Genomic DNA, 72,089 nt, shown 5'->3' on the forward strand with positions numbered 1-72,089 from the left:
CTAGACTTTTGCTTACTTTTCAAATGTCATTGTTGCTCTTAAGAACGCAAATAGTGTGCGGACTATTTTAACGTTATTCTTAGGGAGATATTATAAACTTATTCTCACTCACGGAAGAGACAAATAAAGAGAAGGATTTTAAAGTACAAAGACTTTTTGAATAGATAGCCATATCCTATTAATCTATATCTATATCTATCTATATTATATTAAAAGGAGAGTAGTATGCATTGTGGTTAAGCCAAGTGACAAGCTAAAATGAAGCCATTTGGCAATTTTAGGACAACATTAATAATTAGAAATTATATATAGAAACATAATTAATGGAAGTAGTTTAATGAATCTTATACATAATCTAAATAGATCTTAGACAAATCTAATCTATATATTTATAATTAAATTTATATGTATATTTGTATCTATATCTATATATCTATATCTATATCTATATCTATATCTATATATTGATCTACTCATAGATTTTTTTTATATTAGCTAGAAATATGGAGGTGAAAAATTAATTAAAAACTATAATAGAAAAAATTATAAATATATAAAGACGTAAATTGAGATAACCTATAACTATTTATACTTTGGAGTAAGTTAAAAATATAAAATAAAACTAAAATTTACTTAAGATATTAAGGATTTATTGAGTTTAAAAATTAAATAATTTCAAGCAGCAAAATAAGATCTTACATAAAGTATACAAATTATTTATAAGGTAAGAGAATAATTAAATAATTAACAAAAGATATTTTAATAATAAGAATAATAAATTCATATCAACACTGATAAATCGTGCAAACGAATATTTGATACGTAAATATTACTAAAACATTTAGATATAATGTGTTCGAACAATTAATAAAATATTTTTTTATGATTATTTTTGAATTAAGTTCAGTTAGTTTAAATTTGAAAGCATAACATAATTTTTTGAAAATATAGTCCAATTAAGAAAATAGAATGATAAATATTATTTGAATTTGAGATGAGAAAGTTTTTAAATTGTTATCTATATTATATTAGAATGAGTGTGGTAAAAATAGATAGTAAATTCAAACAGACTAATAAAAATTCACATGACAATGTAATAATATTAGGTATTGAATAATATAAAATCAAAAATAAAGAATAAATAGAGAAAAAATAAAAATTCAGATTTTTTATCATAGGAAAAAGGGTAAAACTTATTTAAATTAGAGATGAGAAAGTTTTTTATATTAAACTAAGAAAAGTCATAATATAAGTCCACATAACTCAAGTCTAATAGTTAAAATCAAAAACTAAAAAAATTGAACAATAAAAATAAATTAGAGATAATGTAAGGATATTTATAAATCATAAGTTTAGAAAATAAAAAATATATACAATACTTAAAAATATTATTAAATTTTAAATAATTTAAAGTTTTCGAGCAATGTTTTTAAAACAAAATAAATATTTATTTCATAATTAAAAAATTATATATTTATCATATATTGTTAAAGAAAGTAGTTGATAATAATATTAAATAAATTTACAAGTTAACGAAAAGTCACATAAAATGTAATAAGACTATATATTAGATTAAAAAATAGCAAAATTATGTTAAATTATTAGAAATTTACTATTAGAAATTAAAAGAAAAGACGATTTGAAGTTGAGATTAGAAAGTTCTTAAAACTATGATGTGAATGCTCAAATTATGGATAATACCACGAATTGAAGTCTTACTTATGAAAAATAAAACAATAATAAAAAATAAAATTTTTAAATTACAAAATAAATTTCTAATATAGGTAATTTTACAAAAATTAATTTTGTATCTTAAAACTAAAAAAGAAAGAACATTTATGTAAAGACAAATGACAGTGAAAATATTATTACAATATTTAGATATAATATGTTCAAACAATTAAGAAAATATTTTTCTATGATTAATATCTGAATCGAGTGCAGTTAGTTTGAGTTTGAATGCATAGCATATTTTTTTAAAAATGCGGCCCATTTTAGAAAATATAATGATAAGAATTATTTGAATTTGAGATGAGATTTTTTTTTTTAAAATATTACTTAAAGAACTAAAATGGCAGTAAGAATATTACTACAATATTTAGAAATAATGTGTTCAAACAATTAAGAATTATTTTCTGTAATTAAATAAAAAATTTAAAATACAAAATAAATTTCTAATATTGGTAATCATACTAATAAAAATTAAAAATTAAATTTTATCTTATAGCTAAACAAGAAAGAAAATTTAACTGCATCTAATACAAAATTAATTTAAGAGAACTCAATACATTTGGAACATGATAATCAAATAACTTATGTTTAGACTAATTAAAAGTTATAATTTAAAACAAAATATGACATTATTTTGGCTCTAGGTAAAACATTAATATAAAACTAATTAACATTTGTAGTAAGGAAGAGAATTTACATAAAAAAAATAGAGGTAGTGTGAGGATACTTATACTTTAAATTAATTTAAAAATAGATAAAATAAAATAATTAAATTATATTTAAAATATTACTGATAATTTAAATAATTAAAATATTATGAATAAATATTAAATAATACAATAACTATAAGAAAGGAATAAAAAAAAGAATTTATGTAAAAGTGATGTGACGAATAAGATATATTTGACTTCCAGATAAAAATAAAGTGATAATAAGCATTTTGTTAAGATAATATGATCTAATATGTTCAAACAAGATAGATCACAATATGACTTGTTTAGTATTCTTTAATATCGACAGCAGAATGAAATACAAGTACCAAAATCAAGGTGTTAGGTTGCTACAAATATATATATTAAAAAGATTGGTTGTTCACTACGAGATTTGAACAATAATTTCATATCATGTTTCATAATTAAATTCTCATGTTATATAATTTTTATCTGAGAGATTTATATATTAAGGTTATTTATACATGATTCAAACAACCTACATCGCAATTTGAAATAATTTGGCCGCGTATCGTGCGGGTACTGATACTAGTATTATATTAAAAGGAGAGTAGTATGCATTGTGGTTAAGCCAAGTGGCAAGCTAAAATGAAGCCACTTGGCAATTTTAAGACAACATTAATAATTAAAAATTATAAATGAAAACATAATTAATGAAAGTAGTTTAATAAGTCTTATACATAATCCAAATAGATCTTAGACAAATCCAATCGTTATATCTATATTTATATTTATATGTATATTTGTGTGTGTGTGTGTGTGTATATATATATATATATATATATATTGATTCACTCATAGATTTCTTTTATATTAGCTAGAAATATGGAGGTAAAAAATTAATTAAAAAACTAGAATAAAAAAAATAAAAATATAGAAAGACATAAATTGAGATAAGTTATGACTATTTGTACTTTGGAGCTATAAAATAAAACCAAAATTTACTTACTAAAAATTTATTGAGTTTAAAAATTAAATAAATTCAAGCAGCAAATTAAGTTCTTACATAAAATATACAAATTATTTATAAGGTAAAAAAAATTAAATAATAAGGAAAAAATATTTTAATAACAAGAATAACAAAGTCATATTAATATTGATAAATCATGCAAACGAATATTTTATACGTAAATATTACTGCAACATTTAGATATAATGTGTTCAAATAATTAAGAAAATATTTTTCTGTGATTAATATTTGAATTGAGTGCAGTTAGTTTAAATTTGAAAGCATAACATACTTTTTTATTATGATAAGACGAAGATGTGAAACCTTCAGGTTGTGTCATGTACACATCCTCTTTTAGCTCACCATTAAGAAAAGCTATTTTTACATCCATTTGCCATATTTCATAATCGTAGTATGCTGCTATAGCAAGCAAAATCCGAATAGATTTGAGTATTGCCACGGGAGTGAACGTCTCGTCGTAGTCGACTCCTTCTTTCTGACGATATCCCTTAGCAACAAGATGGGCTTTGTAGGTCTCCACCTTTCCGTCTGCTTCAACTTTTTTTTCTTAAAAACCCATTTACAACCTATAGGTTTTATATCCTTTGAAGGTTCAGCTAACGTCCATACTTTATTTTCCTTCATGGATTCCATTTCGGATTCCATGGCCTTTTGCCACTTCTCATAATCGGAACTTTGTATAGTCTCTTCATAGGTCTTAGGGTCATCATCATTATGATCAACCTCATTTGATACATCATCTTGTACCAATAAATTTAATCTAGTTGGTACATGATGTTCTTGTGTAGACCTTTTAAGAGGTACTTGTACAACCTGTTCACCTTGTGCTGGATTTGGTTGTTGTTCAATTTGGTTTGAAACTGGTTCATTAACCTGTTCTTGAACTTCATTTAGTTCTTGAACTTCAACGTTGAAGATGACAACTTCCTTGGCAACTTCAAAACATCCAATAAAGGTTCTTCAACTTAGGTCTCATAATCTTTATATTGTGTTGATTCATTAGTTTCTTGAACTTCATCAAGTTCTATTTCTCCATTATAATTTCCTTCTAAAAGAAATTCCCTTTCCAAAAAGGTTGCTCCTCTAGCCACAAACACTTTATGGTCAGAAGGGTGATAAAATAATATCCCATTATTTTCTTGGGATACCCAATGTACCTACACTTATCAGATCTTGAGTCAAGTTTATCAGACTGTAGTCTCTTAACATAAGCTGGACAACCCCAAACTTTAATATGTTTAAGGTTAGGCTTACATCCTTTCCATGTCTCATATGGTGTTGTAGAGACTGACTTAGTAGGAACTTTATTAAGTAAGTATGTTGCTGCTTCCAAAGCATATCCCCATAAATTTATTGGAAGATGAACCCCATCATAGATCTCACCATATCTAATAAGGTTCGATTTCTCCTTTCAGACACAACATTGTGTTGTGGTGTTCCTGGAGGTGTCCATTGTGAGAGAATCCCATTCTCTTTGAGATATCTAGTAATATCTTCACTAAGATATTCTCCACCTCTATCAGACCTTAGTACTTTGATACTTTTACCAGTCTGCTTCTCAACTTCACTACGGAACCTTTTGAACATTTCAAAAGATTCAGACTTGTGTTTCATAAGATGCACAAATCCATATCTTGACATATCATCAATGAAGGTGATGAGGTAAGAATATCCACCTCTAGCTTGAATTTTTATGGGCCCACAAACATCTGTATGAATTAGTCCCAATAATTCAGAAGCTCTTTCTCCACTACCAGTAAATGAAGATTTGGTCATTTTTCCTTTAAGACAAAATTCACAAGTTGGATATGATTTAAAATCATACTTGTCAAGGTACTCTTCCTTGTACAACTTGTTAATTCGTTTCTCTCCAATATGACCTAGCCTACAATGCCAAAGCTATGTATGATTTACATGATCATCTCTTTTCCTCTTAAGACTTGAAACATGCATAATCGAATTAGCATTCACATTAGGTAAGACATAAACATCATGTTGGAGATAGTCATTCAAATATAAATTATCACCATAATTATAGAGAAAATACCATTGCCTATAATAATGCGAAAACCATGTTTGTCTAACATAGAAGCTGAAATTATATTCGAAACAAATTTAGGAACGTAATAGCAATCATCCAACATAAGTACTTTGCCCGTAGGCATTATTAAAGAAATTGATCCTACAGATACGGCCGCAACTTTTGCACCATTTCCAACTTGTAGATTAACTTCTCCTTTCTTTAGTTTCCTACTTATATTGAACCCTTACAACATATTGCAGATGTTATAACCACTGCCAGTATTTAATACCCATAGTGAAGAATTAGTAGTAGCTAAAGAAACCTTGAAAATATTTTTCATTAATGTCTCACCTTGTTACTTGTCCTTTAGAGTTGCAAGATACTCCTTTCAGTTTCTCTTCCAATGCCTTTTCTTCTTACAGTGAAAATATTTAGCATCATATACTGACTGCAAGACCAAATCTTCAGAAATCTCTTCGCCAAGCTTGTACCCTAACTTCTCATGTTCTTAGGTAAGAACAATCATATGATTGACAAGGGGTCCAACTGGAGAGTTTTCAATGTCCAACTGTGTATCAATCATCTTCTTAAGATATTCAATGATTACAGTTGGATCTATATTCTGATGTTTCCTCTAGAGTTCAGAACTCATAGAAGCGAGAATGATATGTTTAATAGCAAGGCATTCTTCCAAGTATTTCTGATAAACCTTGGTGCCTTGAACATCATTCTCTGGTGGGATTATCTTTGCAGGCTTATCGATCACATCAATGAGCTTTTCATGCATGAGAACAATTCTCAAATTTCTATACCAGTCATCAAAGTTTGGTCCTACCAACTTGTTGGTCTCAAGTATTTCGCGCAGTGATATAACAGACATATTGAGAAATCTAAAATATAGAAAAGAAAAGGTAATAATATAAGAACATATTTGCATATATCATAAAGACATGGACTTTTATCTAAATGATATTTTCACTAATTATTTTAAACTATTTACCCTCATTATAGTTTACGAAATCTTTATTTCTGTTAGTGGAGTAAAGGAATCCTTTAACAATATGTATGAGCCCCTTGGAAGTCAAGTCGTTTCTCACATATATTTTAACGGTAGGTACTCTTATCAATTGTATCCCCATACAATTTCCTTAAATAGCTCTATGTCAATAGTTCCCTGGTAGTCAGGTCGATCCTATTGACATAGTTGAGTTCAATCATCATGATAGCAAAGAACTTATTAAATTTTATACTTCCCCGGGTGGTCCAGACGTCTAGTGTAGAATTGAATAATTCTTTCAATCCATACATTTAATGCAATAAATAATTTTAACATATTCTCGAACTATAAGTCTACTGGTAGTCAGACCGCTCCTTAAAAACAAGAAATAAGTAAAATTATTTACCTTGATGGATAGCTCTATAATAAAATATCTTATATTTTATTATTTAAGAACTCAAATTTTAGTAAGAGGGAATTGTTACTAAAATAATTTTTAATAACATGAAGATCAAATCTTTTATAGCATGTGAATTTAGTTCAAGTTGTCTACATGCTTAGTCCTAAATTGATTTACATCACATGTAATAAATAATTCAAAATTATGTAATGAACAAGCACGTGACATAAAAATAAAATTCAACATTCTTCTAACATGTTTAATCTATATATCACATATATCACAAAAAAGTAATTCATGCCAGAATATTATTATTAATTAACATCTCATGAACTAATAACAATTAAAAATAACAATAGAATCATTTAACCTATTATAGATTCCCGTCGTATCTAATACAAAATTTCAAATTCAAGTTATGAACTATCTCAATAGTTATATGAATACATATTTTATCCACAATAAAATAATATCAACATTCAAACGATTTGACTATTGCACAAGATACATGTATTATGATTTGAACTCGTCAAATATAATATTAAAATATTTCATAAATAAATTTTAGACACGATAAACCACGGCTCTGATACCACTGAAGGATTGCGTATAGATGTTCGTAACACGCAGCGGAAGACAATAACAATCTTAGACAGATCTTTTCGTGTTTAAAATTTATTTACATGTCAATAGATTGGATCTAAGACGTACCTGATAAAGAAAGTCTCGTTTCAAATTCTTCGATAATGCAAAGACTCTATGCATATCCACACCGAGATCGATCCTTGCTATCAACTCTTTGATCAATAAAACCCGCAAACAAATTAAATGAAAAATACAGTGTTAAGTTTTTCTAAAAAACCTTCAGCCTTAATGTAAGTATAGTATTTTTTCTTGTAATGAATATTGTTCTCTTGGTCTTTCGGTTCTCCCGAATATTCTATACACCTCCGTTTCTTTTGATGATACATGCATATATATTGTAAATCACCAACACTTTCCCATTAGGTTATGAAAAAGTTAGAAACAGTAGTTTACATTTTTCCAAGTCCAATCCACAACTGAATTTTATGGAAAATTGCAAATCCCATTCAAAATGGGCATATGTAAGTGCGTGTCCTTCATGGACTTTCCATGTCCAACTCCAACTTGGATAAAAAATATTTATTAATATTATACACATCATTATATATATATATATATATATATATTTCAACCAAGAGATATAATTCAATTTTCTATTCCAAATAGAAAAATTCAATTGGTTCACAATATTAATTATATCCTCTGTGCTAGCAAAGAATATAATAATATTTCATTTGGACTAATAACTAAATTTATTTGACTAATTAAATTCTTTAATTTAATTAACAAATAATAAAGTAATTAATCCTTTAGCAAAGATCAGAACACTCGTTAGTGTGCGACCCCATAGGTTCAATACTAAACCGGTAGTAAATTGATCACATCAATATACTAATCAAGGGTGGCGTCTAACAACACTCCTTAACAACCGGATAGCATGAAGTATACAATTTACTCTCAAGAACCAGTAGAAGAATAATGTAGTAATTCTTTCTGTCCTTATAGCTCTGGATCACCCTAGGATATGGTTCAACTGTCAAGTCCTAATGGGCGACCAACTACGTGTTCATGTCAAATATAATCGACCATTGAATGACCTAAGAAACTCTTTTCTTCTTTCATTCAATTGCCCTGGCCAAGGTCTTAATTTGGTCGTTTATAATTCATGACAACATGGAGCTTAAACTCATTACCAAGAATTGACAGATTCCATCTTGATCATTCACTAATTCTACAAGTATTTAATCGTACCCAATATCCTTTCAACTATCGCCCTAGGGTCATAGGTGTCTAGTATCAAAGCACAACAAATAACTTGTCAATTACTATGACGATCTCAGGTCAAAGGAAACTTTTACATCACATTCTTCAAGAGAATATCCTATTGACAGTTTATGGTAATTCTAACAATTAGGAATTATCCAATGAGTCAGTTCAATGATCATATCTCTATATACATCATCTATCTATGTAATTTAGTTAATGAGATCAACTAATCTTTATCCCATAAAGACGATCACATAAATATTGATCTAACCGGATTATTAATGTCCAAATTAATAATCTTACGATCAAGAACAAATTTAGATTAAATTATAAGAAACTTTACTCTCATTATCATGATCTCCATCACAATGTCAAGTCTCAAAATTTAATCAAGAACCTTATCAAATTAATCAAACAATTAATAACAATGATAAAAGTATATCAAATGTCATACAAAGAATATCAAATGCCATATATTTTATATCAAATAACGTTCACAAAAAATATGTTCAAATCATCAAATATGATATTGGATCTAGGGCATATCTACTATATCCCTAACACTCTCCTCTTCTTTGCACCTGATGGTATTTTTGCTTAGTCCTTTTTCTCACAATTTAGATTAATGCAATGAACAAATTGAGTAGTAGTGAACTAAGACAGACTAAAAAGGGTGTATATATAGGTATATGTCTATTAAGACTATTAAAAATTCTGTGCTTAATTTAATTAAGGAAGCTCTAAATTCTAATAAGTCTCTTAAAATTCTGGGACTGGTTTAATTAAAGAAGCTCTAGTTCATGAACTGTTGATTGCACTTCCAATGAAAATTAGATTCTGATTTATTCATTTTCAAAATTGTTTGGAACACAGAAAAAATAGGTAATACAAATTGTAGTTGAATAATTAATATATGACGTATTGTTACATGGAAGATGTCATTTCCATACTCAATAATACTACCAATATAGCTTTACCAAACATATCTCAAACATAATTTTTAACTAGTCTCTGGGCACACGCGATGCGCGTGTACCCTATTAATGAGTAAATAATTTTTAAAAATATTAAGAATATTATTGAACAATGTGTTTGAGCTATAAAATAGAAATTAAAAAGAATTAAGTTCGAAAATTTATGAATGATAATCTTATTTCGTTAGCTCACTAACAAAAAAAAAAGAAATCATGCTCAACATATAGGTCCTCAATGCCTTAATGTAATTTCGATATATATGTTATATATATTTTTTTAAAGAATAAAATAGGATACAATTATATTTTCTTGCCAATGATGCATTATATTTTGAGGAAACCAGTAATGCTTCTGCCCTCACTGTTAGATCGATAAGCCATTAAAATAAATGGCAAGCTTCTTTTTGTCAAAGTGAGTAAGTCCCTGGCCATAGCTACACAAAGAACAAATACCATTGTTGCTATGCGTGTTGCGAGTACGCGACATAACTTAACCTAGACGATAAATTATTAGTTCTAACAAAAATTCAAGCTTCTTGAATTCATAATGGATGATAAAAATTCCAGATCGTAGTAGGACTCAGAAATCATGAAATTCAATAAATTTTGAAAGATATATAATTTACAACAATATTGAAAAACCCATATATTATGAATATGTGGTCAAACGCTCGACCAAAGAAACAATTAATCTTAATTCATTTTGCTTCTCTTTTAAGTCATTGCTTAAGCAAGAAGGAAGAGTGGTAGAAGATAGAGAGTTAGAAAATTCACTTTCTTGTAATTTTTTAACTTTGCCTCCCATTGCTGAAATTACTTTATGGTTGCAATAACATGAAAATAAAGTAACAAAGCGAACACTGCTTCCTACCGAAGACATTAAGGATTATTTCCTAGCCAAAATTTGCTTAGACAGAGTATAGCTATGAAAATATATTTAATGGAATAACCAAGACACTGCATTAACAAAAAAGTAATAGTTTACCTGTTTGACAAGCGAAGATTGATTTCGTGTATGGCAAATGGTGAATAGGTATGATAAATCACAAATGGAGTAGAAAAATGGAAATCAAGAGAACATTGGGGAGGGAAAACAGATCAAGCAAACAGAAATAAACAAAAGAAAAAAAAAAAAAATCTTGTTATTTGAACATCGTCATCTACAATTTCTAAAGATTGCATTCACAGGAAACTTTTGTGAAGCAATTGTACCTATAAACAAAGAAGAATGTTTACAAATTAGTAAAAAATTCAAAATTCATGTTGAAGAAAGCATAAAGGAGGACGGGAGAAGATGAAATGGTAATCATAAATGTAAAGGTTTAGCATCCTAATTCCAATTCCCATGCTTGTAGCTATCATTTACCATTTAATCTATCCGAATTAATTATCCAAATTCATTGTGCATTTATCTAGAGAAGCTGAATCAATAAGAAAACAACAACCCACATTCTGTAGTCATTATTTATCATTTAATAGGATGAAAAATTAATCAGCCTAACTTCATAATCACTACCTTTTTTTTTAAATCATCGACCCATTAAATATTTAGTACATACAAATTACCAAACGGTGATGATATTTTAGAAGGTAAACTTAGAGGATAATTATGTCATTTAATTTTCAAAGGATATTTGAGTGAATTATTAAATAAAAATTAATAAAAAATGTGAATTCTTTAAAAATGATGAATATTGGGATCTTATTTAGTTAACACAACAAAGAAAGAAGCCACGAAGATATTGTATACCAAAGAAATGAATTTTGAAAGTACATACAACATTCATTATTTTATCTTTGAATAAAGTTTTTTTAAATTAGTAGAAAATGTCAAATGGAATATGCTTGATATTGAATCATTGATACATGAGGCAGGACTCTTCCTTACACCAAATTTGATAACTAAAGCATACGAAGTTGATTTAGCCCCTGTAATTTCTATGTTATTTAGTAATTTTATGTCTTTATACATCAATCTTAAGATGGTAAAGTATCTTCAAAAGGTAAAAATATAGCTCAAACGGGCATTTAGATCTTTTAATTTCTAGTTTGAGCCTTCTAATTGCTCTGCACCTATATTCCTAAAAAGATTAGTTGTAACATTATTAAAAACTACATAGCTGAATAAACAAAGCTCGTGAATATCTTCAAACTTGAAAGGAATAACATGAAACAATCGATAGCAATAAAATAACAAGATTAATCTAATGACACAATGCCAGAATACGAAAAGCCAATCTTAATTAGGATGTATGCTAGTAATGTAGTATGATAGTGAATGTGCATCACATTCATTCTATTGCATTTATATTGGATATAGTATTTATTTCATGAGTATTTACAGATTTCTCCAAAAATATTACTTACAATAGCATTTAGTATAGGGTTAATAGTGTCGTTTAGCTTTATAAGGGCATTTTAGTATTTCAGCTTTTCACTTGAGGTGTTCTCGCTTATAATATAGTATGAGATATGATATGATGATGATGATGTCTAACACGCTCTTATTTTATCTATCAACTACTCAATCTATCAGATTTAGGGCGTATTTGGTACGAAGGAAAATATTTTACGGAAAATATTTTCTAATTTTTCGGTTAGTACTAAACTAAGCTAAAAATAAAATATTCAAAAACTACAAAAAATGCCATAATTTGCTCTTCTTTTCCTATTAAAATCAAACTACAATGAGAAGTCTTATTACTGATGTATACAGAAAAGCACACTATTGTATGCAGGAAAAAGAATCCATATTGTCATTTTAAAGGCAAAAATGGAGTTAAGATGAGTATGGATTTATGCAATTAACTGCGATTTTACTATCTTTTTAATTTATTCCAATGCTTAGAATTTAAGTACGAGAAAGATGATTTTGTTTCCGTTCTCATGATCTAAAGAGAATTTCAACAATTTCACATAGTTGTGTAACGGAAAAAGCACCTGGAGTGGTTTGTCTAATTAAACCCACCAAAGGTACTTATGGAATGTTTAACAAATTTTATCACTTGAAAATACCCTCATTATCAAAAAAAAAAAAAAGTATCTCAAAGAAGATTAATGATTCAAAAGCAATTTTTTAGGGAAGTCTTTGAAAATCATCGTAATTTATAATGCTTAACGTGCCCTTGTTTTTAGGGTTTATCATCTACTCACTCTATCCAATTTGGTTGGTACTATTTACTCTCAAAGAGTTAATATGATCAAATTTTAAACTAAGCTAAATTAAAATTAATTCCTTTAACTAAAAATAAAATATTCAAAAACTACCATAAATTACACTTCTCTTCCTATTATAATCAAACTATAATGGAAAATCCTATTACTTATGTATACAGAAAAGCACACCACAACAAATTAGACACTTCAACATACCAACAAGGGTTATTTTGAGAATGAGATCCCTCCCTCAATCCTTAACTAGATGTTTCGAATTGGGGTAAAAAGAATCTGGTTAGGGAGCATTTTCCCTTTTAATGAGACTTACGCGATGCAAATCCCAATTAGTCGGATTCAATATGGGTACTGAACACCGAGTAAAAAATCAAAAGAGAAAAACATTTCAACCTACTAACAAAGAGTGTGGTGAGATGGATAGTGTCCCTCTACCCTTAAATAGAAGCTACATCTTCGAGTTATAAGTATGAAAAAGAATTCTGTTACGGAGCGCTTTCCCTTTTAATGGGCCTTATGCGGTTGGGATACTGTACAACTGGTTTAAAACAAAAAATAAAAAGAAACACTTCAATATTATTAAGGTGTTCGAGCCTTGGGTAAGAAAGGCGGACCTAAGAGGTCGACGACACCCATAAAATTCAATAAAATGTCATGTAATATCTTAAAAAAATAGATTTCTAAATATTAGTAATAGCACCCTACATACAAATTAATTATTTGAATGTAAATATGCACCTGCTACCTCTCTGCCTTTGCCTGCCTACCGAGATTCCCTTATGCGAAATCGGATAAGTCAAAATCCCCTTACGTGACACAAATCGGATTATCCCCTTACACAACGTAAATAGGATTAGTCGAGATCAAATCTTTTAGTGGGAGCAAGAAAAGAAAAGACACTTCAACATTATCACAAAATATTTTTTAAAATACATTTTAAAATAATACTACTATTAAAACAGAGAGTAATTAGCTTTCTTTTATTACACATGTCAACGTTTCATTGAGTCAGTACATAGTGTACGTTTTATTTTGGCATGAATCAATACTCATGCAGTAGTCATGCTATTGCTCTCTGTTGTTTCACGTCACTACTGAAAAGAAAAGGGTTAAGCTTACTCTGTAAGTCTTCCTCTTCTTTAGTTTTTTTCTAAATCTTTAAAATATTCAGAAAATGTGGGGTTTCACGATCATTTTTTGACGCTCTGCTTCAGGTTTTTGTGTTTGTTTTTAAATATTCTTTGTAGGTTTTCTGATTAACATCAGTACAGCTATAATGCAGTTTGGTTTGCAATTGTTTTTTTTTTTGGGGGTTTTTAGTACTTATTAATAGTAAACTTGGGGGGTTTAGAGAGTTGAAACTGATTTTTAGCTATTTTTGAAAGTAGAAAGTTTTAAAAAAGTTAAATACTTGTCTGATACTTCTTGCATTTGGAGTTTTTCTGTTTCTGCCTCTGTTTCATGCTTTCGGGTTTAGGGTTTTAGAGATGAATTGACTGAAATAGGAATATCAGTGTGCTGAAATCCCAAAAAATAGTTGTAAAATCGGTAGCTTATACATTTCATTTATTTTTTGTTATCTGTAATGTTGGTGAATGTCTTGGGTTTTCGAGGTCTTTAGTGTTTGTGACTTGATGGATGAATGAAGAAATTCCAGTCGAGTTTGTTTTCCTGTTATTCTCTGTTGGCTCTCATCATAACTCGTTTGGGATTGTGAAATTCCTTGTAATTTCTTTAGAAGGCATGCACAAAGTTACATACACCCTCACCATTCCAAGAAGAATGAGTCAATGCATCCAATTTTCGGTGTGAATTAAGACAGTGATTCATAATCTTTTAAAAGTAACATTTGCATATGCAAAAAATACTATAAGTCGCTACCGTTAAAAGGCAATATTTTTTAGTTTTGATTCTTCTTCATAAATAGCTCACCTAGAGTTGAAGTGGGTTGTAAATGTTGCGGAAGCCAAATGTATAGAGTGTGAATAAGTCACAACTACTATACAAAAAATTATGACAGCCACCAAATAATAAATAAGACAATAAAGCAACAATAAAGGGAACACCAGAATTTACGAGGTTCGGCTAATTTTGCCTACTCCTCGGACACAACCAAATATTTTATTCCACTCCAAAAATACAAGTGAAATAATACTAAAGAGAGAAGATACAAATGCCTTAAACAGATGAGAAGGCAAATGAGAGGTGTGTTTAAATCCTAAACATTAGGCCTTCTTTTATAGGGGGAAAATCCCCCCAAAATTCAAGAGCCCACCGATGTGGGACAAATTTGCCAAACTTCAACAAATCTCCACCTTGGCAAAATTCCACATCTTCAATTTTCTCTCAATAACAAATTTTGATTGTGTCTTCATCTTTAATCTTCAGTTTTCAACAATGTTGATCAAATCCAAACAATGTTGAAACTTGACCGCAGTCACCACCTTTGTCAGCATATCAGCAGGATTCTCTGTAGTATGAATTTTCTTCACCGTGACTCCACCTTCTTCTATGATTTCTCATATGAAATGATACCGAACATCAATGTGCTTCGTCCTTGCATGATACACTTGGTTCTTCGCTAATTGAATAGCACTTTGACTATCACAAAAAATTGTGATACCTTTTTGTTCAACACCAAGCTCCTTTAGCAATCCTTGAAGCCAAATTGCCTCTTTCACAGCCTCTGTAATAGCCATGTACTCTGCCTCTGTTGTGGACAAAGCAACTGTTGACTGCAAAGTAGACTTCCAACTAACTGGTGCCTTTGCAAAAGTAAACACATAACCAGTAGTTGATCTTCGTTTGTCCAGATCACCCGCAAAATCTGAGTCACAATATCCAACGACAGACTGATTGTCTTCCTGCTCAAAAACTAACCCGACATCTACAGTATTATGAATATACCATAGAATCCACTTCACAGCTTGCCAATGCTCCTTCCCTGGATTGTGCATATATCTGCTAATAACTCCAACAGCTTGTGAAATGTCAGGCCTTGTGCAAACCATTGCATACATCAAGCTACCAACAGCATTTGCGTATGGTACCTTTGACATATACTTTTGTTCAGCTTCATCCATTGGCGACGTAGTAGTACTTAGCTTAAAATGGGAAGCAAGTGGAGTACTAACTGGCTTAGTCTTGTCATCTATGCCAAAACGTTGAAGTACTCTCTTCAAATATTCCTTTTGAGATAAACAGAGTTTCTTTGAACGTCTATCTCTAATTATCTCCATGCCAAGAATTTTCTTTGCCTCACCCAAATCCTTCATCTCGAACTCCTTCTTCAGTTGAATCTTCAACTTATCAATTTCTTCCAAATTCTTGGAAGCTATCAACACATCATCAACATATAGGAGAATATATACAAAGGAACCATCTTTAAGCTTGTGCAAATACACACAATGATCGTATTTGCTTCTCTTGTACCCTTGCCGCAACATAAACTCGTCAAATCGCTTGTACCATTGTCTAGAAGATTGTTTCAATCCGTACAACGATTTTTCAAGTTTGCACACTATATTTTCTTTTCCAGCAACTTTGAATCCTTTTGGCTGAGTCATGTAGATTTCCTCCTCCAAGTTTCCATGTAAAAACACAGTTTTTACATCCATCTGAACTAGTTCCAAATCCAATTCTGCTACCAAAGCCAACATAATTCTAATGGAGGAATGTTTTACAACTGGAGAAAACACTTCATTGTAATCAATTCCCTCCTTTTGAGCACATCCTTTGGCCACCAATCTTGCTTTTTAGCGAACATCTACTTGGTTAGGAAATCCTTCTTTCTTTGCAAATACCCATTTGCACCCAATTGCTTTCTTTCCCTTCGGGAGATTGGCCAATCTCCATGTATGATTCTGATGAAGGGACTGTATTTCATCATTCATGGCAATCCTCCACTTATCTTCTTCTGAACTTTGGACAGCATCTTTATAAGTGCTAGGAACATCATCAGCTACAATTGAGGTTGCACAAGCAACCGTCTCTATGAGATGAACATGTTTCGTTATTGTTCTTTTTGTCCTGCTGGTTGCTATTGATTCAAGTTGTTGTTGAGGTTCCTGAGTTGGAATCTCCTCTACTGGCTCTCCTTCCAGAGGGTAATCTTCATTTGTTTCCTCCTCTGCTTCTTGTGTAGGAAAAATAAATTTTCCCTCAAACTCCACCTGCTTAGAAGCACCTTCATTTTGTTTGGTATCTTCTGTTACCTTATTTACCATAGCAGATTCATCAAAGGTAACATCCCTGCTGAATATTACTTTCTTTGTCATAGGACACCATAAGCGATATCCTTTGACTCCAGAAGTAATTCCCATAAAAATAGCCTTCTTTGCCCTTGGATCCAATTTTGACTCCGTCACATGATAATATGCAGTTGAGCCAAACACGTGCAAAGAGTTATAATCTATAGCAGGTTTTCCATACCATTTCTCAAATGGTGTCTTGCCATCAATAGCAGCAGATGGTAAGCGATTAATGAGGTGGCATGCATATGTAACTGCCTCAGCCCAAAATTCTTTGCCCAAGCCAGCATTGGACAACATACACCGTACCTTCTCCAGCAAGGTCCGGTTCATACGTTCTGCCACTCCATTCTGTTGTGGTGTATGTCTAACAGTGAAGTGTCAGACGATGCCATCATTTTCACAGACCTTATTGAAATGATCACTTTTGTATTCACCTCCATTGTCTGTGCGAATACACTTGATCCTCTTGCCTGTTTGATTCTCCACCATCGTCTTCCATTTGAGAAAAATTCCCAACACTTCATCTTTGCTCTTCATTGTATACACCCATACTCTTCGGGAAAAATCATCAACAAAGGTTACAAAATAGTGCTTCCCACCCAATGAAGGTGTTTTGGAAGGACCCCAAACATCAGAGTGTACATAATCCAAAATGCCTTTAGTATTATGGATCGCTGTACCAAATTTAACCCTTGTCTGTTTCCCTTTGACACAATGCTCACAAAACTCCAAGTTGCAAGCCTTTACTCCTTTTAACAATCCTTGATCTGATAGAGTTTTCAAGGATTTTCCTCCAGCATGTCCCAAGCGCATGTGCCATAGCTTGGTTGCTTCTGCTTCTTTGTCATCACTGGATGTCACTGTCGCTGTCCCAATAACTGTACTGCCACGATAGCGGTACATATTATTATTCTTCCGATTAGCCTTCATTACCACTAGTGCACCGGAGCATACTCTCATCACTCCATTTTCTGCAATGATTTTGAACCCTTTTGATTCTAGGGCTCCCACAGAGATGAGATTCTTCTTCAAATCCGGTACATATCGAACATCTGTGAATGTTCTGATCATTCCATCATGGTTCCTTAATCGTATTGAACCAATGCCATATGAGGTAAGAGGGCTGTTATCCGCTGTGTGGACGACTCCATATTCTCCTTCTTGAAATTCCACGAACCAGTCCCTGTTGGGACACATATGGTAGCTACAAGCCGAGTCCATCAACCATATGTCTGATGATGTTGATGACTCTGTTGTAACTAATGAGAAGTCTGAATCATCACAATCAGCTACATTTGAATCCATAATAGCCTTTCCATTGTTATGTTTGGCCTTATTCTTCAACTTCGGACAGTCTTTCTTCTAGTGCCCTTTTTCTCGACAAAAGGCACATTCATCTTTGCTGGGTCTGGATCTTGACTTGGATCTTCCCTTCTTTGTCCTCGTTTGATTTTGAGGACGACCCCTCACAAACAGTGCTTCTCCTTCTCCGCCCTTCTGTTTTTCTCGCTTTCTTTGTTCATAGCTGTACAAAGCCGAACAAACTTCTCTGAGAGAAACTTCGTCATTTCCATGGAGTAGAGTAGTTTCAAGGTGCTCGTACTCATCAGGAAGTGACGCCAACAACATTAAGGCCAAGTCACCATCATCATAAGTTGTATCCATATTTTGCAAATCTGTTACCAACTTATTGAAACTGGTGATATGTTCATTCATCGTGGTACCAGGAACATAGGTGAAGTGAAACAGTCTCTTCTTCATGTACAATTTATTTTGACTGTTTTTCTTCAAAAATTTATCCTCCAGTGCTTTCCATAATTTACTTGCAGAAGTTTCCTTTGTGTATGGATATTTCTGCTCTCTAGCAAGGTAGGATCGAATAGTACCGCAAGCAACACAGTTGATAATTCTCCAATCTTCTTCTCCAATAACATCTGGTTTCTTTTCTTCAATGGCCAGATCTAGCCCTTGTTGAAAAAGGACATCTAGAACCTCGTCTTGCCACATCCCAAAATGTCCGGACCCGTCAAATATTTCGACCGCAAATTTCGCATTTGACAGAATTCTTGTCATAAGCGAAGATGCCAATGATGATGTGTTGTTGACACTTGATGTAGATTCTTCTTGTTTATTGTCTCTCATATTTGACACAAATATTATTTAATAGCTGACGACACAAATCAAGATTATTTCCTTTCTGATGTAGAAGATCAGACTAAGCTGCAACTACAGAGCATACTCAGACAGAACCTTGACTCAGTTACCAAGATAAATCTTTTCTGATGTGGAAGATCAGACTATGCTGCAACCACAGAGCATACTTAGACAGTACCTTGGCTCTGATACCAATTGTTGCGGAAGCCAAATGTATAGAGTGTGAATAAGTCACAACTACTATACAAAAAATTATGACAGCCACCAAATAATAAATAAGACAATAAAGCAACAATAAAGGGAACACCAGAATTTACGAGGTTCGGCTAATTTTGCCTACTCCTCGGACACAACCAAATATTTTATTCCACTCCAAAAATACAAGTGAAATAATACTAAAGAGAGAAGATACAAATGCCTTAAACAGATGAGAAGGCAAATGAGAGGTGTGTTTAAATCCTAAACATTAGGCCTTCTTTTATAGGGGGAAAATCCCCCCAAAATTCAAGAGCCCACCGATGTGGGACAAATTTGCCAAACTTCAACAGTAAAAAACAGGTTAAATTTAAGAGCAAATTTCACCAAGTAATCCCAGCCTTCACCTGATAGATATATATTTAGTCTTTTGTCCTTTCTAGAAGGAGCTTGGAAAATGATGGAAATTTCTATTTTGTTGCAGTTTTAGCTGGGCTATCTAAAGACTTTTAGCTGCCAAAATTGTCTCTGTACTGTACTACTAATTGAATATGCTTTTTGAATGGAGAGATCATGTTTATGCCTACCAATTTTAAGTTGGAATAAAGTTAATATCGATAGGCGCTTCTTGATGCAGGTGCTTCTTTCATATAACAATTTCTGATATCATGGAAGACGTGGGATGTAGTAGTGGTAAAGGGAAGATATCAAATGGATCAGCGATGACGGATTTTGATATTGATGATGATCTCTTTGAAGTATATGATGATGATTGGGATGAGGATGAGGATGGCGATGATAATCTTGATGTGGATTCAGTAAAAGAGTTGGGTGAAGGTTTCTTGAAGCACTTCTGTAAAAAGGCATCAACTGGATTTTTTGAGAAGTATGGATTAATCGGTCACCAGATTAATTCATATAATGACTTCATCAACCATGGAATCCAAAGGTTGTTTGACTCAGTCGGGGAGATCCACGTCGAGCCAGGGTATGATCCATCAAAGAGAGGTGATGGTGATTGGAAGCATGCTTCTGTTAAGTTTGGGAAAGTAACCATTGAGCGTCCAAAGTTTTGGGCAGGGGAAACATTTTCTGTGAACAGTGAGAAAGAGTACCTGGACTTGTGGCCACGACATGCTCGCCTTCAGAACATGACCTATTCTGGCAGGATTATGGTCGAGACTCATGTTCAGGTTAGGAATTGTTTGTTGTTGTCTATAGTCTATACTTCTTTGTGTATCAATTTCTCTCTGTTTATTTCTATTTGGTCATTTTCTTGATACTCTCAAATTTGAATTGGCCAGCTATGTTCTAAAATGATTGCATTGTGTTGTTTTTCTGTATATTAAGTTGCCAATCTTGTTGGTCTCTCTTGAACAGCTCTTTATTGAATTAAATGCATTGCCCAACTGACGAAAAGTAAAAAAATGATCATCACAAAGGAAATATGAGCTCTAAGCTGCATGCACTCGTTATCCTTAATTTTTTGATATCATCTTTTTGAACTTCACAAAATTGAACCTATAATCCCCTCTCATCCATGTCATGCGATGATTGCCTTTCCAGTTAGCATTGAGAACATACCCAACATGTCATTTATTTTGTCTCCGCTAGTTTTCTTATTCGTTTAATTTCATTGTTTACCTTTGTATATGATTTCAGGTGTATACTAAAAAACTAGTTAGTAGCGACAAGTGGGGGATACTTCATAATCAAAGGGGCTGAAAAGGTAAGATCTTCTTGCTAGCACCTCACTTTCGACGCCTCCCTCTCTTCTACCTAAAGAGGGCATAGAAAACAAGGCTAGACGTTGGTGGTAGTTAGTATACTCTTGATGACATTTCAACTCCTAACCATGCTCTAAAAGCTAAATGCCTTGTGTATCTCTTCAGTTGTACTTTAGCCCCTGTAAATAATGTAGTTCCCTTCCTAGACTTCATAGGATCACTTACTCTGGTTTAGTCCCCTTCTACTTTTGGTTTTTTTGGTTAGCTCCCTGGGCATGTTTAATGTTGTATTGCAATGGAGCTAACATTTATCACTTATGTAACTTGGCATCTTCTTGATGCCTGCAATTAAGCAACTTATTTCATCAAAAAAAGGGACCTAATGTGCTAAGGGAAAAATAGAAGATACAATTAAAAATACAGCCATGCCAGCCATTTTGCTATGCATCAACCTAGCATAACTCAAAACGGTGGAATTTCACTTGTTAACCATTGCTCAAAATTTTGAACTGGTAGTAAAACAAAGTAGTATTATTACCTTTGAAGAGTCTTTAGGTGCTCCAATATGCAGCAGTTCTTTCTCTGTTCTTCAAGCCGGGTACTCTTATATGCAACCTTTTGTGGCTTGAGTATGTCTTATGTTGTTTATGTAGGAGTAATGTTTTATTTCAGAAAAAGAAAAAAAAATGGGTACGTAATTCATATTGAAAAGTAAATGTTTTTGACTCTCATACTCCAAATCCACCATTCTTTTCGGGATTGAAGGAATATATGTAACTTTGGGCATGCCTTCTTCATTCGTGCTATTACTATAGGATATAGAATAATGTTTAACCTTTTTTGGCCTGTTAGAAATAAATCTCTATCGCAGTTCTTTAAATTTGAACATCTTGCAATTTCCATTTTAGACCTTCATTGCACAGGAGCAGATCTGTTTAAAATGACTCTAGCTGTCAAACAATTCCACTTGGACGGTTGCATATCGCCCAGTTGAAAAAAAGAATAGAGTCTACATTAAACTGACTGAGACCTTGAAGCTTGAGCACATTAAGGGAGTAGAAAAAGCCCTCAGAGTGCACTTCCTGGCGGAAATGCCAATTTGGGTCTTGTTTTTTGCTCTAGGTGTATCCTCTGACAGAGAGGTAGTAAATTTAATTGATGTGGATACTGAAGATACTAATATCGTCAATATACTAGTAGCTTCAATCCACAATGCTGATAAGAATTGTGAGGATTTCAGGAAGGGGAAAAATGCTCTCGCTTATGTTGATACACTTATAAAGGGTTGTAAATTTCCACCTCAAGAATCTGTTGAGGAGTGCATAAAACTATACCTGTTCCCTAATCTTAGTGACCTCAAGCAGAAGGCTCGCTTCCTTGGCTATATGGTAAAGTGCCTCTTGCACTCATTCATTGGTCGCAGAAAGGTTGACAACAGAGATGATTTTGGAAACAAGAGATTGGAGCTGGCTGGTGAGCTCCTTGAACGAGAGCTCAGGGCGCACATTAAACATGCCGAGAGGCGCATGGTCAGGGCTATGCAAAGAGATCTTTATGGAGATAGACAAGTCCAACCAATTGAGCAATATTTGGATGCATCCATAATTACCAATGGTCTCTCCAGGGCATTTTCAACTGGACTGGACACTGGTGTCACGCTTACAAGAAAATGGAGAGGGTTTCTGGCGTTGTTGCTACTCTTAGACGAACCAATCCATTGCAGATGACGGCTGATATGAGGAAAATGCGTCAGCAGGTTAAATACACAGGGAAGGTTGGCGATGCTAGATACCCGTAAGTGTTTGTATTTATATCGACCAATTTTTTGTGCTTTCCATTAGCAAAAATGGTGACTTCATTTGTCTTGCTTCCTGATCCTTTAATAATTCTGTCTTAATTTTTTTTGGTAGTTTGTTTCTGTTTTGTTTATCTTAAGTATGATAATCTAATGACTGTTAAAATAACTTATCCATACATCCTTCACACTGTGGGAAGGTATGTTTTCTGTCTACCTCAGATGGAGAAAATTGTGGCTTGGTAAAAAATTTGGCTAGTATGGGTCTTATCAGCACTACTACTGTGAAGCCACTTCTTGGGACATTGTTCCAGTGTGGGATGCAACAGTTAGTAGATGATAGTGCCACCTCACTCCACGGAAAGCAGAAGGTGCTTCTAAATGGGGATTGGGTTGGAGTATGTGAAGATTTTGCACTCTTTGTTTCAAAGCTAAGACGTAAGCGCCGCAGGAATGAAGTGCCACACCAGGTCGGCTCATGATCAATTTCATTTAATTATGTACAGCAGAATCATAAAGCCTTGTTGTTGAATATTTGTTTATATTGCCAGTATGTTCATTGATTCACCAAAAGGATGGTTATAAAACTGTCAGCCAAACGTAGAAACTTGTCTTTTTCTCGTTTTCCCACAAGTAGGATTAAAATTTTTTGGTTTACTTTATTGGATGTAGAATATCATGTAAGTGCCACTGGAATAAGGTCGCACATCAGTTTAACTGATCATTTTGATTTAGAGCCTGTTTGACCAAGCTTCCGGGAGGCTAAAAGTACTTTTTTTTGTTGTTAAAAAAGTACTTTTTGAAAAATTTAAGGTGTTTGACCAAGATGAAAAAGTACTTTTGCTTTTGGGGAGAAACTACAAATTGTAGCTTTTTCGAAGAAGCAGAAGCATAAGTAGAAAATTACATCCATAAATTCATTAAGAAGGCGATTGTAAAACTATTAACCAAATGTGAAAGACTCATTTTCTCTTTGTTCCTGAAATAGATGTGACTTTTATGGTATATTGTATTAAATGTTGAATAACTTGTATGCTGACAAATCCCGAACCCTCAAGCAGCCAAAAGTGGGTTGTGCCTCTTTCCTCCCGTGATGAACTGAACTCCCGGCCTCTTGGTTGGAAGTAGAGGGTCTACCACTAGAGAATCCTCTCTTGTCATTGCAGAGTTTCCTTAAATGGAAATAAGTGCTATTTCAGGATAACCATAATGCTATAGTAGAGATACAATTTTTGAAATCCAAATTCTTGGTGGAAGTTAAGAGAGATGAGAAGCAGGATGAAATTCGCATATTTTCTGATGCGGGAAGGATTTTGCGCCCTCTTCTTGTTGTTTCAAGTCTAAAGAAAATCAAAGCTTTGAAAGGGGGAGACTATGGCTTCCAATCTCTTCTAGACAATGGGATTATTGAGCTTATAGGACCTGAAGAAGAAGAAGATTGTCGAACTGCATGGGGAGTTGAATGCCTCTTAAAAGCAGATAAAGAGAACCCACCCGCTAAGTATACCCATTGTGAGTTGGACATATCTTTCCTATTAGGTTTGAGCTGTGGTATTATCCCTTTTGCAAATCATGATCATTCTAGGAGGGTCCTCTATCAGTCTGAGAAGCACTCTCAACAAGCAATTGGGTTTTCAACAGTGAATCCAAACATTAGAGTTGATACAAATACCCATCAACTGTATTATCCTCAAAGGCCACTTTTCAGGACAAAGTTGTCAGATTCCCTTGGGAAGCCCAAAAATGCTCGTAACCAGAAAGGAATGCTTCCACAGCCTGAATACTTCAGTGGTCAATGTGCTATTGTTGCAGTAAATGTTCACCTTGGCTATAACCAAGAAAACATGAGTAAAGTAACATCAACACGTATCGAAATATGCCAAACATCAAGCTACAAGGCTGAAGTCGGCAATAAGGAAGCTATTGGAAAGAAGCTAAAGGTTGAAGATTCTGTTAACTTTGGGAAAACCCAGAGTAAAATTGGACGAGTGGACAGCCTAGATGATGATGGTTTTCCATTCATTGGGGCAAATCTCCAGAGCGGGGATTTCATAATTGGGAAATACGCAGAATCAGGGGCTGATCACAGTGTCAAGCTGAAGCATACCGAGAGGGGTATGGTTCAGAAAGTTCTGCTCTCTGCCAATGATGAAGGGAAGAATTTTGCTGTTGTATCTCTGAGACAAGTAAGATGCCCATACATACATATATATATATATATATATATATATATATATATATATATATATATATATATATATATGCTTCTATTGATGTGACTCTATATATTCCATATTGAACTTTTTTTAAGACACATGTTTATGAGAAACAAGTAATTATTTGAAAAACCATATTAAGGCTTAGAAGAGCTGTTTGCAGTCGATTTAGCAAGCTTCTTAATTCCGTTGCATTTCATGGGGGGTCTTCATGATAAAAGGAGAACAAATGCTATGTAGACTATTTATAGCTTCAAGTACTTTGATCTCTCATTAATGAACACCTTGAAAGAGTAGCCAGTGAACTGAATAAAAGCAGATTTGTCTATAAGTAGCATTACTAAACTTTGCTAAAGCTTCAAAACTAGAAGCCATTGTAGAAAATCTTCAGCCTGATGTTGTAAGGACCAACTGATGTAAATTCTGAAGAATCAACATGTCCTTAGGAAGTATTACCCTGGGGGGGGGGGTTTATAGGCAAATCACATGGTGTAATGCCAAGGGAGCTTATAAACTACCCAAGATCCCTGTTTTCAACCAATGTAGGAAATGTTCTATGTACCATTAGAGCGCCCTCAACCCCCAACAAGCAGTTTTTGGCTGCCAACTACAAGGGATCCGCCCTTTAGCGGACCCTATTGACAAGTGGATCCTTCAACATATTCTCATGGGGTATTACTCCGCCACCAACATGGTGTGAGGGATTTTGGTCCTGAAAAGATACCTTACGAGGCGAGTGGGAGGGAGCTCATAAGCTGTCCTAGCCCCTTGTCTTTGACATATGTGGGACAAGGTCCCAAGTAACAACAGCTGATACTAAGTCATGACACGAATTGAACTAATCCTAATTCACTTTTATTGATTCCAGTATTCTTGTATATTCTGGTGCAGGTTCGTTCTCCATGTCTTGGAGACAAGTTCTCCAGCATGGACGGAAAAAAGGGTGTCCTTGGATTTCTGGAATCTCAGGAGAACTTTCCTTTTACAGCTCAAGGGATTGTTCCAGACATTGTAATCAATCCCCATGCATTTCCTTCAAGGCAAACCAGCTGCTTGAAGCCGCTTTGGGAAAGGGTATTGCCCTAGGTAGTGGTCAGAAATATGCCACTCCTTTTTCCACTTTATCAGTTGATGCCATAATCGAGCAGTTTCATGAGTATGATATCTGAAAGCAGTATCCCTTTCCATAGTTATATATAATTATGCCAACCAGTTAGGCAGTGATCGTGTTACTTTGTTGTATTCAACATGAATTCTGGTGATTTGTCATTGACTTTTGTAAATGGTATATGACCTGTAGGCAAGGTTTCTCAAGATGGGGAAATGAGAGAGTTTACAATGGCCGGACAGGTGAAATGGCTCAAAACCTGATTTTCATGGGCCCAACATTCTACCGGCGCCTTATCCATATGGCTGAAGACAAAGTGAAATTCCGCAATACTGGACTAGTCCATCCCCTTACTCGCCAACCTGTGGCTGACAGAAAATGCTTCAGTGGAATTAAATTTGGTGAAATGGAGCGCGACTGTCTTATAGCTCATGGTGCTGCAGCGAATTTGCATGAACCCCTTTTCACACTTAGTGACTCCTCCCAGATGCACATATGTGGGAAATTCAAGAATATGACAAATGTAATCCAGAGGTCCGTGCAAGGTGGTAAAGTAAGGGGCCCGTATTGCCGCTTCTGTGAATCAGTTGAAGACATAGCGAAGGTTGATGTGTCATATGGTGCAAAGTTATTATGCCAGGAGCTCTTCAGCATGGGCATATCGCTTAAGTTTGACACTGAGATTTGCTAGTGTCTAGGTCTCATCTCCAGGTTATACTTATCATTCAGACATTTTGGTACAGTTGTTGATGACAAACAATTTTATGTGTAAATATCTCTCGTGTTGATGCAAAAAGAGATGGTCTGCTTGTATCAAACCTTGTTGGTTATCAGGTCGAAAAAGCTATTTATGTTTAGACATTCTCTCTCTCTCTCAAGTTGATTATTGAATTATTAATGTAAATTTTAGTTGAATAATATGGGAAAGTATTGGCAGTAGACGACCATATGCTTGCTGCTAAAGGGTAAAAATGTCACACCCCAACCTTGGGAGGTGTGGCTGGCACCCGATGCCCGAAGGCCCGAGCGAACCAACCATGAGATATGATCTGAAATATAATAACCTGCAGGCAGAAGAGCCCAACACGACATATATATATATATATATAAACTAGGCCAACAAGGCTGTAACAACAGTATAACAGCTATCCAGAAGGCTGATATGGCGATACGAAAAATATATATATACAATGACCACTAGTCTGCAAGCCTCTAAGAGTGTAAGACAATCTCAACAGGGCGGGACAAAGCCCCTGACATGCCCAAAACCACACATATACATCTGTAATAGTACCTATGGACTCAAAGTCAGCAACTCCGAAGAAGTGGAGTGCGAAACCCAACACTGATCCTGGGGGTCCTACTAAGGAGGCACGCCACTCTGTCTATTCGAACCTGTGGGCATGAACACAGCGCATAAAAATGCGTCAGTACGAAATATGTACTGAATATGTAGGGCGACAAGTGTAACATGAAAAATGTAATTAACAAGAGAAGAGACATAGAGATAATTTAAATTCTGAAACTAGCCTCGGTAGGAAACTAAAATTCAACATGGATATAAATGTATGCTCGTGACACCGTCGTTCACTATCGCTACTTATAATATATCACATTATATAATAATAAATCCCTCTGTGGGGCTATAATATCCATAACATACCCGGCCATAATAAAGGCTCGGTAGAATCGTACCCGGCCACGTGAAGCTCGGTAATCCCAACTGATCAGTGGTTACACAATATGTGTCATACCCGGCCGTCTATAATGCGGCTCGGTAATGAAAGTAAATACATACATATACTAAATCATAAATTATATAGGTGCAATGCGAAACCAACCTTAAAAGACGTATTCTAAGAAGAGTCGAAGTGGCCTATCATCATTATTCCCCGACTATCATGGTTGTGGCTAAAAATATTTAATTTTCAACTACGAGCCAACAAGTACTAAGAACATGAGAGTTGTGTATTATGAGTACCTTTGAAGTAAATGTTACTTATTCATGATTTATATGAACGTCGAAAGGAGAACGAGTAAAAAGGCTCTAGTTCTTTTTAAGCAAGGAACAAGGAAATCCGAGAATTCATAAATATCCTCTAGAGTAAGCAATCTATGAGAAAAGATCAGGTCTAAGCATCTTTATAAGTTGAAGGTGAAATAACTTGAATCCGACAAGACAATTCGATAAACGTTTATTCGAATTCTAGTCATGCCGAAAAGTATAGCGAAAGCCCTACATACCTTGTCGATGGAGTTATATACTGTTTCCAAGACCTCAAAAGCCTTAGGAATGATTTCCTACATAATACAAACCATTCAAAATCAAATTCAAGCTCATAGCTTAAATAATTCTTCATTTAGACATTTACGCGAACAACTTGTGGCCATGAATTTGTAGACTCTTTTGTAGATTAATTTTCCCCCGACACACCACCAAATATTACTTTACTATATCTCCTCATTGACATGATTCCATACATGTCTTCACATATCCAAACAACACAATAAATCCATATAGAACAGCCCCAACAAAACAGTAGTAAGTAGTACATTCCAAGTATGGACATTTTAATAAGTAGTTCTTAGATGGGGAAAGTTTTATAATTTTATGAGCAAAAAGAAACATGTGGTTTACTAATTTATTAATCTGCACAAGTAAACAAACATAGTTAATGAACGTTTCATGTCTTCAAAGGATGAGTTGTAATAAGACTAATCCTATTATTGGGACTAGAAAACGGATAGATTCAGTTGATAATCTGACGCAGATTAGGTCCCATGTTGCAAGAAACTTTGTTCTTATGGTAGAAGTTTACAAAGATCAAAGAGGAAGTTAAATCATACCTTATGTGACCAGAATTACTCAAAATTCGAAATTACTTCAAGGCGGAGTCTTGCTTTGAAAAGTGAAACACCGAAGAATTCACGATTTCCGAAGCTACCATGGTGTTCTCCATCTTGAGGATGACTAAATTGTTGTTATGCTTGGCTAGATGGATGGGAGAAGTTTGAGAGGAAATCCCTAGGTTTTTTGTTCTGTTTTGGAGAGGATAAAATGCAGGGGTTCTGTTTTAGAAATTGACTTAAATAAAGAAATTTTGACTAAACCCGACTAGGCACAATGTTCCCGTAATAGTGTGCACCCCTGTACGAAAATGTTAATATCTATCTACTCCGAAGTCGTATTGACAAACGGTTTGTTGCGTTGGAAACTAGACTCATAGACCTTCGATTCGGTAGGTAGAACACACCATAACTCCCAGTATATTGAGAGAAAGGGTCATCAACATTTTATCCAAATTCTAGTAAAATTTAAACCCGTAACTTGCACGCGATCTTTGTCGAATTTTAATCACAACTCAAATGACTTCCAATCTTAACGTATAACTATCGCATCATTTAAATATCTCATAGAAATTATCTTTCTATTGAATTATCCCATTTACAACATAATAACGCCGAATACACAAGGTGTAACATTCTCCCCTCTTTAAGAACATTCGTCCTCGAATGTTAACGGTTAACCTAACTTCTGAATTTTTATTTTATTTTATTTTTAAAAAAATTTCACCAGAGTTTCCCCTATAAATATGAATATCCAAAACCTGTCATCAGCCCAAACATACATATCTAAGGCCACACAGGGCTACACATCATAATAATAACATCAACTTGGCCTCACCCGACCATTTACTTATACAATAATGATAATAAGAAGGTTAGCCATAACTTAATTACCTTAACTGTCACTGGTTGATATATGTGCAACACCTGCCATGTTTGTCTCAGGCATATCACCTGAAGACTCAAATAAATGAGGGTATCTGGACTTCATGTCCTCCTCGGCCTCCCATGTCATTTCCTCTACATTATTGCTCCTCCAAAGTACTTTTACTGAGGCTACCTCTTTAGTCCGTAGCTTACGGATTTGACGGTCAAGAATGGAAACAAGTATTTCTTCATATGACAAGTTCTCGGAAACTTCAATATCCTCGATAGGGCTGATGCAAGAAGGATCACCTAAGAATTTCCAAAGCATGGAAATGTGAAATACCGGATGGATTGCTTCTAATTCTGGTGGCAGGTCAAGTTTGTAGGCTACTCGCCCAATTCTCTGAACAATCTGATATGTCCCAACATATCTAGGGCTGAGTTTTCCTTTCTTACCAAATCTCATTACACCCTTCATAGGCGACACTTTCAAGAATACCCAGTCTCCCACAACAAATTCCAAGTCTCGACGTCGGTTATCTGAATATGATTTCTGTCGACTTTGAGCTGTACGCAACCTTTCCTGGATCAACTTTACCTTTTCTACAGCTTGCTGTACCAATTCAGGTCCTAGCAACTTTGTCTCGCCAACATCAAACCAGCCAATAGGAGATCTGTATTTCCTCCCATATAGTGCCTCATAAGGTGCCATCTGAATACCGGTATGATAACTGTTATTGTAGGCAAACTCAATAAGTGGTAAATGATCTTCCCAACTTCCCTTGAAGTCTAAGACACAAGCTCGCAAAATATCTTTGAGTGTCTGAATAGTGAGTTCGGCTTGTCCGTCGGTCTGCGGATGAAATGTTGTACTAAGGTTAACAAGAGTACCCAAACCTTCTTGAAAAGACCTCCAGAAATTAGCTGTAAATTGGGCACCTCTGTCAGATATAATAGAAAACGGAACTCCATGTAGCCAAACTATTTCCTTGATATACAGGCTCGCATAGTCTTCAGCTGAATAGGTGGTCCTAACTGGGAGAAAGTGAGCTGATTTTGTCAGCCTATCCACAATGACCCAAATAGAATTGAACTTACGGCGAGAATTGGGCAATCCTATAATGAAATCCATATTAATCGATTCCCATTTCCAAGCTGGAATCTCAATATTTTGAAGTAGCCCTCCAGGTTTCTGGTGTTCAGCTTTAACCTGCTGGCAGTTGGGACACTGAGCCACAAATGTGGCTATATCTTTCTTCATGCCGTTCCACCAGTATAGCTGACGAAGATCATGATACATTTTGGTTGAACCAGGATGAACTGAGTACCGAGACTTGTACATCTCTGTCATAATTTGCTTACGAAGCTCCCCAACATTAGGTACACACCATCGGCCTTTATATTTTAGAATTCCATCATCAGATTGCTCGAACAACTGCTTCTTCTAAAAAGGGATACTCTCTTTAATTTTGACTAACTCCGGATCCTCAAATTGACGCATTTCTACCTCAGCTACCAGTGATGACCCCGCAATATTTTGGACTACTACACCCTGGTCACCTGTATCATGTAGTCGTACACTCAGGTTAGCCAATTGATATATCTCTTTAGTCATTTCTAATTTCCCAGCTTCTACATGCTTCAAGTTGCCCATGGATTTGCGACTCAATGCATCAGCTACCACATTCGCTTTGCCCGGATGGTACAAAATATCCACATCATAGTCCTTCAGCAATTCAAGCCATCTTCTTTGTCTCAAGTTCAAGTCTTTCTGCTTAAATATATATTGTAAACTTTTGTGATCTGTATAGATATCCACATGAACACCATAAAGATAATGACGCCATATTTTCAAGGCAAATATAACGGCTGCTAACTCAATATCGTGAGTCGGATAATTGTATTCGTGCTTCCGCAACTGCCTCAAAGAATATGCAATAACTTTTCCATGCTGCATTAGAACACATCCCAATCCAACCCTGGATGCATCACAATATACCACATAACCTTCAGATCCTTCAGGAAGTGCTAGAACAGGTGTTGATGTTAAGCGTTTCTTCAACTCATGAAAGCTCCTTTCATATGCATCAGACCATTGGAACTTAACGGCTTTGTGTGTCAATTTTGTCATGGGAGCAGCAATAGAAGAGAATTTCTCAACAAATCTCCGTTAATAACCAGCTAAGCCCAAGAAACTACGAACTTCCGTAGGAGTTGTAGGTCTAGGCCAGTTTTGTACTGCTTCAGTTTTCTGACCATCTACCTTAATACCTTCATCGGAAACGATATGCCCAAGGAAAGCCACTGAATTTAACCAAAATTCACATTTGGAGAATTTAGCATATAATTTCTGATTTTTCAAAGTCTGCAACACCACACGCAAATGATCCTCATGTTCTGCTTCTGATCGAGAATATACTAGAATATCATCAATGAAAACAATTACAAATATATCTAGAAATGGCTTGAAAACCCGATTCATTAAATCCATAAAAGCTGTTGGCGCATTAGTAAGACCGAAAGACATCACAAGAAATTCATAATGGCCATATCTAGTCCGGAAAGCCGTTTTCAGAATATGCAATTAGTGATAGCCGGATCGAAGGTCAATCTTTGAGAAATATTTGGCACCTTGCAACTGATCAAACAAATCATCAATTCTGGGTAAAGGGTACTTGTTCTTGATAGTCACTTTGTTGAGCTGGCGATAGTCAATACACATTCTTAACGAACCATCCTTCTTACGAACAAACAACACTGGTGCACCCCAGGGAGATGTGCTAGGCCTGATAAAGCCCTTATTCAAAAGATCCTTCAACTAGGCTTTCAATTCTTTTAACTCAGCAGGAACCATTCTGTATAGAGGAATAGATATTGGTTGAGTATCTGGAAGCATATCAATAGCAAAGTCGATTTCTCTTTCTGGAGGAAGACCAGGAAGTTCATCAGGAAATACATCAGGAAATTCATTCACGACGGGAACCGATTGAAGAGTTGGAGATTTCACCTCCATATCATGCACTCGTAACAAATGATAGATGTACCCTTTCAAAATCATCCTTCGAGCTTTAAGGTAAGAAATAAACTTTCTCTTAGGCGCTGCAGCATCACCTTTCCATTCAATAATAGGCTCACTTGGAAAATTAAAACGAACAATCTTTGTCTAGCAATCTACATTGGCATAACAAGAAGCCAACCAATCCATACCCATAATGATATCAAAATCAACCATTTCTAGCTCATGCAAATCAGCTAACGTATGGCGGTCATGAATCTTCACGTCACAACTTCGATATACCCGTCTAACTACAACAGACTCACCCATTGGCGTAGATACCTCAAAGGACTTTTGCAACAATTCAGGCTCTCTATCCCATTTACTAGCAACGAAGGGGGAGATATACGACAATGTAGAACCAGGATCTATCAAGGCATACATATCGATAGAAAAGACGGATAGTATACCTGTAACCACGTCCGGAGATGACTCTAAATCCTGACGACTCGATAAAGCATATATGTGATTCTGCTGACCTCCTGAACCAGAAGCTCCAAATCTTCCCCTACCCCTGCCAGCTGATGTCTGCATACTCTGTCTAGGAGGACGTACCGAAGAAGAAGAAGCCCCTTGCAGATGCCGTCGGCTGAGCCATACCCCCTCCACCTGTCATCGGACAATGTCTCATAATATGACCTGGTTGTCCACATGTATAACATGCATCAGAACCCTGGCGACATGGTCCAAAATGATTTCGGCCACATCGATCACATCTAGGAAACTGAGGCCTCATCTGACTGAACTCGCCTCTAAACTGTGGACCTGGGGTCCGTGAACTCTGACCTGGACCAGAATAAGTGGTCCGATCCTGGCGCTGTCCCTGAAACTGTGGCGGTGCACTGGCTGCCGGATAAGACTGCCGCTGGGGAAACTGTGGCCTAAATCCACCTCGAAACTCCCCTATGTTACTTGCGAACCGCGCCCTCTTCTGTTACCCTCTATCATGCTCTCGATTGGCTCGTTGTTGCCTCTTGCGATCCTCTAGACCCTGTGCATATGCTTGAATACGGGAAATATCCATTCCTTGGTTTAGAGAAGCTGTAGTGCACTCATTTATCAAGTGTGCCCCCTAACAAACTGGTATACCCGATCACTCATATCAGCAACAATCGTAGGAGCATACCTAGCCAAAGAGTTGAACTGCATGCTATATTCCCAAACGCTCATATTACCCTGTTCTAAGTGTAAGAACCTATCTCGTCGGGCTCTTCGAAGCTCGATTGGCAAATATTGCTGTAAAAATGCCTCAGAGAACTCCTTCCATGTCACTAGTAGCACATTAGGCCCCCGAGTCTGCTTCCAAGTCTCATACCATGTCACAGCAACATCACGTAGTCTATAAGAAGTAAACTCCACTGACTCAACATCCGTGGCATGTATAATTTGTAAGGTCCGTTGCATAAGATCCAGAAAATCCTGTGGGTCAGCATTAGGATCAACCCCTGTAAATACTGGAGGATCCAAGTTGATAAAGTCCCGAACTCTCGCACTCACGGACCTATCAACAATATCGAGGGTCTGGTGTTGGGCCTGGGAGGCCACTATTTGAGTCCGCAATTGTACAGCACTCTGCATGTCTAGGTCCTGATCAGGAACAACTGGGAGAGGGACTAGAGGTATGTTAGCTCCTTTACGCCCTTCCGGGGGTGGTGGGGGTACTGCCCCGGAAGCCTGAGAATCAGCCTCATTCTGTGGCTCATGTTGATCTACATTAGCAGGTGGCACCTGACTTGTGCCCTCTCCCGCCTCCTCGTCCAACCTCTGAATAAATTTCATAGCCATTTGTCGTCTCCTAGTGTTAGGCATCACTGAGAAGGTAAACAAAAAAGAGAATTAGGAATGAACACTTATGATTAGGCTCTATTGCACGATCTAGATCAAAAAGAAAGTAATAATCCTAAATTCCCAATAGCCTCATGTTTATAAGTGTGGTGCACAACACACCATAAACAAGACTCTACTAGACACGGCTTGTAGACTCCCTAGGACTGACCTTCTCTGATACCAAGTTTGTCACACCCCAACCTTGGGAGGTGTGGCTGGCACCCGATGCCCGAAGGCCCGAGCGAACCAACCATGAGATATGATCTGAAATATAATAACCTGCAGGCAGAAGAGCCCAACACGACATATATATATATATATATAAACTAGGCCAACAAGGCTGTAACAACAGTATAACAGCTATCCAGAAGGCCGATATGGCGATACGAAAAATATATATATACAATGACCGCTAGTCTGCAAGCCTTTAAGAGTGTAAGATAATCTCAACAGGGCGGGACAAAGCCCCTGACATGCCCAAAACCACACATATACATCTGTAATAGTACCTATGGACTCAAAGTCAGCAACTCCGAAGAAGTGGAGTGCGAAACCCAACGCTGATCCTGGGGTTCCTACTGAGGAGGCACGCCACTCTGTCTATTCGAACCTGTGGGCATGAACACAGCGCATAAAAATGCGTCAGTACGAAATATGTACTGAATATGTAGGGCGACAAGTGTAACATGAAAAATGTAATTAACAAGAGAAGAGACATAGAGATAATTTAAATTCTGAAACTAGCCTCGGTAGGAAACTAAAATTCAACATGGATATAAATGTATGCTCGTGACACCGTCGTTCACTATCGCTACTTATAATATATCACATTATATAATAATAAATCCCTCTGTGGGGCTATAATATCCATAACATACCCGGCCATAATAAAGGCTCGGTAGAATCGTACCCGGCCACGTGAAGCTCGGTAATCCCAACTGATCAGTGGTTACACAATATGTATCATACCCGGCCGTCTATAATGCGGCTCGGTAATGAAAGTAAATACATACATATACTAAATCATAAATTATATAGGTGCAATGCGAAACCAACCTTAAAAGACGTATTCTAAGAAGAGTCGAAGTGGCCTATCATCATTATTCCCCGACTATCATGGTTGTGGCTAAAACTATTTAATTTTCAACTACGAGCCAACAAGTACTAAGAACATGAGAGTTGTGTATTATGAGTACCTTTGAAGTAAATGTTACTTATTCATGATTTATATGAACGTCGAAAGGAGAACGAGTAAAAAGGCTCTAGTTCTTTTTAAGCAAGGAACAAGGAAATCCGAGAATTCATAAATATCCTCTAGAGTAAGCAATCTATGAGAAAAGATCAGGTCTAAGCATCTTTATAAGTTGAAGGTGAAATAACTCGAATCCGACGAGACAATTCGATAAACGTTTATTCGAATTCTAGTCATGCCGAAAAGTATAGCGAAAGCCCTACATACCTTGTCGATGGAGTTATATACTGTTTCCAAGACCTCAAAAGCCTTAGGAATGATTTCCTACATAATACAAACCATTCAAAATCAAATTCAAGCTCATAGCTTAAATAATTCTTCGTTTAGACATTTACGCGAACAACTTGTGGCCATGAATTTGTAGACTCTTTTGTAGATTAATTTTCCCCCAACACACCACCAAATATTACTTTACTATATCTCCTCATTGACATGATTCCATACATGTCTTCACATATCCAAACAACACAATAAATCCATATAGAACAGCCCCACCAAAACAGTAGTAAGTAGTACATTCCAAGTATGAACATTTTAATAAGTAGTTCTTAGATGGGGAAAGTTTTATAATTTTATGAGCAAAAGGAAACATGTGGTTTACTAATTTATTAATCTGCACAAGTAAACAAACATAGTTAATGAACGTTTCATGTCTTCAAAGGATGAGTTGTAATAAGACTAATCCTATTATTGGGACTAGAAAACAGATAGATTCAGTTGATAATCTGACGCAGATTAGGTCCCATGTTGCAAGAAACTTTGTTCTTATGGTAGAAGTTTACAAAGATCAAAGAGGAAGTTAAATCATAACTTATGTGACTAGAATTACTCAAAATTCGAAATTACTTCAAGGCGGAGTCTTGCTATGAAAAGTGAAACACCGAAGAATTCACGATTTCCGAAGCTACCATGGTGTTCTCCATCTTGAGGATGACTAAATTGTTGTTATGCTTGGCTAGATGGATGGGAGAAATTTGAGAGGAAATCCCTAGGTTTTTTGTTCTGTTTTGGAGAGGATAAAACGCAGGGGTTCTGTTTTAGAAATTGACTTAAATAAAGAAATTTTGACTAAACCCGACTAGGCATACTGTTCCCGTAACAGTGTGCACCCCTGTACGAAAATGTTAATATCTCTCTACTCCGAAGTCGTATTAATGAACGGTTTGTTGCGTTGGAAACTAGACTCATAGACCTTCGATTCGGTAGGTATAACACACCATAACTCCCAGTATATTGAGAGAAAAGGTCATCAACAGTTTATCCAAATTCCAGTGAAATTTAAACCCGTAACTTGCGCGCGATCTTTGTCGAATTTTTAATCACAACTCAAATGACTTCCAATCTTAACGTATAACTATCGCATCATTTAAATATCTCATAGAAGTTATCTTCCTATCGAATTATCCCATTTACAGCATAATAACGCCGAATACACAAGGTGTAACAAAAAAGAAGTGATAGAAGTAAGAAGTATGTTATGGTCACAATCAATGCCATGGTTGCCCTAGAAAAAAAAGACATTTTTTGACATATCACTTAGCCAATCTGGGCCTTTAGGAATATGACATCTTAGGCTTAATGAAGTGGGCTCATCACTTTAGCCCAATTAAATAGGCTAGCCCAATGGATTAAGACTTATTTATTTAATGAGAAATTTTCACAAACCACTATTGTTTAGTGGTTATTAGCTAGCTATAGTTATCATTTACTAAATTACTTCTTATACCTATATTTTCAGTTATTATAGAGTGTATTCGATGTATTTAAGCTAATATATTCATGAATACAGTAGAAAAACTCAGCGTGAAATAGGAGAGTCCAGCTAAGCAACGATTGTATTCGACTGTATTCGCGAGCTGTATTCGTGAATACAGTAACGTAAACTGTGTAAAAAATGGTCTTTTCAGCTGTTTAAAGATGGTAAGTGAATCAATTAACGCGATAGACTCCTAATATAACTCAACTAACTCAATTATAACACGCAGAATCTGTATTTTCCGTTATAGAAAAGATTTCCCAGAAGAAAACTAACACAATACAGAGCAATCTTTAGAGTTCCAATCCCTCCTTTTTTTTGCTATCGTTCGTGGAAGTTCTGTTGGTTCGTGATGATTTCTTTTTAGAACAGTTAGTAAACATATAATTTAGTAAACTGCAGAATACATACTGCATTTATATTTTGAATAAATATGAATACACACAGGTGCAGTTATATTTGAATACATAATTACAATCTACTGAATACGTATGAATACAAAATAAATTACACATACAATACAATCTGAATATATTTGAATACATATGAATACAAAATGCACTACACATAGTACAATCTGAATATATTTGAATACATGTGAATACAAAATGCAGAGCACATACAATACAATCTCTTGTATATAGTGGAATATATATGAATATATACTGCAGATATATCTGAATACATATATATAATATGCTGAATACATATGAATACAAACTGTAGAATATAATTCATATTTTTTAAGTCTGGTCAAAATGAAAAGGAAACAGAGACTTTGCTGGAGAACTATCAGTGAATCTTGTTGATTCAAGGAAACTCTCTTATATAATCTATGGTATGAATTTGTTCATCTATCATCGGTGGTAAGGAAACTCTCTTATACATATCTCTCTCAATTTTGAAACTTGAGAGAGAGAATGAAGATGAATCAGTTGATAATGGTGGTTGTATTTGTGGGGAAGATACTGGGTTGAGAAAGAGATAGTGGAGAGAGAACGTGGGTTTAACAAAATTGTATACAATACTGGTATTATTGGGAGAGAGAGAATAGAAGGTACGAGAGAGAAAAATATTTCACAGCGTATTTAATAGCTTAACAGTAGGAAGTGACCATAAATACATAATTTGCTATAAAACCTAAAAGGTAGATATAAAAATAATTTTATAACAAGGTATTTATTTATAATAAATAAGGTGTAAAAATTTGCTATAAGAGGTAAAAATTCATATATTTATTTTCACCTAACAGGTGGTATAACTACAGGGTTGGGAAGGCTTCTAGTGAATAATCAAAATACTAATATTTGAGAATTGAGATACATATTTCTTGCGATAATACGGTTTATACAAAAGATACGATTTTTATTTCTTCAAAATACTTGTGGATATTCAAATTCGCAAATCTTTCACAACCTTGACATTTTCAGGCAATTTCTATGCATCTTTATTATTTTGTTCAAAGATGAAATTGATAATGATTTATTCTACTTTAAAATTAAGCAAATTGAAATTTCTGATAAGAATGTTAATAAAGCGTATATTGAAAATTTAAAAGGTATTAATTAGTCAAAAATGAATGGACCTCCTCCATTCGAAAACAAGATGAAGATTTTTGGCTAAAATTTGATTCAAGTTTTGAAGGTTTGTTAGGAAATTTAAAATTTTTGGAAATATAAAAGTTGTTTTCAAATTTCCAAAAATCTTGAAATAAAATCCAAAATTTTTAAAAAGCGAGCAATTTATCAAACAGAGAAAAACAATTCACCTTTTTTTTTTTCAATACAAGGTCTGTTGGAGATCTTGTAACAATATTATGTCAATAAATTATATGTTCTAGCAGGGTTTTTTTTTTTTATTTGCACCTGTTTGCAACTAATTTTTAACATATGAAAAATAAACTGCAATCACAAAATAAGAGAAAAATATTTTTACTAATTAATTGTGAGTACAATTCTGTTTAATTTCTCCCTTGATTCTTCTCTCCTGATTATCTCCGTGATTCGAGGGCTGAAACAATATGTTTCTCGAACGTAGGATGATACGGACCTCTCTGGATTATTTGATCTCCATGAAAGTCGATCATTGTATGGATATTCTTCTTGAAGTATTTGATTATGAAGAAAAGCATCTATTGATCACGACATTATTTTATGCCTTGATCCCTTTGTGAATATCCCGAGAACTTATGGGATTTTTGAGACCCTTCTTCAAGGGAATATGTATCCCTTTATATAGGTGTGAGTTAGGGTTTAGGGTAGAGTAACTTCCAAGAACCCTATTAAACTCCTAGGTTTTCAAAAGTCCCGTAGTATTTTTAATTTAGGATTTGGCTTGATCTCTTAAAATTTCGATGTCTACAGCACCGCGTAGTGCCCCATTCGGGGGGAAGCGCTCCCTACCAGGGATTTTTTCGCAAGGGTTAAAAATTCAGAAAGTGCTCTCTTTTTCTTTCTTGTTTTCTCTTTCAAAATATTGTTTGGTTATACCCTAGAATGATTTTTTGGAATTTTTACTCATAAAACCTTAATTTTAAAAAAATAATTAAAAACATGTCCAAAAAAATAAATTAAAGATACGTCCAAACACTACTTCTGTTAGGATCGAAAATCCGGGTAGTGCGGAATTTAGCCAAACAACGTTATAATGACAATAACAAAAACAATACAAGTTAAAAATAACGGTAATTAAATCACATAAAGAAGGTACAAATTTAACGTGGTTCGGTCAAGGAGACCTACGCCCACAAGCGGAGAGAAGCAATTTCACTATATCAACAAGAGTACAAAATTAGGGTAAATACTCTAATTAGTCCCAAATAACTCCGAGAGAATAACCTCACAAGATCACTCCAAAGAAAAGGTTCACACAAGTGTTTCCCAATACTCAACTCTCTTACAAAATACTCTTAATAAATAAAGGAGGAGAAAGAAAGACAAGAGCGAAAGCTCTTGAATTTGGTGTGTCTTCAACTGTGGAGAAACTCCTCTATTTATAGGTAAGAAAGCCTTGAGCTCAAAGAATGCTACAGTAGCATTTTAATCTTCCACCACACAATGACAAAACTTGGTCCCCAAGTTGAATTTGCGAGCAAGTGAATTTGGCATGTGCCAATATCTATCACATGGTGGACCCCTCAAGAAGCCAAAAGGTTAGTCATATTACAAATCTCCACCTTGGCCTAATTTTGGCTGATATCGTACATTTGCTCCACATTCTCCGTAAAAGCCCCAATGGGCGAAATCATTCTTCATAAATACCAATCAAGTTCAAGCAAAGCTTGAACTTGGACGCTGGAAGAGGTTTTGTGAACATGTCAATAGGATTGTCTCTAGTGTTGATCTTCTGAACAGATACTTTTCCATCAGCAATGGTTTTCCAGATAAAATGGTACTTGATATCAGTATGCTTCGTCCTCTCATGATACATTTTGTCTTTAGTTAAGTGAATGGCACTTTGACTATCACAAAAAATGATAATACCACCTTGGTATAAACTAAGTTCAGCAAATAGACCCTTCAATTATAAGGCTTCTTTGATAACCTTGGTCACTTCCATATATTCTGCTTCGATAGTAGATAAAGCTACTACATGTTGTAATGTAGCTTTCCAACTAATAGCGCAACCACCAATGCAAAATACGTACCCTGTTAGTGATCTTATTTTGTCAAGATCACCTACATAATCCAAGTCTACAAAACCAACCAATGTGTTGGAGTACCTAGCAAGTATCTGATAATCCATTTTACAGCCTGCCAATGTGCTTTACCAGGGCAAGCCATATATCGGCTCACCATACTAACTGCATGCGAAATATCTGGGCGTGTGCACATCATTGCATACATAATACTACCGACTGCACTGGAATAAGGTACATGTGCCATATACCTCTCTTCTTCTTCTTCTGACTGTGGTGACTGAGCAGCTGATTACTTAAAATGAGCAGCAAGAGGGGTACTTACTGGTTTAGCATCTTTCATGCCAAACCTTTCCAAGAGCTTCTCTAAGTACTTCTTCTGGGTCAGGAATAGCCTGTTGGCTCCTCGATCTCTTTTGATCTCCATGCCTAGGATTTTCTTAGCTTCTCCCAAATCTTTCATCTCAATTTCACTTTTCAACTGACTTTTCAAATTTTGAATTCCTGTCAAATCCTTAGTAACAATGAGCATGTTATCAACATATAATAATAGGTATACAAATGAACCATCATTTAACTTCTGGAAGTAAACACAACTATTATACATGCTCCTCAAATAACCATGACCCAACATAAAGGAATCAAACCTTTGTACCATTCTCTTGGAGACTGTTTTAATCCGTACAATATTTTCTTCAACAAGCAAACGTGATCTTTTTTTTCCTTCAATTTCAAATCCTTCGGGTTGATGCATGTATATTTGTTCCTCAAGTTCGCCATATAAGAAAGTTGTCTTAACATCAAGCTATTCGAATTCCAAATCATACATGGTAATCAAGGCAAGCAAGACACAAATAGAGCTATGTTTAACAACATGTGAAAAAATATCATTAAAATCAACTCCTTGTACCTGACTATAACCCTTTGCAACTAATCGTGCCTTATACCTCGCATCTTCAACCCCTGGAATGCCTTTCTTTTTCTTGAAGATCCATTTGCAACCAACAATTGTCTTTCCTGATGGCGGCTTCACAAGAGACCAAGTACCATTTTTATGGAAAGACTCAATTTCTTCATTCATTGCAATTACCTACTTGGCTAAATTAGCACTAGAAACCGCTTCTAAATATTTCAATGGTTCTCCAATTTCTTCAGTTTCCTGTGCAACTGAAAAAGAAAATGAAACATAATCTCCTAACCTTAATGGTTGTTTACTTTCTCTTCTTAGTCTATGTTTGGCTATAGAATACTCCTCTTCTTCGGGTTCAACTTCAAGAGTCTCAACTTCAGGAATTTCAGCTTTTGGCTCAACTTTAGGAGTTTCAACTGTATTGTGCTCTAAAGTTGATAAGCTTGGCTCAGAAGGAATGCCAATCTCAACCTCCACCTACTTCTGTGTACTCTTCCTTTTATCTGTATTACAAGAACTAGAAGACTCCTTTCTTGAATGTAACATAGAGGATTCATCAATGATTACATCTCTGCTGATTATAAATTTTGGTGCCACGGGATCAGGATACCATAGTCAGAATCTGAATTATCTGATGTTGAAACTGCAGTAACACCTATAATAGTAGATCCCAATAGATATACAATGTACCAGATTTGCGTACTTCCACGATCACAAGAGCACCATGAGAAACTTTCAGAACTCCACCTTCACTTGTGTACGCGCACCCAAAACAACTTGTCACGACCCAATCCCCGAACCCGGTCGTGATGGCGCCTCTCGTGAAGACAAGGCCAGCCAGACCAAAACGGAACACCTCTTTTAAACAGTTAATCATCATAAACAGTAATAACATATAATATAATACTCATAAATTGCGGAATTTAACGATAACAACCGCAAGAACCATCCCGACACAGCCCAAACTGGGGGTGTCACAAGTCATGAGCTACTACATAATCTGCTATAGGTCTACAAAGTACGGAATCCGATACAACAGTCTGAAGAAAACATAAATGATAGAGGATAAGAGAGACAAGGGACTGCAGACATCAACAGCTACCTCGTAACTCCAAATCACTGCCTAGCCTAGACGGAATCAGCGCTCAGGTGCGGACTCTGCTATGCCTGAATCTGCACATACTGTGCAGGGAGTAATGTGAGTACTCCGACTCAGTGATTAATAATTATAAATAATGGTTGAAAGTATGAAAACACATAAAGGCACAAAGCAATTCCATATCAAGCAGTAAAAATCACTCAAAGCAGTAAATAAGTGAAGACATCAAATGATTTTCCTTTTAAAACAAGTAAAACCGGTAATTTAACAGGTAAATAACTAGTAGAAATTCGCCCCTCAGGCACAGTATCAATTGCTCAGCATAGTATCAACCCCTCAGGCTCACTCTCAGTACAGTATCAGCCCCTCGGGCTCAGTATCAATCACTCAGAACAGTATCAGCCCCTCGGGCTCACTCTCAGAATAGTATCAGCCCCTCGGGATACCTCATAATCACTCATATCAGCCCCTCGGGCATAGCATCAATCACTCAGAACAATTGGTACCCGCGCTCACTGTGGGTGTGCAGACTCCGGAGGGGCCCCTTACGGTCCAAGCACTATATCAAGCCACCTCGTGGCATCATCACTCAGCATATCCTCACATCACTCAAGCCACCGCGTGACATATAAAGTATCTTAGGCCCTCGGCCTCATATCACTCGGCCTCACATCACTCAAGCCACCGCGTGGCATAAATAGTAACTCAGTCCCTCGGCCTCATATCACTCAGCATATCCTCACATATGGCCCTCGGCCTCACTCAGTCCGGAAATCATCATAAGCCCATTGGGCATTAGTCAAACAGTAGTTCTCAGCCCAAAACATGATGTAGAAATATCATTTAAGTTTCAAATCTGAGTAAAAGTGGCTGAGTTTGTAAAACAGTAGATATCAACTGGACTGAGTTCAAATAATAAGTCAAGAAGTGAGGAAACAGTGATAAAAATCCCCGAAGGGTTCAAATAGTTGGCACGAAGCCCAAATATGACAATCATCCCAAATCATGATGATAACAAATGAATTTCAGTCAAATATTCGGTAAAATCATCAATCGGGATGGACCAAGTCACAATCCCCAGTAGTGAAAAACCCCACGCTCATCATCCAGTGCGTATCTTGCCTCAATATAGCACTACGATATGCAAATCCGGGGTTTCAAACCCTCAGGACATCATTTACAACCATTACTCACCCCGAATTGGCTAATTCTCTATCTCGCAACGCCTTTGCCCCTCGAATTGGCCTCCACGCGCGTCGAATCTATTCAAAATCAGAACGAATACGTCACAATATGCTAAGGGAACAAAGCCCAAGCAAAAACATTCGAAAAATATCAAAAATCTAGAAATTAGCAAAACCCGAGCCTCACGAGTCTCACGAGTAAAATTAGCAAAACCCAGGCCCATGTCTCGGAATCGGGTAAAATTTACATTTTCAGAATCCTCATACCCTCACGAGTCTAACCATATCAAAATTATCCAATTCCGATACCATTTGATCCTTCAAATCATCATTTTACATTTTTGAAAGGTATCACAATTTTCTTCCCAAATTCCATCCCAAATCACGAATTAAATGATGAATTCAGTGATAGATTCATGTATTCTAGCCAAATCTGAGTTAAAATCACTTATCCCGATGAATTTCTTGAAAAACCTTCGAAAAATCGCCAAAATCCGAGCTCTCAAGGTCAAAATATTAAATAAAACCCAAAACTTCGTATTTATAGGTACCCCTCAGATTTCAACTACCGCGGGCCGCACCAAATCGATCGCGGTCCGCACAAGCCAGTGCAGTCCGCGCAAAAACGACCGCGGCCGCACAAGCCTTCCTCTGCAGTGACATGCTTTAGTATTTTAGCCATAACTTTTTCTACATATGTCTAAATTACAATATCTTTATCTTTCTGGAAACTAGACACGAAGGCTACTACTTTCGTTTTTAAATCACCTCAAAATTCTTGTAGATCAAAAGATATGAGCTTCCGAAGTTGGACCAGCGGGAAGGTTCTTTACCGCGGCCGCGCCCACTTTTGTGCGGTCCGCGCGATGCCTACCGTGGCCGCGCCCGCTTTTGTGCGGTCCGCACAGCACTCACCACGGGCACACTCATTTTTGTGCGGACCGCGTGGGTGAATTCCGGGGCCTGCAACCCACCTGGACCTGCTACATCTATGATTTTCGGCCTAAAATATCCCGGAACCTACTCGGGACCCCCAAAACTTCAAGCTAATTGTACCAACACATCCCATGACATCGTTCAAACTTGTTCAACACTTCGGAACGCTTACAACAACATCAAATCACCAATTTAATATAAGATTCAAGACTAAGAACTGCAAGAACTCTTAAATTATGCTTTCGATCAAAAGGTCTATCAAATCTCGTCTGAATGACCTGAAATTTTACACACACATCCCAAATGACACAACGAAGCTACTGCAACTCTCAAAATTCCATTCCAACCCCTATATCAAAATCTCTCCTATCAACCAGAATTTGCCAAAATATCAATTTTGCCAATTCAAGCCTAAATCGTCTCTACAACTCCAAAACCCATTCCGATCGCGCTCCTAAGTCACAAATCACCTCCCGAAGCTAACCAAACCATCGGAACTCACTTCCGAGCCTTCTAACACATAAGTCAACATCCGGTTGACTTTTCCAACTTAAACCTTCTTAAAAGAGACTAAGTGTCTCATTTCTTACCAAATCCTCTCTGAACTCGAACTAATCAACCCGATCACATAAAACATGGATAACGAAGCGTAAAGAAGCCGAAATGGGGGAAATAGAGCGGTAACTCATGAGACGACTGGCCGGGTCATCACATCCTCCCCAACTTAAACAAACGTTCGTCCTTGAACGAGTACAGAAACATACCTGAAGCCTCAAACAGATGAGGATATCTGCTCCGTATCTCTTGCTCGGTCTCCCAGGTAGCCTCCTCCACGGGCCGACCTCTCCACTGCACTTTCATTGAAGTTATATCCTTTGACCTCAACTTCCGAACCTGGCGACCCAAAATAGCTACTGGCTCCACATCAAAGGTCAAATCATCATCCAATTGAACCGTGTTGAAGTCCAAAACATGAGACAGATCCCCAATATTCTTCTGGAGCATAGAAATATGAAATACCGGATGCATACTCGACAGGCTAGGTGGCAAAGCAAGTTCATAAGCCACCTCTCCAATCCTCCGAAGCACCTCAAAAGGCCCAATGAACCGCGGACTCAACTTGCCTTTCTTCCCAAACCTCATAACACCCTTCATGGGCGAAACCTTTAGCAAGACCTTCTCACCAACCATATAGGACACATCTCGAACCTTCCGGTCCGCATAACTCTTCTGACGCGACTGCGCTGTACGAAGCCTCTCCTGAATCACCTTTACCTTCTCTAAGGCATTCTGAACCAAGTCTGTTCCCAATAGTCTAGCCTCGCCAGGCTCGAACCAACCAACCAGAGATCTACACTGCCTCCCATACAAAGCCTCATACGGAGCCATCTGAATACTCGACTAGTAGTTGTTATTGTAAGCAAACTCTGCAAGCGGTAGAAACTCATCCCATGAACCTCCAAAGTCAATAACACAAGCACGCAACATGTCCTCCAATATCTGAATTGTACGCTCGGACTGTCCGTCCGTCTAAGGATGAAAAGCTGTGCTCAACTCCACCTGGGTACCCAACTCTCGCTGAATAGATTTCCAAAACTGGGAAGTAAACTGAGTACTTCTATCTGATATGATGGAGACTGGAACACCATGCAACCGAACAATCTCTCGGATATAATCCCTACCAACCGCTTTGAAGAATAGGTAGTACACACAGGGATGAAGTGCGCGGACTTGGTCAGCCGGTCCACAATAACCCAAATAGCATTGAACTTCTTTAAAATCCGAGGAAGACCACTCACAAAATCCATGGTGACTCTCTCCCACTTCCACTCGGGAATATCCATCTGCCGAAGCAAGCCACCCAGTCTCTGATGCTCATATTTCACCTGCTAACAATTGAGACACCGAGCTACAAATCCCACGATATCTTTCTTCATTCTTCTCCACCATTAGTGCTGCCTCAAATCCTGATACATCTTCGCGGTACCCAGATGGATAGAATACCGCGAGCTATGGGCCTCTTCTAGAATCAACGCTCTAAGCCCATCCACATTGGGCACACAAGTCCGGCCCTGCATCCTCAACACACCATCATCACCGATGGTCACATCTCTGGCATCACCATGTTGAACTCTTTCCTTAAGGACAAGCAAATGCGGATCATCATAATGGCGCTCTTTGATGCTATCATATAAGGAAGACCGAGAAACCACACATGCCAACACCCGATTGGGCTCCAAAATATCCAATCTCATGAACCGATTGGCCAAGGCCTGAACATCAACTACAAGGGGTCTCTCCCCAACTGGAATATATGCCAAACTCCCCATGCTCACTGCCTTTCGGCTCAACGCATCGGCCACCACATTGGCCTTTCCCGGATGGTACAATATAGTGATATCATAATCCTTAAGCAACTCCAACCATCTCCGCTACCTCAAATTAAGATCCTTTTGCTTGAACAAATGCTGAAGTCTGCGATGATCAGTGAACACCTCACAAGATACGCCATACAAGTAATGCCTCCAAATCTTCAATGCATGAACTATGGAAGCCAACTCCAAATCATGAACGAGGTAGTTCTTCTCATGAGGATTCAACTAACGAGAAGCATAAGCAATAACTCTACCCTCCTACATTAAGACACAACTAATCCCAACTCTCGAAGCATCACAATGCACAGTATATGAACCCGAAGCTGATGGCAAAACCAACACTGGAGCTGTGGTCAAGGCTATCTTGAGCTTCTGAAAGCTCTCCTCACACTCGTCCGACCATACAAATGGAGCACCCTTCTGAGTCAACTTGGTCAAGGGCGGTGCAATGGATGAAAATCCCTGAACAAACCGACGATAATAGCCTGCTAACCCAAGAAAGCTACGAATATCTGTGGCTGAGGACGGTCTAGGCCAACTCTGAACCGCCTCTATCTTCTTTGGGTCAACCTGAATACCCTCACTGGACACCACGTGTCCCAAGAAAGCCACTGTACTGAGCCAAAACTCACAGTTGGAGAACTTTGCATAAAGCTTCTCCTCCCTCAATCTCTGCAACACAACTCTCAAATGCTCCGCGTGCTCCTTCTGACTACGCGAGTACACCAGGATATCATCAATGAATACTATAACGAACGAATCAAGATAAGGCTGGAACACGCTGTTCATAAAATGCATGGATGTTGCTGGGGCATTGGTTAGCCCGAAAGACATAACAAGAAACTCATAATGACCATATCTGGTCCTGAAAGTAGTCTTAAGAATATCTGAATCCCTGATCTTCGACTGGTGATAGCCCGAACGGAGATCAATCTTGTAGAACACTCTCGCTCCCTGAAGCTGATCAAATAAATCATCAATGCGAGGCAAATGATACTTGTTCTTGATTGTTACTTTGTTCAATTGTCTATAATCAATGCACATTCTCATCGTGCCATCCTTCTTCTTCACAAACAAAACTGGTGCATCCCAAGGGGACACACTAGGCCGAATGAACCCCTTATCTAGGAGTTCTTGAAGCTGTTCTTTCAGTTCCTTCAACTCTGTTGGTGCCATATGATATGGCGGAATAGAAATGGGCTGAGTGCCGGGCACCAGGTCAATGCCATAATCAATATCCCTGTCCGGTGGCATGCTCGGTAGGTCTGCAGGAAACATATCGGGAAAATCCCTCACAACTGGGACAGAATCGATACTAGGAGTCTCAGATCCAACATCCCTTACAAATGCTAGATATGAAAGACAACCCTTCCTAACCATACGTTGGGCCTTCAAGAAAGATATCAATCTACTAGGAACATAATCAGTCAAATCATGCCACTTGATCCGCGGTACACCTGGCATAGCCAAAGTGATTGTCTTAGCATGACAGTCTAGAATAGCACGATACGGAGATAGCCAATCCATGCCCAAAATGACATCAAAACCCACCATGCTCAATAGCAATAGGTCTACTCTGGTTTCCAAACCCCCAATAGTCACCACACATGACCGGTACACATGGTCCACAATAATAGTATCACCCATCGGGGTAGATACATGAACAGGTAAAGTAAGAAACTCACGGGGCATACCCAAATAACGAGCAAAGTATGATGACACATATGAAAAGGTGGAACCGAGATCAAATAATACAAAGGCATCTCTATGGCAGACTGAAACAATACCGGTAATGACAACATCCGAAGCAATGGCGTCGGGTCTACCTGGGAGTGCATAGAAACGGGCCTGACCGCCCCCTGATCGACCTCCCCCTCTGCGGCGGCCCCTAACTGCCTGACCTCCACCCCTAGCTGGCTGGGCGGGTGGTGAAGTAACTGGAGCAGAAGTCGAGGGCTGACCCCTCTGCTGGGACGAACTAGCAACACGATGAGGACACTGCCTCAACACATGTCCAAACTCTCCACACTCAAAACAACTCCCATGTGCTGGAGAAGGGAACTGAAGGGAACCCCTTGCACCGGAGTGACCAACTGATGCACTCGGCATAGAAGAACCTGAGCTGACGGGGCACGAGATGAACTCTGGGCTGGAAGGGCACTGAGTGATGACTGGCCCCGCTGAGATCCATGATGACCATGACCCGAAGATGCTCCGCGATACTCTGGGCGGGCTGACTGAGCAGGCCTGAAAGAACAACCTCTACCATGCTGAAATTGGCCCCTCGAAGAAGCACCACTATAACTGCCAGATCTTTGAGGCTTCTTGGCCTCCCTCTCCTCTCGATCTTGACGACGAACCGTCTCAATCTCGCGAGTGATATCGACCACCTCCTTGAATGTAGCACCCAACACCCTCTCTCGGGTCATAAGAATACAGAGGTGATAGTTAAGGCCATCAACAAATCTCATGATGCTCTCACGATCTGTCGGAACCATCCAAATGGCATGATGAGCCAACTCAGAAAACCTCGACTCATACTGTGACACAGTCATATCCCCCTGTCGCAACCACTCAAACTGTCTACGTAGCTCCTCTCTGCGGGACTGTGGTACATACTTCTCCAAGAAGAGAGTGGAGAACTGCTGTCAAGTAAGGGGCGCTGCTCCAACCGGCCTACGCCTCTCATATGCCTCCCACCATATGAAGGCAGCCCCAGTAAACTGAAAGGAGGTAAATGCCACACCACTAGTCTCAAGAATTCCTGTTGTACGGAGCATCCGCTGACACTTATCAAGAAAATCCTGGGCATCCTCACCCTCGGCACCACTGAATGACGGAGGTTGGAGTCTACCAAACATCTCAAGACGATGCTGCTCATCATCCGACATAACTAGCACAACAAACTCCTGAGCTGGTGCAACCGGCTGAGCTGGAGGTGCCCCCGGTGTCTGTAGTCCCTGCACTACCTGCTCAGGTGTGCGAGCAACGAGGGTCTGATTGCCTCCCCCGGCCTGTGAAGTAGCTGCTGCTGTAGTGGCTAAAACTGCCTGAGCCAGGCCAGTGCAAACTGATAAGATCTGTGCCAAGACCTCTTGAAGACCCGGAACCATGATAGGCACAACTGGTGCTTGAACTGGTGCTGCTGGAGCATCCATAGCTGGAGCCTGATCCGAAGCCGGGGCAGCTGGTAGATTAATAGGTGCTGCCCTCGCTGCTCTGCCTCTGCCACGTCCACGGCCTCTGGTGGCCTTAGTGGGTGGAACTAGTGGTCGTCCACCTCGTCCGGTAGCGCGAGTCCTTGCCATCTGCGAGAGAATCGAATAACAGAAGTTTAGTATTCAGATCAACAAGTTTGCACGATAGGAGTTTCAAGAATATGAAGTTTTTCCTAAAGGTTCTGCAGCCTCTCGAGGATAAATACAGACGTCTCTGTACCGATCCGCAAGACTCTACTAAACATGCTCATGACTCATGAGACCTATGTAACCTAGGCTCTGATACCAACTTGTCATGACCCAACCCCCGAACCCGATCGTGATGACGCCTCTCATGAAGACAAGGCCAGCCAGACCAAAACGGAATACCTCTTTTAAATAGTTAAACATCATAAACAGTAATAACATATAATATACTACTCATAAATTGCGGAATTTAATGATAACAACCGCAAGAACCATCCCGACACAGCCCAAACCGGGGTGTCACAAGTCATGAGCTACTACAGAATCTGCTGTAGGCCTACAAAGTACGGAATTCGATACAACAGTCTGAAGAAAACATAAATGATAGAGGATAAGAGAGACAAGGGGCTGCGGATGTCAACAGCCACCTCGTAACTCCAAATCACTGCCTAGCCTGGACGGAATCAGCGCTCAAGTGCGGACTCTGCTATTCCTGAATCTGCACACACAGTGCAGGGAGTAATGTGAGTACTCCGACTCAGTGAGTAATAATTATAAATAATGGCTGAAAGTATGAAAACACATAAAGGCACAAAGCAATTCCATATCAAGCAGTAAAAATTACTTAAAGCAGTAAATCAGTGAAAAAATCAAATGATATTCCTTTTAAAACAAGTAAAACCGGTAATTTAACAGGTAAATAACAAGTAGAAATCTTCCCCTCGGGCACAGAATCAATGGCTCAGCGTAGTATCAGCCCCTCGGGCTCACTCTCAGTACAGTATCAGCCCCTCGGGCTCACTCTCAGAATAGTATCAGCCCCTCGGGCTACCTCACAATCACTCATATCAGCCCCTCGGGCATAACATCAATCACTCAGAACAATGGGTACCCGCGCTCACTATGGGTGTGCAGACTCCGGAGGGGACCCTTACGGCCCAAGCACTATATCAAGCCACCTCGTGGCATCATCACTCAGCATATCCTCACATCGCTAAAGCCACCGCGTGGCATATAAAGTATCTTAGGCCCTCGGCCTCATATCACTCGGCCTCACATCACTCAAGCCACCACGTGGCATAAATAGTAACTCAGGCCCTCGGCCTCATATCACTTAGCATATTCTCACATATGGCCCTCGGCCTCACTCAGTCCGGAAATCATCATAAGCCCCTTGGGCATTAGTAAAATAGTAGTTCTCAGCCCAAAACATGATGTAAAAATATCATTTAAGCTTCAAATCTGAGTAAAAGTGGCTGAGTTTGTAAAACAGTAGATATTAACAGGACTGAGTTCAAATAATAAGTGAAGCAGTGAGAAAACAGTGATAAAAATCCCCGAAAGGTTCAAATAGTTGGCACGAAGCCCAAATATGGCAATTAACCCAAATCATGATGATAACAAATGAATTTCAGTCAAATATTCGGTAAAACCATCAATCGGGATGGACCAAGTCACAATCCCCAGTAGTGAAAGACCCCACGCTCATCATCCAGCGCGTATCTTGCCTCAATATAGCACTGCAATGTGCAAATCCGGGGTTTCAAACCCTCAGGACATCATTTATAACCATTACTCACCTCGAACTAGCTAATTCTCTAGCTCACGACGCCTTTGCCCCTCGAATTGGCCTCCACGCGCGTCGAATCTATCCAAAATCAGAACGAATACGTCACAATATGCTAAGGGATCAAAGCCCAAGTAAAAACATTCGAAAAATATCAAAAATCCCGAAATTAGCAAAACCCGAGCCCCGGGGCCACGTCTCAGAATCAGGTAAAATTTACATTTTCAGAATTCTCATACCCTCACGAGTCTAACCTACCAAAATTATCCAATTCCGATATTATTTGATCCTTCAAATCATCATTTAACATTTTTGAAAGGTTTCTCAATTTTCTTCCCAAATTCCATCCCAAATCATGAATTAAATGATGAATTCAGTGATAGATTCATGTATTCTAGCCAAATCTGAGTTAAAATCACTTACCCCGATGAATTTCTTGAAAAACCTTCGAAAAATTGCCAAAATCCGAGCTCTCTAGGTCTAAATATTAAATAAAACCCAAAACCTCGTATTTATTGGTACCCCTCAGATTTCAGCTACCGCGGGCCGCACCAAATCGACCGCGGTCCGCACAAGCCAGTGTGGTCCGCGCAAAAACGACCGCGGCCGCACAAGCCTTCCTCTGCAGTGACAGGTTTTAGTATTTTGGCCATAACCTTTTCTACAGATGTCTAAATTGCAATATCTTTACCTTTATGGAAACTAAACACGAAGGGATACAACTTTCATTTTTGAATCACCTCAAAATTCCTTGTAGATCAAACGATATGAGGTTCCGAAGTTGGACCAGCGGGAAGGTTCTTTACCGCGGCCGCGCCCACTTTTGTGAGGTCCGCGCGACGCCTACAGAGCCCGCGCCCGCTTTTGTGCGGTCCACACTGCACTCACCGGGGGCGCACTCATTTTTTGTGCAGACCGCATGGGTGAGTTCCGGGGCTTGCAACCCTCCTGGACCTGCTACAGCTATGATTTACGGCCTAAAACATCTCGGAACCTACCCAGGACCCCCAAAACTTCAAACCAATTGTACCAACACATCCCATGACATCGTTCAAACTTGTTCAACACTTCGGAACACTTACAACAACATCAAATCACCAATTTAACATAGGATTCAAGCCTAAGAACTCCAAGAATTCTTAAATTATGCTTTCGATCAAAAGGTCTATCAAATCTCGTCCGAATGGCCTGAAATTTTACACACACATCCCAAATGACACAACGAAGCTACTGCAACTCTCAAAATTCCATTCCGACCCCTATATCAAAATCTCGCCTATCAACCTGAATTTGCCAAAATATCAATTTCGCCAATTCAAGCCTAAATTTTCTCTACAACTCTAAAACCAATTCCGATCGTGCTCCTAAGTCACAAATCACCTCCCGAAGCTAACCGAACCATCAGAACTAACTTCCGAGCCTTCTAACACATAAGTCAACATCCAGTTGACTTTTCCAACTTAAACCTTCTTAAAAGAGACTAAGTGTCTCATTTCTTACCAAATCCTCTCCGAACTCGAACTAATCAACCCGATCACATAAAACATGGATAACGAAGTGTAAAGAAGCTGAAATGGGGAAAATAGAACGGAAACTCATGAGACGACTGACCGGGTTGTCACAATTCTAGAGTGCCCAAAGAGATGAGATTTTTTTTCAAGTCTGGAACATGTCTAACATCTATGACGGTTCTTACCATACTTTTGATACCCAATTTTTTCCTATATATTTTAAATATGCAAAATAACTTCAAAATGACATATATAAGCATATGTAAGCATATCCAAGTATTTTATTATTTTTCCATAATTTTTAAAGGTTTTTAAATCAATGTATTTTCCTCTTTTATCTATAAAAATCCAATAATTATTTCCAAAATTATTATTTTGGTAATTCATTTGTTGGACTTTTATATTTATGCTAAGATATAGCTAATGTAGTTTTTGCATATTTTCACAAATTTATTTAGTATTTTTAAGCTAAATTGCATATAATTGCAATATTAGTCCTTTTTAAGATTTATTTATGTTTTATATTCATAAAATTAAGTCCTATATTTTAAAATTGTTAATTATATTTTATAAATCATGTTAGTGCTTTCAATATATTTTTAAAAATTAATTTACTATTTTTATAATTGTAAAAGAAGAAAATTGGCTATTTAAATAATAGCCCAATTACATTTCAATTTAAGCCTAAGTCTGACCCCAAATTAAATCCAATTTCACCGGCCCAATTTCCATTCAAACCCGACCCCTAACCCAGTTAAACGACCCAACCCGGATTCCCCTACCTACCCTCTTTAATCCAGGCCGTTGATCATTCAGATCAACAACCAATATTCGCCCTTACCATTTTTAACCTTGAAAGACCCCTAAACCTACCTCATTCTTCACCAAACGCCGCTCTTGAATCCCTCTTCTCTCAACTCTCTCTGAAACCTCATATGAACCCTAGCCGCCTCCATCTAATCTCACCCTAATCTACCTCAATCCCTGCCTAATCCATGGCATCCTATGGCTACTGGAGATGTGTATTGGCCTCATATGGCTCCTGGGTGTTTGTTTTTGTGGTTTCATGGCTAGTCCTCGAAGGAATCCGGTCCACTCATTGCCCAACCTTCATCTCTGGTCCTTCTTAGGCCAGCCATGTCCGTTCAAGTCAATTCCTTGACTTTCCTGGTTAGATCGGTAACTTTCAAGGCCTTTCTGACCTTTTCTGGGTTTTTTGAAACCCTAATCTTCGAGATCTTTCAATTTTCTTTCAGATCTACCTTAGATCTGTACTTACTATGAATTTCTTAAGTATTTTCTCGAAGGTTCTTCAACTTTTCTTTCAAAACAACTCTTCATTTTTTCGACGATTAGGGTTTTCCTTTAAGTTTTCAAAAGATTTCTTCTCTGATTTTAATATTGTTTGTGATTTTTCTATGTCTAAAACAACTTGCTCATGTTCTTCTTCTATCTATTTCAGCATGTTAAAAACCATAGTTTCTTTTAGTCTTATCCGAGTTCTGAAACTGTTTGTTTAAATGTGTACTTGTTCTTTATTCCTTACTCTCTTTTCCTTGTTTGACTTGTTTGATTTTGAGTTCTTATCATCTCTAAAACTCAACTACTGTCGAAGCCCTAATTTCTTAAAAGGTTTTCCTCACTTGATACTGTGAGACCTTTACTTATTTCTGATTCTATTTACCTGTTGCTATGTTTTCTTCAATGTTGATTCTATGTGACTACTTGACCTACGTGACTAGTGTGCTCCGAATATTTTTCTTACTACTGAATCCTAGCTTACCATGTTGCTACTTTATGCCTGTGTTATCTCTTTTGCCAATGTGATTGGCCTCGCATGCCTGATGCTTCTGTTCACTCTATTTATATACTGAAGTGCAGAATCATGTTTCTTCCTTGATTGATCTTGATCTTGTGACTGATTGCAAAAGCTTTTCTTTTATGAAACCTAATTTCACTCGCTTGTTTAAATTAATTGATTCCTTTCCTTTACTCTGATGTTTTACATTGCTGAATCCTTTCCCAAAATAAGCATATTTTGTACTTAGACTTGATTATTTACTTCATGCTTTTACTGCCCCTTATATGGCAATAATCAATCTGTCCCTAAACTGATTTCTTTCCTTAATTAAACCTGCTACTACCGGTTAAACAGTGATTCCTTAATTAAAGGGAATCACTTGTGTTAATTGATTCCTATTCTGATTATTTCCATGTTTGTGTTTAAGGATTTACCTCTTCTTCACTTGTTTTCAAAACTATAAATACTCACCCCCTATTCTTTCAAAGACACGAACAATTGAGTTCAAGAACACACACTTACACTCAAAACTTTCTCTCTTTTCCCTACTACTTGTGCTACTGCTTTGTCTAGCCGGCTGAAAGCCAAGGCTAGACTGTGGAATTTTTGCCTACTTTTCCTTTCTGCACTTTGCTTCTCTACTGGTATGTCCTAGTTAATTTTAGCTTCAAGAACAACATGTTTCTTTAGTTGTTTCAGTTTCTTTCCTTCTTGCCTACTTCTGCTTATGTTTATGCAGTCAAATTACATTACTAGCATGTTGTAAAATATTCCCCTCCCCTTTTAAATTAATGTTTCCCTATGTATATACTCTGTCAGTCACTTGTTATGTGATTTGCTGACTTATGAATCCCAAACCCCCATATCCCTTCTATGTGTTTTGTGTTCTCTGGCTGGTTTGTGGGCATGTCAGTATCAGATATTGATGTGCATGACCCAAGCTTGACCCTTTCTGGGGTCATATGCTTCATACAATGTATTCCCAAAACCCCTTGACTCCTTTGTGTAACTACTGATTTTGCGTAGTTTGAGTTTTGTTACTACTGTATTCAAATCACCCTTACCATTTACTATTTTCAACCCCGTTTTAAATAAGTCTCTGTATTCTGCACTTCCACTATATTCTTAGAACCTAGGTTCTGCCCCTCTTGTGTGAGCCTTGCCTTGGGATCCTTGAGCTCTCTCTGAACTTGGACACATAAGGGCTGGCCCTTCCACACTGCACTCATCTCTATCTGGTTATACAAACCTGAGTGTAAGCACTGCCTGGGGTCCCTTGAGACCCTTAGGGAACTTTAACACACCCAGGTATGAGAAAGGCTTTGAACATTATTGGCATTTGAGGTAGTTTATTCCATAACTCAGAGAGGAAGTCAAGAATCAGGCTTCCTATGGTTGTAACTCCTTATTTTGTACTTTTCTGATGTAATTCAGTCATTTTTGGTCTGTAATAATTTGTAACAAATATTGGGGGTTGGCTAGTGAAAAGGGATGGGGTGATTATGCATGCTTTAGCTATTAGCAGGGCAGATAACATGCATATAAGATTTGTTTAATAAATTCTGCATGTCAGTCGTTAACACTTAGACACCATGCCTATAGGATCTAAATGGCTATAATCAGACATCATGTCTATAAGATTAAAATTAATATTTTTATAGAAATCATGCCTATAGGAGTTTCGTTGTGATCAAATAAATCCTGCCTGTTTCATTTCACGTTCAACTAGATATTAGATACCACGCCTATAAGACCAAAATCAGCCTTTAATATTTAGATACCGTACTTGTAGGAATTAAAATCAGCGATAATAGAGATCATGTCTATAGGATCTGAAACCAGTTTAGTTAAAAAATCAGTTTGACTTGTACTGTTCTGAATCAGTTTAAACAACCTACTCCTTTTATTAATACAGTTTAGAAAGCATGCCTATAGGATCCAAATCGTCTGTTTAAAAAATTAACCACTGCTCTGCTGCCTTCTTAATCAGTAATAGACATCATGCTTATAGGACATCACCAATACACACTTAGGCAAGCCTTAGGTAATAATGATAAAACTAAATCCACCTTTGTTTAATTAGCAACTGCTACAACCAGCAGACAGGACTGATTCAGACTTCTATCTGGGTTATGTAATAAATTGGTCTGCTTCAACAATTAAAACACCCTGCCTTAGTACTTTAAATTCTGACCCTAACTGTGTTTAAGTAATGCTATTTATGTGCATTGTCTGGGGAGGTATATATGAGCCTCTTATTTGTTTATATGTTTCCCTTAATATGCAGTCCTACGTGTTTTGTATGTCGGCTTAGACTTTTACCTTTAAAACCTAAGAGTCAGCCTAAAATCCTCCCTTAATAGCATGCAATAGAGGTCGAGACCAATTCACACTTTAATACCTTAACGGGGTGGGAAGGGTAGATATGGATATGATGACCGGTGCGCTAATACCACGTGTCATACTGGGTATTTCATTGATGTGATCCATATTATAAATAAACCTAAGACCCCCCTTTCCGTTTACATTCTCAAGTATTTGTAAAATGTAACTCCTTTTTCAAAATTTGCCTTTTAACAATTGTTTTTGAACTCTTATGTGTTTAAACTTAAATCCCCTACTACTTGAGCCTATACTTGTCTGTTTGTTAATTATATAAAGTTCACAAAACTGTATGGCCGGGAACCACACTAGTGGATCTTGAGGGGTGCCTAACACCTTCCCCTTAGGATAATTTCAAGCTCTTACCCTATCTCTGGTTATCAAACAAACTTAGAAATGAACCCTATAGGTGTCCTAATGCACCTTAAATCATTAGGTGGAGACTATTCAAATGCAAACCCAGTTCCCAAAAGGAATGAGTTGTCCTACCCCAAAAAAATGTCATAAACCCGATTTTCCGATGCAAATAGGGAAAAAGGGGGTGCCACAGCATGACGACTCTGCTGGGGAATACTTAGACTTTTACCATTTCAGATTGTTCTTGTGAATTTATACCCCCCCCTTTTGTGCGATTACTTGTTTATTTTCTTCAAAGCATTTAATTTCTTCTTCAACTACGAAACTGACATGTCTTCTTTATTTCTTTCCTTTATTACTGCTTTAAATTATGAAACTATTGTATTTATCGCTTTCTTAACGTGCAAATACATTCCAACAGCTTTTAATTATTGCATAATCATGCTCAACATCATACTCCACTCGTGTCGAACAAATACTATACCAACGCTTTTAATGAGTGGTTGCACTCTTCCTATATCATTACCCCTAAATTCGGAAAGGTATATTTGCGGTAAAACTAGTCGATCAGCGGTGCAGTCGACAGTTTCATGCCTTCCCCCTTGAGTTGTACGCTCAAGGGTACCAGTCTAAAACCCCATAGAAACCTTACTCTGTTTAAAATTGTGCATGCATCATGGTCAAACCTAGTCGGATCAGTTATGTTGTCCACGTAATGATCCTTTAAGATAGCCTAGTCCAAAAGTCCACTGGGTTTCCCTAAACCCAAATGGATATCATCACGTTCTGTATATTTATTTGGAGAACTAAATGCTTCATGCTAATTGTTGATGATAAATAGTCGAGTCTGGTGGGGGTAGGGTCTAACCCTTTTGTTTAGTAGAAAATGAGGTACGAGGTTCCCAATTTCAGTATGATTAGCACGCCCCCACTCTTGTTAGACTGGTGGAGGAGTGTTCCACTAAATGGCCAAATCAATGAGTGGAAAGAGAGGGCCGCCAAAGCTAGCAAAAAGTTGGAATATATGGAATACAGTCTGCTGGAATTGGAAGGAAAAGTGAGGAAGAGAGTCACTGACTACCAGAACGCTAAGGAAAATGAAGGAGAACACCTGGCAAAGGCATTTTTATTGGTGAATCCACGCGAACTGGAGGATCTGATCAACGAGAGCATTCAACCTGAGGAGGGTCCTTCAGGGACCAAGTAGATAGGAGTTTATCTTTTCGCTTTATAAATGTAATAAGACCAATGACCATTAGTGACTTTTTATTTCCTGTTTATTTAGTGTCAATTGGATTCGTCTTATTTTTCTATCAATAAAATGAGGCATTTAACATTCTAAGTTCTCCAAAATAATTTGTGTTTAAATATTGCAATGCTTTTTATGATCCTCACTAACTTGGTTACCTTTTTGTTTTACTTTTTGTTTTATTATTCCCCTCCCCAAAGGTTAGTTCGTGCACTCTGGCATCATCATCTTATTCCACGAGATCCAGGGGCCCTCCACCCACTCTTCTTCTCAATCCTGTCATAAATAAGAACAAAATCAAGATGGAAGATTTGAACAACGTCAGAAAGGAGAATCCCACTGAACGGGTAGAGGCCACTAATGGCCATGGTACTCAGGTTCATCAGGAGAATGTATCCCAACTTGAACAGAAGCTGCTGAAATTCCAAGAAGAGCTCGATCAGGTTTAGAATCTGGCAAGCCTGTCATTTTTCCTCAGCACCCCAGATATCAACTTTCCCAACACTCAAAACCCTACACCTCCTCAAAATATCCCAAAGCAACAGAATCATCCCGTTCCTCATCATCACACTGTTCCATCAAAGATCCAATGCAACACCGGCCATACCCCAAATAACACGCCACTACTCATCCCAGAGCCCCAAAACTCCACAAATGACCACTTTCACACCCACCATAACACCCCTATCTACGTGGAGACCATGCCACACTCCACCCAACCTATCTCAAGCACACCTGAGTCTGATGAAAAGGATATGCTTATCAGAAACCTGGCTGAGGAAATTAAGAAATTGACTAGCCAGATCCAGGGCGTTGAGGAAAGCAAGGCAATCGAAGGGCTGAACTATGAGGACCTCTGTATACAACCCTAGGTTGAACTGCCAGAGGGGTAAAAACCTCCTAAGTTCGAGATTGATGGTACAGGTGATCCAAGGGTCCATTTGAGGACGTACTATGACAAGCTGGTTAGAGTAGGGAAATACGAGAGAATCTGCATAAGGCTGTTCATTTGGAGTCTAAAAGGAGATGCGTTGTCCTAGTACATCAGCCAAGATCCAAAGAAGTGGTCACGTTGGGTAGGCATGGCGTCCGACTTTATGGACAAGTTCAATTTTAACACAGAGAATGCGCCGGATGTATTCTATATTCAGAGTCTAAAGAAGAAACCTATAGAAATGTTTCACGAGTATGCTACTCGCTAGAGGTCCGAAGCTGCTAAAGTCAAACCTGCCTTAGAGGAGGAACAGATGAACAAATTCTTTGTCCGGGCTCAGGACCCGCAGTATTATGAACGATTGATGATGATCGAGAACCACAAATTTTCCGACATTATCAAACTGGGTGAAAGAATTGAAGAGGGTATCAAAAGCGGTATGGTTACAAACTTCGAGGCCTTGCAAGCTACAAATAAGGTTTTACAGTCCTGTGGTGTGTCCAAAAAAAGGGACGTAGGGGCCGTGATGGTTGCACAAAGGAACAAATATCCCTTCAAATACCAAACTTACCCAACACCTCCACTAACATATCAGCCAACTCCGAACTACCAAGCACCCTCACCACAAACTTATCAATCACCTCCACCTCCCACATATCAACCTACTTCACCCAGATACTCCCAACCCTCTCATGTCTACCAAACTATAATGCTCAACCATCCCACTATCAATCACCTCCTGCACGCCAAAACTTCCCTAAACACCGACCCAATTTTGATCGCAAACCTCCAAAAAAGTACACAGCCATCGCGGAACCCATCGACCAGCTGTATGAGAGACTCAAAACCACTGGTTATGTCATCCATATCCCTTCTATAACCCCTGAGAACCCTTCTCAGTGGGTTAACCCAAACAAATCCTGTGTATACCACTCCAGCATGAAAGGGCACACTATCGATGAATGTCGTTCCTTGAAAGACAAGATCCAGTCTTTAATTGATAATAAGATTATTGTGGAAAAAGAACCCGCTCCCAATGTCCGCAACAACCCTCTTCCAGACCATAAGGGTGAAGGTATCCACATGATTAAAATAGAGGATGATTGGGATCCCGAGGGATCTATCGGGTTAATCGCAGAAGGTGATGACCCAAAGAAGCCAACAGTCACTCTTAATCCAATCATAGTCCAGCTACAACCGTCTGAGGATGCTGAGGTGAACTTGTCTATACCACTTGAATTTGAAGCAACACCATCTGCAAAGACACCAGCACCAATTAAGGTTGAATTCGTGTCTCCGGCAAATACACCCACACCATTTGAGGTTGTAGTTTTACCACCCAAGGCACATGCTCCATTCGGAGTGAGGTTAGACATGCCGATCCCAGTGGCAATGTCGACCATGACAACCATTCCATACAAAGGTTGTACCCTAGGATTATATAGCCGAGGCAAGGAGGAAGGGCAAGGTCAGGTTCTAAGAGACCGTTGCAGCACAGGGTATGACAAGAATTGGTAGAGTCTATACCCCCGAACATCTAGCTGAGTCTGGAAAGCAAGCCTCCAACCGACTACCCCTCATTGAGACAGGACCAGACAACCTTTGGAGGAAAATACAGGCCAAGAAATACTCGATCATTGACCAGTTGAACAAAACACCAACATAAATCTCCATTCTTGCTTTGCTATAAAATTCTGAGGCACACAAGAATGCTCTGCTAAAGGTGCTGAGTGAAGCATACATACCAAGCAACATCACTGGCGGGGAAATGGCTAACATGGTAGGACAAGTGTTGGTGAGCCATAAGATCACTTTTCATGAGGACGAGCTGCCACCTGAAGAGTTGGGGCACAACAAGGCGCTGCACATCACCGTGCAATGCGAAGACTATTTTACTACCAAAATCCTGATCGATGGAGGTTCTAGTCTCAACATTTGTCCACTGGTAACACTCAAGAAGTTGGGTAAAGGACTACACAAGATAAAAGCTGGAGCTATCAATGTGAAAGCCTTTCGATCGTTCCCAAAGATTCTCCATTGGTGAGATTGTCCTATGCTTGCAAATGGGACCAACATGGTTCAATGTTGATTTCCAGGTGATAGACGTACCAGCATCTTACAATCTGCTATTGGGGCAGCCATGGATTCATGCTGCTGGGGCTGTAGCGTCAACACTGCATCAGGCAGTAAAATTCAAATGGAATCATCAGGAGGTGATCATTCATGACAACTGTAGAAACCCTATTTACAGTCGCCAGAACATTCCGGCAATCGAAGGAAGAAGGAAACTAGGTGGAGAGACTTACCACCACATTGAACGGGTAAATGCTATTGACAAAGATAAATGGTGGGATAACAAAATCAAGAGTATAGTGAATTGGAGTGGATACGAACCTGGCAAGGGTCTCGGCAAGAACCTCCAAGGAATCGCTAAGCCCATAAAACTCAAGAAGCATGGCACTACCTTCGGTTTGGGATATGACTACATCTGGGAAGAATTCAACACTGGTCGCCACTATGGCACAATCCTTACTATCCCCTGGAGCAGCCAATACCGCGTCTAGAGCAGACTTTCCAACATGCTGACATTATTTATGGGTCAGACAAAGAAGAAGCACTGGCAGCAGTAAAGAACTTGTTCCTAGAAGACAATGATATGGATTGTTGTGTTATTCTCGAGGAGGAGGGGGAGGAAGGCCCTTCCATACAGGCTGTGAGCAGAGGGGCACGCCTCAATAACTGAACCAATAGGACAATCAGAGCCTGACGAGCCTCGGGGTAGCAAGGATGAAACAAGCATCATGCACTATTTTTATTTACTAAATGATTTTCTTTTTACATTTTTTAATTCCTGCAATAAGATCTCCAATGTTCAAAACAGTTATGCAATTTGATAAAGCATTTTGACTTTTCTTATGAATCAACACTCATTATTATTTTTCTCTCATTACTTTACTTATACAACATTACTATTACTTATCCTGATGAACCAATGACTGTGACATGAAATAAGACAACACAACAAACGGACATTGATTCAGAGGAAGATGAGATACCTGACAAGATTGTTAAAGAAGTTGAGAACTTTGAGAACAGACCTAAGTCCAACCTGGATGAGACAGAAATTGTTAACCTGGGAGATGCAGAAAACTTCAAGGAAACACGAATCAGCGTTCACTTATCGCCATCAGAGAAGAAAAAATACACAGAATTTCTGAAAGAGTATGAGGACATATTCGCCTGGTCGTATGATGACATGACCGGTCTGAGAACGTCTATTGTGGCTCACAAACTGCCAACCGATCTAATGTGTCCATCGGTAAAGCAAAAGCTCAGGAAGTTCAAGCCTGATGTGAGTTTGAAAATCAAGGAAGAAGTCACCAAGCAAGTCAAAGCTAAGGTTCTCAGGGTAGTAGAATACCCGACATGGTTAGCCAACATTGTGCCAGTACCAAAGAAGGATAGGAAGGTCAGAGTCTGTGTCGACTACCGGGATCTCAACCGGGCTAGTCCGAAAGACGACTTTCCTTTGCCAAATATACACATCCTGATTGACAATTGAGCCAAGCATGAGTTATAGTCATTCGTAGATTGTTTCGCTGGTTATCATCAGATCTGTATGGATGAGGAAAATGATAGAGAATCACAGACAGTGGCACGAGAAGTTATCATTTGCTCTTCTGGGGTATCGTACCACAGTCTGCACATCAACCGGGGTAACCCCGTATATGCTGTTTTACGGTACAGAGGCTGTCATTCCCGTTGAGGTAGAAATCCCTTCCCTAAGTATCATACAAGAAGCTGAGCTCGACGACGTAGAGTGGGTAAAAGTCGTTATGAGCAACTAGCCCTTATAAATGGAAAGAGAATGAATGTAGTCTGCCATGGTCAACTCTATCAGAAAAGAATGTCTAGAGCCTTCAACAAAAGAGTCAAGCCAAGACAGTTCACACTGGGGCAGCTGGTGTTGAAGAAAATTTTTCCACATCAAGATGAAGCCAAAGGGAAGTTCTTTCCCAACTGGCAGGGTCCATACATGTTTCACCGGGTTTTGACAGGAGGAACCCTCATACTCACAGAAATGGACGGAGAAGTCTGGCCAAAGTCGATCAATTCAGATGCAGTCAAGCGTTACTATGTGTAATCTTTATGCTTTCCTTATATGATGTAAATTGAACTACGCCTGAACTGATTCCCGTTTAAGAGTGGATACGTAGGTATCCCTATGGGTTCGGTCACAATTCAATAAAAATTTCATTTCCCCCCGCAATTGGAAACTAGGACAGAATTTTGAGGAGGACCCTTAAAATTCTAAAGTAATTTCAGCTAATCGCCGCATGAGCAACAGTCGGAAACGTCAACCCATCAAACTGGGGCAGAATTTTGAGGGGGACCCTCAAAATTCCGTAGCTGGAAAGGTTGCAATATCCCGAGCTACGTCGCAGTCATCGGTTCATCTGAAAAGCTATCTTAATTATATACTTATGTCATATTTTTTACAAAATCATGCATGTTCATTACTGAAATTGCTTTGTTTAGCAACGCTACTCCAATGATACATATAGTATCACCAGATCAAAGCCAAGAAGGACAAGCAAAGCCAGCGGAGATACAAACTCACCTCCCCCCTCTACAAAACTCACGATTTTTCTTTGGATGCAGGCACTAGGATTACGAAATCATTAAACATACTATACGCCCATGAGACAAACATTGTTCAAAATACGACTCTCAGAACCGTTGCACTTGCCAACATTTGCTATCAGCACACACCAGTGATGTTATGTATGTCACAATACTCTCAGTAATCACAACACCGCAATTTGCTATCAGCTAAGAAAACTCTACTTCCATTTGTTCTCTTATTTCTTGCATAAGGCTACCATTTTGCCTTCCAAGACTAAACGTTGTCTCCATTTGCATTCGCATTGCATAAGGCTACTATTCTACCTTCTAACTTACATAAGGCTACTATTCTGCCTTCCAAGGTGAAGCTCTACCTCTCTCCGCATTTGAATCTTTGCATAAGACTATCATTCTGCCTTCCGAGGATAAGCTCTGCCTCCAATTTTCTTTGAAACTAAGCACTATCTCAAGCATCATTTATTTCGTTTCTCTTACGGGCTAAGCTCTACCCTTCAATTCGCAAGACTAAGCTCTGTCTTGTCTGCATAATGCTACTGCATCTCATGGGCTGAAAGATCACCTTATACTGCATCTCATGGGCTAAAAGATTGCCAAATTATCCAAAGGCATCATCGCTCGGAGGCACCATCTTCATAGCCCGAGAACACCTTGTCATAGCCTAAGGATCCCTTTTAATCTTTTGCATATCATTATTCAAAGGCATCATGGTTTAGAGGCACCATCCTCATAGCCCGAGAGCATCATTTCATGGACTATGAATCCTTTATTGTACGCTTCATGGCCCAGGACGTCATGGTCTAAGGACGTCATCCTAACCGTCCGAAGACAACATTCATGGTCCGACGGGAATTTGCATCATGTTTAAATTTGTGCGCGATATACGCTTGTATTGTTTCTAATTGTAGGTAAACCGGCAAGCAACAGCCATCTCGGCAGGAACGGCCCCGCTCCAGTTCCCGCAGCCATATCAAACCTTAACCATTCCCACAAGCCGTCCACTCACCCCGTCCTGGATATTGCGTCCGTTCTTGAAAGGTTTCCATCGACATACTCCATCGACGGATTCTGAACTACATATGACCTGATTCCTGTAAAACCAGGGATATGTGGACATATCAGAAGCCAAGGTGCGGCCTATCTTCTTCAAACCGTTTCGCTTGGTCAAAATTGGCCATCATATTTTTACCCGACAACTCTTTCATCCTTCCCGGTAAAGAGGGGCAGCTGCTGATACCCAATTTTTCCCTATATATTTTCAATATGCAAAATAACTTCAAAATAGCATACATATATATATATATATATATATATATATATATATATATATATATATATATATATATATATATATATATATATATATATATGCATATGTAAGCATATCCAAGTGCTTTATTATTTTTCCATAATTTTTAAAGGTTTTTAAATCAATGTATTTCCCTCTTTTATCTATAAAAACCCAATAATTATTTCCAAAATTATTATTTTGGTAATTCATTTGTTGGACTTTTATATTTATTCTAAGATATAACTAAGGTAAATTTTGCATATTTTCACAAATTTATTTAGTATTTTTAAGCTAAATTGCATATAATTACAATATTAGTCCTTTTTAAGATTTAATTGTGTTTTATATTCATAAAGTTAAGTCCTGTATTTTTAAATTGTTAATTATATGCTATAAATCATGTTAGTGCTTTCAATTTATTTTCAGAATTAATTTACTATTTGTATAATTTTAAAAGGGAAAATTGGCTATTTAAATAATAGCCCAATTACATTTCAATTTTAGCCTAAGTCTGATCCCAAATTAAACCCAATTTCCCTGGCCCAATTTCCATTCAAACCCGACCCCTAACCCAATTAAACGACCCAACCCGGATTCCCTACCTACCCTCTTTAATCCAGGCCGTTGATCATTCAGATCAACGGCCAATATTCGCCCTTACCATTTTTAACCCCGAAAGACCCCTAAACCTACCTCATTCTTCACCAAACACCGCTCTTGAATCCCTCTTCTCTCAACTCTCTCTGAAACCTCACATGAACCCTAGCCGCCTCCATCTAATCCCACCCTAATCTACCACAATCCCTGCCTAATCCATGGCCTCCCATGGCTACTAGAGATGCGTATTGGCCTCCTATGGCTCCTGGGTGTTTGTTTCTGTGGTTTCATGGCCAGTCCTCGAAGGAATCCGGTCCAGTCCTTGCCCAACCTTCATCTCTGGTCCTTCTCCGGCCAGCCATGGCCGTTCAAGTCAAATCCTTGACTTTCTTGGTTAGATCGGTAACTTTCAAGGCCTTTCTCACCTTTTCTGGGTTTTATGAAACCCTAATCTTCGATATCTTTCAATTTCTTTCAGATCTACCTTGGATCTGTACTTACTATAAATTTCTTAAGTGTTTTCTCGAAAGTTCTTCAACTTTTCTTTCAAAACGACTCTTCATTTTTTCGACGATTAGGGTTTTCCTTTAAGTTTTTCAAAAGATTTCTTCTCTAATTTTAATGTTGTTTGTGATTTTTCTATGTTTAAAACGACTTTCTCATGTTGTTCTTCTATCTATTTAAGCATGTTAAAAAACCATAGTTCCTTTTAGTCTTATCCGAGTTCTGAAACTGTTTGATTAAATGTGTACTTGTTCTTTATTGCTGACTCTCTTTTGCTTGTTTGACTTGTTTGATTTTGAGTTCTTATCATCTCTAAAACTCAACTATTGTCGAAACCCTAATTTCTTAAAAGTTTTTCCTCACTTGATACTGTGAGACCTTTACTTGTTTCTGATTCTCTTTACTTGTTGCTATGTTTTCTTCACTGTTGATTCTATGTGACTATTTGACATACGTGACTACTGTGCTCCAAATATTTTTCTTACTGCTGAATCCTAGCTTACCCTATTGCTACTGTATGCTTGTGTTATCTCTTTTGCCAATTTGATTGGCCTCGCATGTCTGATGCTTCTGTTCACTCTATTTATATACTGAAGTGCAGAATCATGTTTCTTCCTTGATTGATCTTGATCTTGTGACTGATTGCAAAAACTTTTCTTTTATGAACCCTAATTTCACTCACTTGATTAAATTAATTGATTCCTTTCCTTTACTCTGATGTTTTACCTTGCTAAATCCTTTCCCAAAATAAGCCTATTTTGTACTTAGACTTGATTATTTACTTCATGCTTTTACTGCCCCTTATATGGCAATAATCAGTCTGTCCCTAAACTGATTTCTTTCCTTAATTAAACCTTCTACTATCCGTTAAATGGTGATTCCTTACTTAAAGGGAACCACTTGTGTTAATTGATTCTGATTATGATTATTTCCATGTTTGTCTTTAAGGCTTTATTTCTTCTTCACTCGTTTTCAAAACTATAAATACCCACCCCTCTTCTTTCAAAGACACGAACAATTGAGTTCAAGAACACACACACTTACACTCAAAACTTTCTCTTTTTTCCCTACTTTTCCTTTCTGCACTTTGCTTCTCAACTGGTATGTCCTAGTTAATTTTAGCTTCAACAACAACAAGTTTTTTTAGCTGTTTCAGTTTCTTTCCTTCTTGCCTACTTCTGCTTATGTTTATGTAGTCAAATTACATTACTAGCATGTTGTAATATGTTCCCCCCCCCCCTTTTAAATTACTATTTCCCTATGTATATACTCTGTCAGTAACTTGTTATGTGATTTGCTGACTTATGAATCCCAAACCTCCATATCTCCTCTATGTATTTTGTGTTCTCTAGCTGGTTTGTGGGCTTGTCAGCATCAGATATTATTGTGCATGACCCAAACCTAACCCTTTCTGGGGTCATATGCTTCATACAATGTATTCCCAAAATCCCTTGACCCCTTTGTGTTACTACTGATTTTGTGTAGTTTGAGTTTTGCTACTACTGTTTTCAAATCACCCTTACCATTTACTATTTTCAACCACGTTTTAAATAAGTCTCTATATTCTGCACTTCCACTATATTCTTAGAACCTAGGTTCTACCCCTCTTGTGTGAGCCTTGCCTTGGAACCCTTGAGCTCACTCTGAACTTGGACACATAAGGGTTGGCCATTCCACACTACACTCATGTCTATTTGGTTATGCAAACCTGGGTGTAAGCACTGCCCGGGGTCCCTTGAGACCCTTAGGGAACTTTGACACACCCAGGTATGAGAAGGGCTTTGAACATCATTGGCATTTGAGGTAGTTTATTCCATAACTCAGAGAGGAAGTCAAGAATCAAGCTTCATATGGTTGTAACTCCTTATTTTGTACTTTTCAGATGTAATTCGCCATTTTTGGTCTGTAATAATTTGTAACAAATATTGGGGGCTGGCTAGTGAAAAGGGATGGGGTGATTATGCATGCTTTAGCTATTAGAAGGGTAGATAACATGCCTATAGGATTTGTTTAATAAATTTTACATGTTTTACTTCCACACTTAGACACCATGCCTATAGGAAATATAAATGGCTATAATTAGACATCATGTCTATAAGATTAAAATCAATATTTTTATAGAAATCATGCATATAGGAGTTTCGCTATGATCAAATAAATCCTGCCTGCTTCATTTCACGTTCAATTAGATACCATGCCTATAGGACCCAAATCAGCCTTTAATATTAGATACCACGCCTATAGAACCAGAGTCAACCTTTAATATTTAGATACTGTACTTGTAGGAATTAAAATCAGCGACAATAGAGATCATGTCTATAGGATCTGAAACCAGTTTAGTTAAAAAATCAGTTTGACTCGTACTGTTCTGAATCAGTATAAACAACCTACTCTTTTCATTAATACGGTTTAGAAAGCATGCCTATAGGATCCAAATCACCTGTTTAAAAAATTAACCACTGCTCTGCTGCCTTCTTAATCAGTAATAGACATCATGCTTATAGAACATCACCAATACACACTTAGTCAAGCCTTAGGTAATAATGATAAAACTGAATCCGCCTTTGTTTAATTGGCAACTGCTACAACCAGCAGGCATGTCTGATTCAGACTTCTTATCTGAGTTATGTAATAAATTGGTCCGCTTCAACAATTAAAACACCCTGCCTTAGTACTTTAAATTATGACCCTAACTGTGTTTAAGTCATGCTATTTATGTGTAATGTCTGCGGAGGTATATATGAGCCTCTTATTTGTTTATATGTTTCCCTTAATATGCAGTCCTACGTGTTTTGTATGTCGCCTTAGCCTTTTACCTTTAAAACCTAAGAGTCAGCCTAAAATCCTCCCTCTTATAGGAATAATAGTCCTAAATTCCTCCGGGACTGATAGGAACGGGACGGGTAATAGCATGCAATAGAGGTCGAGACCAATTCGCGCTTTAGTACCTTAACGGGGTGGGAAGGGTAGATATAGATATGATGACCGGTGCGTTAATACCACGTGCATCCCCTCTTCTGAGGAGTATCATACCGGGTATCCATTGATGTGATCCATATTATAAATAAACCTAGGACCCCCTGTTTCCCTTTACATTCTCAAGTATTTGTAAAATGTAACTCCTTTTTCAAATTCGCTTTTTAACAATTGTTTTCGAAGTCTTATGTGTTTAAACTTAAATCCCCTACTACTTGAGCCTATACTTGTCTGTTTGCTAATTGTACAAAATTCACAAAACTGTCTGGCCGGGAACCACACTAGTGGATCCTGAGGGGTGCCTAACACCTTCCCCTTAGGATAATTTCAAGCCCTTACCCTACCTCTGGTTATCAAACAAACTTAGAAATGAACCCTATAGGTGTCCTAATGCACCTTAAATTATTAGGTGACGACTCTTCAAATGCAAACCCAGTTCCCAAAAGGAATGAGTAGTCCTACCCCAAAAAAATATCATAAACTCGATTTTCCGATGCAAAGAGGGAAAAAGGGGGCGTGACACATACCATCGTGCATTTTGATTCGGATTGTACCTTTTCCAATAACTTTGTAAGGCAACATTGTTGCCCATCAAGACAACTCCGCCTCTAATAGCTTCATATGTAGTAAATAAATCCCGATCGGGACACATATGATAAGAACAACCCGAATCTAAAATCCACTCATTGTTAGATTTGAAACTATTATTAGTTGCTAAAAAAATAATTCCCTCAGTCTTATCGGCAGCTACACTTGCTTCGGCAGTGTCAATATCTTTGTGCTCATTTTTCTTTTCTGTATGCTTTTCTTTGTTTTTCAACTTAAAGCATT

The 72,089-nt window shown here is 37.6% G+C and overlaps 1 protein-coding gene and 1 pseudogene across 1 annotated transcript; one reads left to right on the forward strand and one right to left on the reverse strand.

Moving 5' to 3' along the window:
* The first annotated feature begins 20,106 nt into the window (after window positions 1–20,106).
* Window positions 20,107–26,987, forward strand: LOC107783175 (DNA-directed RNA polymerase D subunit 2b-like; annotated as a pseudogene).
* Window positions 26,988–30,038: 3,051 nt separating this feature from the next.
* Window positions 30,039–31,664, reverse strand: LOC142163446 (uncharacterized). The gene is made up of 4 exons (XM_075220731.1): window positions 31,469–31,664; window positions 30,922–31,405; window positions 30,510–30,684; window positions 30,039–30,422 (listed from the first exon to the last, which is right to left on the reverse strand). Exons 1-4 carry the CDS (start codon window positions 31,662–31,664, stop codon window positions 30,039–30,041), a joined length of 1,239 nt encoding a protein of 412 aa, XP_075076832.1.
* Window positions 31,665–72,089: the final 40,425 nt, after the last annotated feature.

The sequence above is a fragment of the Nicotiana tabacum genome, chromosome 8, assembly GCF_000715075.1.
Source record: "Nicotiana tabacum cultivar K326 chromosome 8, ASM71507v2, whole genome shotgun sequence".
Taxonomy (NCBI): domain Eukaryota; kingdom Viridiplantae; phylum Streptophyta; class Magnoliopsida; order Solanales; family Solanaceae; genus Nicotiana; species Nicotiana tabacum.

Bases quoted from the DNA above. Each gene is read 5' to 3' on its own strand.
- LOC142163446 (XM_075220731.1), bottom strand. From the start codon at position 31,664: ATGGGCAACTTGAAGCATGTAGAAGCTGGGAAATTAGAAATGACTAAA. The intron at 31,406-31,468 runs GTATCCCTTTTT...TAAAATATAAAG, and splicing joins GTTAGTCAAAATTAAAGAGA to GCCGATGGTGTGTACCTAAT. The intron at 30,685-30,921 runs GTCTTTTCAAGA...GAGGAAATACAG, and splicing joins TTTACAGCTAATTTCTGGAG to ATCTCCTATTGGCTGGTTTG.